This window comes from Parambassis ranga, chromosome 10 (assembly GCF_900634625.1).
Source record: "Parambassis ranga chromosome 10, fParRan2.1, whole genome shotgun sequence".
Taxonomy (NCBI): Eukaryota; Metazoa; Chordata; class Actinopteri; family Ambassidae; genus Parambassis; species Parambassis ranga.
Genome location: NC_041031.1, coordinates 5,935,726 through 6,006,159, shown reverse-complemented (window position 1 = coordinate 6,006,159; position 70,434 = coordinate 5,935,726). Strand labels below are relative to the sequence as shown.

The 70,434-nt window shown below is 42.0% G+C and overlaps 5 protein-coding genes across 6 annotated transcripts in view; 4 read left to right on the top strand and 1 right to left on the bottom strand.

Annotated features, from left to right (window-relative positions):
• myot (myotilin) overlaps nt 1–14,201 on the top strand; it is an 18,616-nt gene extending 4,415 nt beyond the window's left edge. Inside the window, exons 2-18 of the mRNA XM_028415870.1 lie at nt 1–23; nt 98–263; nt 350–412; nt 505–646; nt 901–924; nt 1,542–1,661; nt 1,759–1,942; nt 6,919–7,135; nt 7,224–8,191; nt 8,307–8,457; nt 8,607–8,708; nt 9,241–9,278; nt 9,763–9,901; nt 10,296–10,503; nt 10,592–10,757; nt 10,833–10,966; nt 12,554–14,201. The exon at nt 1–23 is cut by the window's left edge and continues 19 nt beyond it. Coding sequence (XP_028271671.1) covers nt 16–23; nt 98–263; nt 350–412; nt 505–646; nt 901–924; nt 1,542–1,661; nt 1,759–1,942; nt 6,919–7,135; nt 7,224–8,191; nt 8,307–8,457; nt 8,607–8,708; nt 9,241–9,278; nt 9,763–9,901; nt 10,296–10,503; nt 10,592–10,757; nt 10,833–10,966; nt 12,554–12,696 — 2,973 coding nt within the window. The 5' untranslated portion in view covers nt 1–15 and the 3' untranslated portion in view covers nt 12,697–14,201. The remainder of the gene's footprint in view (nt 24–97; nt 264–349; nt 413–504; nt 647–900; nt 925–1,541; nt 1,662–1,758; nt 1,943–6,918; nt 7,136–7,223; nt 8,192–8,306; nt 8,458–8,606; nt 8,709–9,240; nt 9,279–9,762; nt 9,902–10,295; nt 10,504–10,591; nt 10,758–10,832; nt 10,967–12,553) is intronic.
• Nucleotides 14,202–14,900: 699 nt separating this feature from the next.
• On the bottom strand, nt 14,901–19,730 carry hdac3 (histone deacetylase 3). Its single transcript, XM_028415872.1, has 15 exons — nt 19,555–19,730; nt 19,096–19,178; nt 18,825–18,967; nt 18,435–18,516; nt 17,187–17,243; nt 17,053–17,108; nt 16,833–16,966; nt 16,631–16,711; nt 16,418–16,491; nt 16,237–16,301; nt 15,988–16,077; nt 15,820–15,878; nt 15,651–15,730; nt 15,378–15,535; nt 14,901–15,290 (listed from the first exon to the last, which is right to left on the bottom strand). Exons 1-15 carry the CDS (start codon nt 19,607–19,609, stop codon nt 15,221–15,223), a joined length of 1,287 nt encoding a protein of 428 aa, XP_028271673.1. The 5' UTR covers nt 19,610–19,730; the 3' UTR covers nt 14,901–15,220.
• Nucleotides 19,731–28,931: 9,201 nt separating this feature from the next.
• LOC114442376 (matrix-remodeling-associated protein 5) lies at nt 28,932–47,753 on the top strand. Of its 2 annotated transcripts, XM_028415869.1 has the most exons (17): nt 28,932–29,366; nt 33,744–33,869; nt 34,054–34,190; nt 36,734–36,863; nt 38,251–38,489; nt 38,669–38,820; nt 39,270–42,242; nt 42,390–42,649; nt 42,880–43,159; nt 43,254–43,454; nt 43,582–44,100; nt 44,197–44,368; nt 44,547–44,813; nt 44,964–45,090; nt 45,393–45,473; nt 45,595–46,741; nt 46,820–47,753. In XM_028415869.1, the coding sequence occupies exons 2-17, from the start codon at nt 33,783–33,785 to the stop codon at nt 47,371–47,373; spliced, it is 7,326 nt and encodes a 2,441-aa protein (XP_028271670.1). In that variant the 5' UTR covers nt 28,932–29,366; nt 33,744–33,782; the 3' UTR covers nt 47,374–47,753. The 2 variants fall into 2 exon arrangements, with proteins under 2 accessions (XP_028271670.1, XP_028271669.1); XM_028415868.1 differs by lacking the exons at nt 28,932–29,366; nt 33,744–33,869; nt 34,054–34,190; nt 36,734–36,863; nt 38,251–38,489 and having other exon boundaries at nt 38,722–38,820; nt 43,257–43,454.
• A 3,133-nt stretch (nt 47,754–50,886) lies between these two features.
• rab33a (RAB33A, member RAS oncogene family) lies at nt 50,887–56,929 on the top strand. Its single transcript, XM_028415873.1, has 4 exons — nt 50,887–51,349; nt 53,779–53,919; nt 54,356–54,436; nt 54,523–56,929. The coding sequence occupies exons 1-4, from the start codon at nt 50,954–50,956 to the stop codon at nt 54,745–54,747; spliced, it is 843 nt and encodes a 280-aa protein (XP_028271674.1). The 5' UTR covers nt 50,887–50,953; the 3' UTR covers nt 54,748–56,929.
• A 4,425-nt stretch (nt 56,930–61,354) lies between these two features.
• On the top strand, nt 61,355–70,034 carry fmr1 (fragile X messenger ribonucleoprotein 1). The gene is made up of 15 exons (XM_028415871.1): nt 61,355–61,773; nt 64,130–64,182; nt 64,265–64,358; nt 64,721–64,792; nt 64,939–65,087; nt 65,421–65,514; nt 65,622–65,738; nt 65,857–66,027; nt 66,121–66,199; nt 66,282–66,409; nt 66,513–66,599; nt 66,741–66,963; nt 67,222–67,422; nt 67,851–67,930; nt 68,433–70,034. Exons 1-15 carry the CDS (start codon nt 61,723–61,725, stop codon nt 68,631–68,633), a joined length of 1,800 nt encoding a protein of 599 aa, XP_028271672.1. The 5' UTR covers nt 61,355–61,722; the 3' UTR covers nt 68,634–70,034.
• Nucleotides 70,035–70,434: the final 400 nt, after the last annotated feature.

Genomic DNA, 70,434 nt, shown 5'->3' with positions numbered 1-70,434 from the left:
TGGAACGCCTGAAACATGGCACAGTAAGTACACACACACACACACACACGAAGAAGACTCTCTGATCATTCCATCACTGACATGTTCCACCCTGCAGTGTCCAGAGGATGCAGAAGAAGACCAGCACCATGTCTCTGACCATCTCATCTTCCTCCTCTGCTTCCTCCTCCCAAGAGCGCTCCTCCAACGCCTCCTCATCCTCCGCCTTCCTTGCTCAGAGACACTCCAGCCTGGTGCAGCCACTCTGTGTCAGCCCTCAGAGGGTAATCACATGACATGTTAATGTGTATGACATTATGTCAAGTGTGACAATAATGTGCCTGTGTGATGTGTTTGTGTCTGTGCCCAGACTCAGAGTCCCATCTACACTCAGCAGTATTCGGGGAATGGAGTGGCTCCTACATTTGTTAAGGTAAAAAATACACATCTTGTGACAGACTGATACTTCTGTACGACTCCGCTCTGATAACAGTCTTCGTTCTTCACCGTCACTGCCCCCCTCAGTGCCTCCACGATGTGTCCACAGTGAAGGGTCAGCTGGTGGTCCTGGAGTGTCGGCTGAGGGGGACTCCACCACTGCAGGTCATGTGGTACAGAGAGGATGACCAAATCCTGGACTCGGATGATTTTAGGATACTGCGTAAGAGTAAGTGTGACAGTATGGACTTAAGTCATGTGACCTAGACTTGTCTGTGAGACACTCAAAGATGAACTTTATGATTTACACAAGAGAATACACGACACTGAGTCATGACACTAGTTCATTAGAAATTAATGAAGCTGTGTGGAAATAAATAACTCCAACGTCAAATGCTGCAAATTTATGCACCAAGTTGATGCACTGACACCTTTCTTTACATGAAAACACAAAAAAATATGTTTCTCTCCCTGTTCCTCCAGAGGCCAGTTCTGCATCAGTGCCAGGTGAGTGTTGAATATTGGTTGTTTTAACAGTTTAAGTTACAGTTTTAAGTGGATGAGAAAAGAATTGAGTGTGTTTAGAGAAATGTCTCATTTATGTTCTTTATGAAACTCTGGTTAGTGGATTTAGTTCAGTTGTTAAACTTATTGATGATGGGAAGACACTGGCAGCTCCACATGGATGCAAAAGGTGGGCTACCTTTTGCATCCATGTGTTCCAAATGTTCCATCCATCCATTTTTGACCGCTTATCCGGGACCAGCAGTCTAAGCAGGGACACCCTGACTTCCCCCTCATCGGACACTTCTTCCAGCTCCTCTGGGGGGGGTCCCGGGGCGTTCCCAGGCCAGCCGAGAGACATAGTCTCTCCACCGTGTCCTGGGTCTTCCCCGGGGGTCTCCTCCCAGTGGGACATGCACGGAAAACCTCCCCAGGGAGGCGTCCAGGAGGCATCCGAAAAAGAATGCCCGAGCCACCTCAGCTGGCTCCTCTCGATGTGAAGGACCCCCAACATGTTAATTTTCTTAAAGACAAAGGGAGTCTTCTTTAATTTAGAGCTTCTCCTGTTAGATATGTCTGGAGCTATGTCTTCTGTACTGACGTTGTGTTAACCTCTGCAGAGGAGCTGTGCACACTGGTTATCACCGAGGCCTTTCCTGAAGACTCAGGCCTGTTTAAATGTGTCGTCCTCAACCCCTTTGGCACTGTCTCGTGCTCAGCCATCCTGGAAGTTTACAACGGTGGGAGGTCCATTCATGTGATACTATAGAACAACAGGTATACATTACAGGTTCTCCTGTGTCATTGTCCTGCTGCTGCTGCTCCTCCTCTGTGCAGACCTGGAGGAGCAGCTGGAGGTGGAGGCCATTCGCCAGCAGGAAAAAGAGGCGATGTTCCCAGAGGAGACTTCGTCCTCCAGGATGAGCATCGAGGACTTTCCCCCTGTGCTGCCTGACTGCGTCAACCTGCCCCCTCCTGAGTGGCCTGACAGCCCCATGGAAGATAACATCCCAGCTGCAGAGTGAGTAGAGGATCATGGCACACAATCTCAGTCCGTGTGTGTGTATCTGCAAACATTGCGTAACATCAGTGTTAATGCACACACTGTTATTTTAAACCACTGACGCAATTTACAGCACGATTCACAGTTTATTTCTCTCATGACCTTTGACCCTTTTTTATTTTATTTACGAGCATCATAGTTGATACATCATCATCAGTTTAACTCCTTGGCTGTTTATGGATGTGTCAATTCATTCAGTTAATGATTCTTTATTCACTATTTTTATTGATCAATTTAAAGGTCAGTGTTGTAGCTCCTCCACACGAGGTCGCTGTTGTGTTATTTTAAAACTGCAGAGGCTAATTGCTTGTGAAAAATTGGTGAAAACGAATATATTAATAATTCATTTGAAGGGTGATACTAATTTTGAGGAAAAAAAACACTGTAAAGTAGTTTTAAATAAAATCCTCTGTGTGTGTTTGCTGACTGAAAATCGAACTGCTGGGCCTCTCGCGCGCTCACGTCATTCCACTCGCCGCTCGTGAGCGCGCGGTGTCACCTGTTGCAGTGCAGGCGCGCTCTGGCTGCGGGGCGCGCACAGAAAGTGCTGCTGCTCTGAATGAGCCACAGCGGAGGGTCCAGGACTCTGCGGAGGAACGAGGTGAGAAAATATCCCGCTCGGCTCTTCTTCTTACCTCCGCGCAAAGCTGCCGGGGACCTGCTCTGTTGGAAGTTTGTGCCTCTTTGTTGTGCTGTGTCTGCTACATGACGTTAATGTTTGGCTTAAAGTTTCCTTCCTCATTGAAAGTCAACATGTTGTGTCGTCCTTAAAAGGTCAAACTATGTTTAGAGCGCTTGGAAAGCGAACTTTAGTCTATTTTGGTTTTGTGGTGCAGATAAATGACATTTTCTTTCATACGTTAATAATGTGTGGAGCCCCGTGCTTTGAGTTGTTGTTGACCTCTGATTGATGTAAAAAAATGAAATATGATATTGAACTATTCCTGGCTTTTCTGAGGATCCTCTGGAGCTTCCTTCAGGATCCACTTCTGGAAGCAGCATTAGTATGAGGCTTCACTGTGTGTGCTGCAGGCTCATGTGTAAAGTGCTGGTGCTCTGTCCTCACAGCTCATGTTTTGTAGTGTGTGTGTGTGTGTGTGTGTGTGTGTGTGTGTGTGTGTGTGTGAAATATTAAAAAGCAAATAGCAGTGATTCACATCTGTATTTTGTGGGTGGATTGTGGTGTTATTTTCAGGTGTAAGTGTGCATAGAAATACAGAAAAAGTAGTGCCAGTAAAGCTTCTGCAGAAGATATTGAAAGTGTAGGAACATCACAGCAGGCTGATGCTGATCCTACTGAGTACAAAGTCATATCAAGTTGCCAGAGTTTCTCTTTTTTTTTTGACACGTCTTTAACTTCGACTTGATACTTTGGTTCATACCCACGGTGTGAAGTATGCTTGGCTGAGAGTCATCGGTGTCCGGGGCTATGAGCTCATCTGTAATGTGAAGAGCAGACATGGCGCCTGTGTCCTTCAGAAACCCCCTCCTCTCCTCTCATCCTCTGCGCCGCACACAACAACAGTTGTTCAGACACTTTTGGCAGCAGTCTGGCTTTTAAGGTCACGTTGAGGTTCTCAGGCAAACCCCAAGTTTATCTGATCATGTTATTGATTTGATTATATTTATAAGGAAGTGGATTATTTGTAGCGTGAGGTGCAGCTGTTGAGTTGGACTTTTTTTCTTGGCAATGGAAACAAAAATGACATTTGTGATGATGCAGTCTGCTTATTGTGGTCAGGTAATGCTTTTCAAAGTGTAAATAAATGGGTGGGTTTTGTATGGCAGGTTGGTATTCATCATAATCAGCAGTGACTTCTTAATGTACTCGCTTTCAAAACATCTTGAATGTTAAAATAACCTCAGAACTATTAGAATACAATGGCAGAATGGCAGTGTAGTGTAAATCACAGTAAAGTTATGTACTATTGATTGATTGATTGGGACTAAAACATCAGAAAACATTATTACGAAATGTTTTTGTTGGTAATGGATGAATGGAAAATGATTAAATGAATTGTGCTCCTGTATGAACACTACATCTTTACTACTGCACTGCTGAATTATTCTCAGAATGCACCCCTGTATTTAAGATAAGATAAAACGTTATCAATCCCGGAGGAAATTCTTTTGCCAGAGGTTACAGGCTACACATTAAAATACAGCCGTATAAATATAAATATAAAAAATCCAAAGTACACAGTACTCAGATTTATAATTGAGAATATGTTTATCCCTCTGTTGTTGTCGATCATACAGCTTGCCATTCTGTTACCCATAATGCTATGCAGACCCTGTGTGTGTGTGTGTTTGTCTGTGTGTGTGTGTTGGTGTTAAAAGGGTTGGGTCACCAGTCGAGTGTCTGCACCTGCCAGCTGATGTCCGAATACCAACACCAATATAGCTTTGCCTACTTAATGACACAACACAAATACATGCGCGCGCGCACACACACACACACACACACACACACACACACACTATACTTTTTTTACTTTAAAACTTTCTAAACTTTTAAAACTACAGCACACTTTGACAAAAAAAAAATCAACTGATACAAGGTTTTCAGACCGATTCAGATTTTTAGGGAGTTATAATAAAATCACTGTTAAAGTTTGCTCCAATGACTTCTGTACTGTGACACGTACTGACAATACTGACACTATTTTAACAATAGAGTTGAGTGTGTTCAGCTGGACAGATCGTGTGATGATGTCATATCTAGACGTCTGTAAGCAACTTTAAAAAAGGTTTTCAAAAAAAAAGGTGTGACAGCACGTCAGGTTTTACAGCAACATCATCATTCGTCATTTAGCTTGAGATAGATCCCCACCTATAGATGTTTTCATACTGTGCATGACAAAATTAGGCAGACTATGAGATTCTGAATCCATGTTATATTTCTGGGTTGTGTGCGGTCTAAAGCAGGAGGGTAACATGCAGGTTCGAAAGACCTCAAATTGTTCAAATAACAAAATGTGTTTGTTGGTCTTTGGTTTTGATCCAGATCAAAGATTACAGTTTCAGAGTTTCAGTGTAGGTCAGCTGATGCTGGCTGCCCAAAACTGCCCTCAGGAGAAGGCCAGCAGAAATGCAGAGCAGCAAGTGTGTGAGAGGAGAGAGATTAGGAACGGGACAGACTGCAATTGTCATTATGCTCCTGCATAGCCCGGACTACATGGTTGTCATGGGAACAGCATTCTTTCCTATAGCAGAAAAGTAGAGGACCAGGCAGGCTTGGAAGAAAACTTCTGAGTGGGCAGAAATGGGAGCAGAACCACTGGGATCTGCTGCTCTCATCAGACCCCACAGGTACCAATGGCAGTCAACGTCAAACACATGAATAGTTTGTAGCATAATTATTCACCAAGCTGTTGTCATTTGGATCTTAATGATGAAGATCTGAACCTGCGTTGCTGCATTGAGTAACATTATAAACATCAGCTGTTTGGATGAGGAGGGGAACTAAAATGGCAACCAGTGAAAAATACAAGATTTACTGAGGTTCAGACTAGGGATGCACCGATCCACATTTTTTCACTTTCGATCCGATTCCGATACCTGAATTTGGATATCTGCCGATACCGATAGTATTCCGATACCATAGCTCTATTTGCTTTTATATCACTATGATTATTATCATTATTGTTGATTTTACGAGGCTGTAATAAACTTCTCTCCAAAAAGCAACTTGAGGTAAGTATGAGGTTAGAAAACGGCAGAAATCCCATCCTGAAAACAAATATGCAACTTTAAGGGTTTAAATGGATATTTATTTAAATTCTATGTGTATCTGAATCAACCCAATGCACTGTGAGACTTATCAGTGACATTGGGCAGACATCTGAAGTCCAAATATCTGTGGTACAGCTCAGGGCTGGAACTCCTTTTAGCTTATCGGCTAACTTGGTTGACACTCTGTTGTACAGTTCAGGTAGCGCCGTCTCTGACAAATATCTCCTGGACGGTAAACTATACCTGGGCTGCAAGTGTTCAATCAGGCTGCGAAACCCCTCGTTTTCCACCACTGATAAGGGTTGGTCATCAAGTACGATGAAGTTGAGCAACTTCTCTGTAATCCCTTTGGCTTTTACGTTGTCTGCTGGAAGTTTATTTTGCCTTTTGAATGATTCCAGAAGTGATTCTTGGCGGCTCTTCTCTTCTTTCTGCCCCCTGGTTAAAAAGTCCTCGTGCTCTCTCGAGTGGTGCTTTTTCAGGTGTTTAATTATATTTGTAGTGTTGAACGTCGCAACGGAGGTTCCACCTCTCGGAACGACGGCTTTGCAAACATTGCACGTTGCTGTCTTACTTTGTGGCGTTTCGACCGTAAAATATTTCCACACAGCGGACATGTTGTATGGCGCTCAATGCTTAAACTGCTACTTGCAAACTGCAGAGGATTTCCTTAAAGGAGGCGTGTCATCTCTGTCAGTGTCTCATTGGAGCACAGACACGTCACCTAGCCCGGGATCACTTGTGAGTCATTAACTCTGGATCGGAAATTTCTCCAGGTTGGATCGGAAATTTCCGATCCGTTAATTAAGCTGGTATCGGAACCCGATACCGATACTGGATCGGATCGGCCCCTTCCCAGGTCAGACTTCATAAAAAATAAGTGACTTCACTCACTCCATATGACCAGGATATACTCAACAAAAGAAGATCCAGGCATCAGGTTTTAGTCCTCCACCGCACTCATGTGTCCCTTAACTAGTTGTTTGTACTTCTATTAAATGGAAGAAAAACCGCTTTGGCTGACATTTGCACTGACATTTGTGGACTCAGTGCAGTGAAATTATTATTGTTGTCGACTGTTTTGACTTGGCCAAATGAAATGATATGAAATATTCTGTTTTATGTGAGCACTAAACTATGTTGTAACTTTCCACTGGAGACTTAATCAGATGTCACAGTTGTCTGTCTTTGCCTGACAGTTTCCCTGAGCCTCAGCCAGTCAACCACTCCTCAGAGGAACCCTTTGGTCGCAGCGAGGAGAGTGCTCTGACCTCAGAGGGCCAAAGGTCACCAGAGGTCACTGTCCGAGTCTGCACGCCCAGCCCTCCCCCTCCACCTTCACCGCCACCACCAGAACAAGTCAAGGAGAAAGCTCCAGCACCCAAGCTGTTCACGCCAAGCAAGCTCAGCTTCACAGTAATAACACTCAACATCCTCATCTGTATTTCAGGTTTTTAATAATGGCTATTAACCACGTATGTCTTCTTTTCCCTTCATTCCTCAGTCAGGAAGCAACAACATGAACCTGTCGGACCTGCCTACCTTCACCCCCAGTGCCTTCCCCCCTAGTGCCTTCAACTACGAGCGGCCGAGGCATTTTATTCAGTCGCAGCCGGCCTTTCAGGCACCCAGCTATGAAAGTGTGCTGAGGGAGGCTCAGGAGAACCAGACCAACTCCCAACAAATGCTCAACACTTCCCAGAATGTTATGGAGACACAGAGTCAAACTAAAACTTCACAAAGTCAGTCTTTTTCTCAGTCAGCAGTGTCGAAATCTGTGTCACAGACCCAGTCCCAGTTCCAGTCACTAAGCCTCAGTCAGAACCAGATCCACCAGTCACAGTCAGCCACTCAGACACAGATCCAGACTCAGGCCAACGGAACGGGCAAGTCCTCTCCATCCTCATCCAGCCTCAGCTCTCCCATTCCCTCCTCTGCTGCACCACCGTTTTCCTCCACCTCTGCCCCCTTGCTGAGTCCCCCTGGTACCACCACCTCTTCTTCTTTTCCACCTCCCCCATCCTCCTCTCTCCCCCGCACCACCATGCGCTCCACCATTACCCTCACTCCCAGCATCCCCAGCGCCACCGGCCTCGGCAGTGCCAGCCTGCCCGCCAATCAAGACAGCATCTCAGCACCTGCTGCATTCCTGTGTTCCGTGCTGCCCTCCCAGTCCTCCTCCTTCTCCCCTTTCTCCTCCAAACTGTCTCCCAACTCCAACCTGCCCCAACCCTCCGTCTCCCCCTCCCGCTCCCCACTTGCACCCTCCAGCCCTCTCCTCCCTATGAGAGCCTCCTGTTCTTCATCCTCTCTCCCTCAACAACATCTCCCAGTGTCCCCTTCCCTCCCTCGTTCCCCTCTCTCTCCCTCCTCCTCCTCATCTTTCCCACAACCCGGCACTCCCAATAATCAGAACAGGGTACCGCCTGCTGTGGTTTCCCTGCCCGCCAGCTACAAAGGGACACCGAGCATGTGAGTTGAAGCCTACATCAATATTTTTGTGTGGAAAAACATTTTTGTTGTAGGATTTTAAGATCCTTTAAGCCTCTTTATTTAACAGCCTGGCCTCCCTTCTTTCTCTCTCCAGCCTCCCCAAACCCATTTTGAAGAAGTCTGTCACTCCTCGGCCTTCTTCTGCCCGCTCCACAGAAGAGGACATCCAAGGCTCCAAAGACGCCCTCATCCAGGATCTGGAAAAGAAGCTTCGCTCAAAGGAGGCCAGGAGGAGAAACAGCCAGGTGTGTATTTGTGTGGAAAAAAAATCATACGTTTCATTCACACCCTCTCCTCCCACGGCCCACTCACACACATAGAAGTACCATTAGCACCCATCGCCATGTACATGTGAGAAATGGCAGTTTAACAGCATGAAGCTTCATTTTGACAGAAACTGTCCTATGAGGAGCGTATGGCTCGCAGGCTGTTGGGTCCAGACAACGCTACCTACATGTTTGACCAAGACAGTCTGTCAGACTCACAACTTGACCAGGTACAAAATACTGTTTATTCCATCACAGGGCGGATCGTTGTGATGTGTGTTGCAGGGACCAAAGCCCATTAGTTTCATTTTGTTGTTAAGTAACCACCACACATCAGTGCAGTCCTTTGGGGTTGAATGGCTGCACAGGCAGCCAGCTCCCCTATCAGGGGCCTCCTGATGGGCTCCAAACCCAAAGTTGAAAAAGCCTGGCAGTATAATAGGCAAAAGCCTCTGTCATTCACAGGGCTTTGCACCATCTATTCTCTCTCACACATGCATACAACACATGCATTTTTACACACACACACACACACACACACACACACACACATCATCTTTCAAGCCAACAAGGTTTGTCAGTGGCTATTTCTAGCCTGCTTTCTGGGAATGGGTCCCTTTCACTAGTAACAACAGGGCTATTGTGTCAAAAAAAATACACACACACACATGCCGAGTTACTCTCCTGGTATTTTGTCATCCTGTTGACCAGTATGATTAGATTTAAAGCTGAAACTTTATATGAATGTGTTTTCTGTCACAGCCAGACTCACCAGAAGGAAGACGAACAGGTGGACTATGGTAAATACAATGTGTGTCAATATTACACACCATTATTACAACTGTGTTCGAGGGATTGTGAAGATGAAAGTTGTCTATGCAGTTCTAAAAATAAATCATTCATTCATAACAGGTGACTTGTTATAAGAACTGTTATGTATTCTTTCTCTGTGCAGCCATAATACTCTCAGAAGTAATAAATGATTTGACATCATTACTGTATTCTACAGGATCTGATGTAGAATTAAGAGAACAGTGTGTATTTGAACTGAAAATAACAAGTGTATCCCTGTTTGTAATCTGTGTTAACTCAACATGAGGTCATATGTAGTGTAAGTATCAGGAGAGGGCTTAAGTCCCTTGTGCAGTATCCACGCTGCCAAGGGATGGAAACAGAACAGGAATGCGTGTTAATGTGTTTGTTTGTGTGTGTGCAGTCACTGTAAAATTCAGTCATTGAAAGTGAGGTAAAGTCAGGTTATAAATAAGTAATCTCTCTCTGCAGGGGGAGGCACCACTCAGGGACAGACGAGAGGGCTAACGAGGGATCAGCTATCCAGGAGAAATGTTACGCTCCTCGCTTCCTGCAGATCCCCCCAGACCTCACAGTAGAGGAGGGACGCTTCTGCAGGATTGACTTCAAGGTGATTCGCTCACTCATGCATGTATTAAAAGCTACAGCCAGATAAATGAAAGTCATTCACGCCTCACTGGACAAGGTTCACACAATGCTAATTCAGTCTACGGCCACCAGGTAAATCTCTGTAATTCACAATATACCTTTTAATAGGTCGACAGCTGGTGTTTGTGAAGACAGGTGTGCTGGTAGCAAAACTAAAGCTAAAGGAGCACCCATAGACACTGAGATCAAATAGGCTCCTACAAAGAGATCATTTTTAAGCTCAAGATAAAAAAAAGAAGCTGCCAAAGAATAATCTACACAACAGTGCCCACCATAAGGACAATAAGCCAAGAGCATTAAGGCCTCAGTCACATCTCTCTGTTATGGAAAAGTTCATCTCTCCTTCATTCATTCAGGTTGGAGGCCTCCCGACACCAGACGTCTGCTGGTACCTGGACGGTAAAGCCATCCGTCCGGACGACTACCATAAGATGTTGGTGTGTGAGAAGGGGATGCACTCGTTCATCATAGAGATTGTCACAGTGCATCATGCCGGCGTATATGAGTGTGTGGCCAGGAACCGGGCCGGGGAGAGCAGATTCACCATGAGGCTCGATGTCATAGGTAGGCCACTGATGGCTGCCATCTATACAGTGGAGGGGGGGGATAGAACCACATGAACTGTTCTTCCTCTTCTTTTACTTGCCTGCAGCTCAGGAAGTGCTCCGCCCTCCCACCTTTGTCCAGAAGATGTTGAACTCCAGAGCTCTAGAGGGCGACACTGTGAGGTTAGAGTGTAAAGTGGATGCTTCGCCTCCGCCGCAGCTTTTCTGGAAGAAAGACAAAGACATGCTCCGCATTGACCCCAACAGAATGAGGTTTTTTTATCAGACGCATGCATGTGTTCTTGTAACCATTCAGCCTGCATCAGGAAGCTTTCTGTCTCTCCACAGTCTGTACCAGGACGGCTCAGGCCGGCAGTGCTTGTTGATAGAGAGAGTGACGAAGTCTGATGCTGGCTGGTACACTCTGTCTGCCATTAATGAAGCTGGCATGTCCACGTGCAACGCCAGGCTGGATGTAGGCTGTAAGTGTCTTCATCTTTCTATGCAAATACACTATAAAGAGCCCATCTCGGCAACAGGGGATAGTCTGAGGAGTTGCCATAGAAGCCCAGGCTGTAAAACCAAACAGCAGATGGAGAATGCTGTGTGTTCAATAACACAGTGAATCAAGCTCTGCACCCTGGTGCACGTCAAACAAATGCTGTGTTATGTGATCGAGCGGAAACCTGATGAACATGTGAGGCAGCGCGCTGTTCAGCGCACCTCAGGAATACTGCATGATCACTGAATCAGAACGATTACTATGGAGAGGAGAGCTCACCGCAGAAAAATACAGCACAGCTATTAGATTACTGCTCGATCACATAACACACCATCTGCTCTGCGGACAGCTCGTTACCCACTACTCAACTGAAAGTGAGTTTAGACCACTTCACCAGCAGCACTGATAAGACTGCAGACAAACGTGACCTCACAAGGAAGACTGCAGATGACATGAGAAGTTACATAGTCTCTTGCCTGTTAGCTGGATCCATCCTTTAGCCTGAACCAGGTTACATTCCACACCAGGATCCTTTAAACCAATAGCACGGATATACAGTATTTACTCATCAGTACGTCTCTGATTTAGTGTGTATCTCACAGAATCATTGAGTCGACTGCTGTGCAGCTTCTTAACAGTTAAACTTGATTGAAGGATTGGAGTCTTGTTGTCTAGCTAATATTAATGTGCAGCGCGCCTGGACAGGACAGGAGACTCTTATCTTATCTTATCGGAGTCTTCATTCAGAGAGGCTAGTTTGGCTTCTGCTCTGTTTCACTTGGACACTGGTTTAAAAAAGGTAGCTGTCCGACTCTCATCAATTTAAATGTAATGTAATGATGGGACTGACCTACAACATGTGACATGTCCCATTAACACTAAAATTAATTCAGGCAGGTTTTCAGATGCTGAAAATAAGGTCATCAATAAGGAGCCTATAATGTATTAGTAGTATTAGTAGCTCTGCCTAGAATAAACTCAGTGATCATCAGTGATACTTCCTTTAGTCTTAATATATATATATATATACTCTTTTGGAAATGGGGCTATTATATCATTATAATGGTCTGTGTGGCCTTTACCTGCTGTCCATAGAAAAGGTAGAACAGTACATGTGTTATTGAATTATGTTAAAATAAATGATTTATTCCCAGTGTCAGCAGTAATGTTGTGCTTTGAATATCATTGTTGCCGTTGTAAGAACATTATGATCACTTATCATATTGGTGTTAAAGGTGAAACATGGAGGGAGACCTGTGGACCCATTGTCCCTCCAAGTATGTGCTGCTCACATATCTGGCGCTGTGCCGTGCTCTGTGGTGTGGTGTGCAGGGGAGAGGAGTTATTTTCAGACACCTGGCATGAAAAGAATTTTTAGCCCTGTGGCCGGTCAGATCTGTAGCTGCTGGTTGGTGGCGCCCCTGGTGTCATCTGCTCGCCTTGTAAGACATGGCCCTAAAAAGCAGATCATTGCTAAAAACTGCTGGGAACCTTTTTAAAAACTAGACCAATCAATATGAGAATGTTTTGATTCAACTCTGTTTTTCTCTCTCTCTGTATTTTTCAGCTCGCACCACCCCGCCCATGAAAACGGCGCCCCCTGCCTCCAAGACGCTGAAGCTGCTGTCCTCTCTGAGCCACGTTCCTGCTCTGACGGTGGAGAGCCCGGCCCAGCACACCGCCCCGCTGTACGAGAGCGAAGAGCTGTAGACCCCACACAGTCACATGACTCCCATTAACCAATCGTCTCAGAGGCAGAGCCCGCTGTTAACTGTAGTGTCAGGGCTTCTAACACACAAGCACACATTCACAGCAGGGGAGTAGATTGAAAACAGATTAAGGGCATAATTTACAAATCCACACTGCTTCTTTTTAACACCTAGAGGAAATAAACCTCTAATCTCATACTGTCCGTGTGTGTGTTACCTGTCTGTCTGCTTGTTTACTGTTGAGGTGTGATTTTCTCTGCTATCTCCCTCCACTCCTCTCATCTGCCCATCCTCAGGTCATGGGTGTATTAGTAGAACCTGGTATCAGCGGCAGTGTCAGCTCTGCTGCTAGCTTTCCTCCCAGTGGCCAAACATCATACTGCAGCACAGTTTCTAGTGCAGACACCATTGTGACGTTATAACCCTGCTTCCAGGACACACTGTATGAATGAATATTGTTTTAATATTTGTGACCTGGGTCTAGACAACATGTCTTCTTTCTTCTGGTTCAGTTTCAAAAACAGACACTACACTACCCATAGTCCAACAGTGCCACCAGCTACTACACACTGCACTTTAATCCTGACCTCTGCCTGCCTGTGTCAGCCCTCCTCTCCTCTTCTCTCTACCCGCTTATCAGTTATTTTACAGTTTCTGTCCCTGGATTCCAGCAGCCGTTGCCTCTGCCAGTGTGTCTGTAAGATGTAACTAGAACAGAAACGTTCATATTAACCACATGTCTGTCCCTGCACAGAATCACAGCTGTGGTGTAAATTCAGTATGTTTGATAACATTGCTGTCTAATACAGTTTAATGTGCATTTGAATGAAGCTATTTATTTGGACTGAAGTTATTAGTTTATTGGTTGCCTCTCTTAGCCAGAGGTGTGCTTAAGAGCCACAGGCTGCCATTCTGATACCTGATCTGCACTCAAAACAGACTAACTTATTTTTCTTTGTAATCACATCTGCAGTGCAGATAAGATGTTTTACACTTTACTCCAGAGAAAATCCTTCTTTTTCTCTTTAGCTGCATGTGAGTCATTCTTTGTGTTAATATTTGGTATCAGTTTGTCAGCCTGCACTGAGACTCTTCCTAATTACAGATCTGTCAAAAAAATGCTTGATTTGCCTGCTTACCTTGGATTTGCCCATTTTTACCAGCCAATATTTAATTTCACACAAAAAATGGCTGGTTCTGCATGCAAGTGAAAGTCTGGCATTTAACCCTGTGAGATCTGGACCTGGCTTAAACACAGCCCCATGTTGTTACAACGTAAACAGATGTCGTTGGGCTGATTTTACACAGAATGATTAAACTGCCTTGTGTTTCTCTGATCCAGTGGTTTTAGCTCGGTGAAACACTGGCTTTGCATAAAGCACAAGTTCAAACTGTGGAGATTTTAAACTGGAGGTAGTTGTGTGTATTCTCCTGAAGTACTGTTTGTTGTGTAAGAAGTTCTGTGTATCACTGGATGAATGAGGAATAAAGTCTATGTGACACTGAGTTTGTCTCCTGTTTGTGTTTTAAAAGCCTTTAGTAGTTTCCCCACAATCACTCAGAGTTCTGTTAAGAAAAGAAAGGACATGGACATGGGCCATTGTTGAGAGGAGGATTTTCTTTCTTTCTTTTTATCAGTTCTTAAAAAAAAAGCTCATGACATTATGCTGCCCTCTGGTGGTGATAACGTAACTTCTGCATATTTTTTTTTTATTTAAAAACCTCTGTGTAGTCTGTAAACTGTAATCCCACTAATATAACTGTGTCTGTGATGAGCCTATTTTAATAAAGCTGCATCATTAGCTTCATTATCTGTCAACAATAACAACACTTGCAGGTCATAGATGACTTTTCTCCACAGAGTGAAATGACACTTTGAAAAATCTGCACATCTCTGAGCACGGTTATAACCATCTGAACCGGCTGATGTGTGACTAAAGGAAGGAAGGCATGCACTTGAACAGCCTCACATTAGCGTGTCTCATAAGATGAAATAAATCAAAAGCTCCTCCGGCCTTTTGTTTGACACCTGGTCCTTGCTTTGTTTTTTTCCTGCCAGTGCCTCACACATGCACACTGCAGTGTGTCTGCAGAGCTCCACCCAGCTGCACTGAAAGCACACACAGTGCATCCACCAAAACCAACCTATTGGCCGTCCAGGTTTAGCTCACTGGATGTTAAATACTGTGTATACTGTAAACCTCATTACAAAGAGCCCAAATGCATTTTATTACTATGACATGAAAAAGATTACAAAAAGGAAATACAAGTAAAATAACAACAGGAAAAAAAGCATTATGTTTCAGTGTCCAACATAAAAAAGTACTTACCACATAGGCCATTCAGGCTTTTCATACTGCTGTGTAAAAAACATTCTAAAGAAGACTGTGCTGCCACATCATGTCTGCTCCGCTGAGTTCTGCTGGTGGAGCTACTGTCATGTCAGCATGAAGAGAGGCAGAGCAGCCTCAGAGTCTTTTCAGTCTATCCAAAGATGTTTTTGTTACTCTGCAGTGAAGCTGTTGTCAAATCTCTACGTCGCTCTCTTTGTCGTTGTCGTGGTCACCATCGTAGAACTCATTCGACGCCTCTGGCCTGTGGAAGTTTAATCATCAACAAGAGGTTAGGAAAGTAGTTATGCAGACACAACATTTAATATACGCAGGCTTGTTTTGTACCGACCTGTTGTAGTTTTCCTCGGCTCCCCTCTCGTCAGGGTCGGGCTCGTCGTTGCGTTCGTAGCTCAGCATGTCAGATGGAACGTCATGTATCTGGACGCTGGGAGCATGATTCAACATCTTCAGGTTCTCAAACACAGTCTGACGGATCTGTTCCAAGTACTGCAACAACATGAAAAATGGTGAGGAAGGAGACAAACCCACACAGCAGGAGGAACTACAGGCCGTGTTTAACATCCTGAAACTGTCCATTCTCAGTGCGGGATGCTGTTTTTACCTGTCTGGAATTCTGGTTTTCTATCCTGGTGCTGACATCAGGGTGCAGCGTGAAGTCTGGAGCAAAGTACTCAAAATACTCTGCAGAGGAAGACAAAGAGAAACCATTCGGAAAACAGAAGACAACAAACTGTAGCTGAGGCGATCCTGCTGAAAGCTGTAGCACTCACCGCTATAAGGCAGCTCATCACTGATGGACTCATCCACTAACAGAGACGTCTCATACGTCCTACAGTGCAACAGAGCAGAAAATTGTTCTCAGTACCAAAACAATAAAAGCGTGTATTGGTTGTTATGGTAACGCTGGCACTTCACTGTTGTGTGTGTGTCAGACTAACCAGCAGCGAGCCACATTCCTCACTGTGTATCCTCCTCCTCCCAGGACCAGCAGAGGAATCTTAAAACTCTTCACAAATTCCACACACTCGCTGGAAGAGAATCACACACAGATTATTTTTTTTAACGTCTAAACATGATCAAAGTGCATTTGTGTTTACGTTACATTATTGTCTGTAATGGGAATAAATACACATTCTTTGTGTCGTTTCCAAATAGAAATACTGTGTTCAAAAATGAACCAGTCTCACCCGTGTCCTCGTATACTGAGGTTAAAGCAGCCCAGTCTGTCACAGCCCAGAGAATCTGCTCCACACTGCAGAGAAAAACACACAAACAATGTGCCAACAGTCTTCTGCATTGTCCTCTCTCACACACGGAGTAAGTTACATGTTAGCAGAAACCTACAGCTTCACATGAGAACTGACTGACCTGTAGGACGATGCAGGTCGGCTGGTAGAAATCCACCACCTGTTTGATAACTGGCTGGAACAGCTGCCTGTAGCCTGAAAACACACACAGATCACAATCATGGCTCATTCAATAACAATAACATGACATATATATATATATATATATATATACACACACACAATAACCGTGTGACATGTTAGTAGTTAAATTTTAGTACCAGATGTTACTCACTCTGGTCATCAATGCCATCTCTGAGAGGAACATTGAGGCAGTAGTACCGGCCGCTTTCTGCACCAACCTCATACATGTCACCTACAGAGGACACATGGATAATCTATTAATGAACACATGCATGTCTGAAAACACAGAGCAGCTTAATTACAGATCTTATAGCTGCCAGGCATGATCATGATGCTTTAAGAGCATCAGTTACCTGTTCCTGGAAAAAAGTAGTTCCCATATTTGTGGAAGGACACGGTCATGACCCTGTCAGTCAAGTAGAAAGCTTCCTGAACGCCATCGCCATGGTGAATGTCTATGTCAATGTAGAGAACCCTCGGGTGGTACCTGGTAAGAAACACAGAGTGAGAGATGTAAAGAGACACGGGACACATGCAGTACGGTGATGGAGTTACTCAGGAGTGCCCTCTTACTTGAGAAGCTCCAGGATACTGATGACGATGTCATTGACGTAGCAAAACCCAGATGCCTGTAACAACAAGAGAAACATGTCAGTCCTGAATTTAGCGGAAAGAAGTGGCACCATCATACAAGACTTTGATCTAACCTCAAACTTTTTGGCATGATGCAAACCTCCGGCCCAGTTTATGGCAATGTCACAGATCTGTGCCATAAAGCAGAATCAGCATTAGTGAAAAGAGTAACATATAAACCACATTAAAAAACAATTCATTGGTCTGTGCAGTGGTTGCAGCAGAGATGGGGACTCAAGTCGCACAAACAAAAACTTGCGAGTTGACTTAGGCTTGCCCTCAATGACTTTAGACTTGACTTGGGTGTTGTGACTCGTGAACAATGTTCATTTCATGGAATTATTCAGTGTTTCCCATACACAGACCAATGTATGGTGGGCCGCCACACAATCAACAACCCGTGTTTTTTTTTTCCTCAACGCAATTTTAAAATATAACTAGAAAAGGGCATTTCCTGAAGAAAATGCAAGTTTGATTGCTGCAGCTGACGCATTGCTTTGAATGCTGATGTGAAGGATTGCTCTGAATTGCTGGAGAATCAGAGCAATTCAGAGCTTTGTATGCCTCTGTGTGTCAGCCTGTCACCATGGTAATAGCTGAGGAGACCTCAAAAACCACTCCAACTTTGAGAGCCTGGCGTGCGGAAACGATTCGGAATTAGAAGATTCTGAATACAAGTTTGATAGAGCAGCATCTAATGAGCGTTTGAAGACTAAAATGGAGTCTGTAGCTTGAAACTTGTAGGAGGAGATACATTTGGCAGATGACCCTTGTTGAAGGGCGCTCTCGTAGACTCCCATGTTAAAAATGACACCGAAATTGCTTAATATTTGAAAAATTGTAATTTTTTGAAAAGATCTGTGAGATGAACATTTTGATAGTTGAATGGCTGAAATTGGTCAATGTATGCTGAAGATACGCTGCACCAAAAAATGTACGCAAGAATAAGAAGAAGAAAAAGAACGAGGGTGAATAACAATAGTTGCCAATAGTGCCTAGCAATGGCAATCGAACTGACTATCATTCCGTTCATTCAACTCCGCTCAACTCTCTCTCTCCCTCTCATTCTCATGCACACACACACACAGACACAAGCAACAACAGGCACATATACTGACAGCTGATTTGCCCACTCAAATAAATAATAACACCAAAAGCTGTTTCATTCTTTGAGTTAGTTGCTTGTTGTACCTTTGGCAGTTCCATATATCGAATTATAGTATTTATGTTATTAATGTATTTATGTGGTTATATTGTACTATTTATATAGACTTAAGACTTGGACTTGTGAGTGCACATCTCTGGGTTGCAGTGTGTGTTACCTTGTGGTTGAGCTGTGTGGCTCCCTGTAATGATGCTCCTGTGTATCTTGAGCAGAACTCAAAGAGACCTGGAAACACAGGACTAACACACACAAGAACAAAATATTAAATATCATGTGCATTAAGACTAATATCAGAGGAGAAACAAGAGCAATTAAGAGATATAGAAAATTTAATATGTTACCTTTAACTTGTATTCATTTAAATATTGTCTGTAGTATTATATAACTATTACAATGTCTACTTTTATTGTGAAATCATGTGTATTATGCAAAATGTTTCATCCAGGTTTTATTATCCTATCATTTTATTACTGAATTATTCTTGATCCCATTTTGGATTGTGACGTTCATCTTTAAATGTTCTATTAACCACATGTAAAATACTCACCAGTCATCTCCCACATTAAAGGTGTTGAGGCTCTTTGTGAAGCCCTGCATGTTATTGGGGCTGACCTTCTGCAGGAAGTCTATATAGTCCTCAGAGTGGAAACGACACATGTCATGTTGAGAGGCTTTGTATGGCTTGAACACCTAAACATAAAAAATATTTGTCAAAGATGTGTGTCGGCACTTTTGTATTCGATTTTTTTTATTGAATTACATAGAAATCAAATATCACTGTAATGTAAAAAGCAAGTGAATCTGTTTCATCATCTCACCATCATCTTCTTGTACAGTCCATAGTGTAACACCAGACTGTGAGTGAGGGACAAACGGTGAGGCTTCATTGGGTGGCCAGCACCTATCCCAGAGCAGATCATAAAGTGACACAGAGCAGATCATAAAGGACAAACAAGTCGTTTCTTACTCTTCATGGAAAATAATTTACTAGCACTGAAGTTACAATACAGGCAAGCGCCGGTGTTTTGAGCATTTTTATCACAGATGCAAACCGGATGGAACTGTGTGGATCATGTCCGAAAAAGGTCTGATGGTATTTCACGTTAGTCTCTATATTTACATGTTTATCAGTTGTAATAACAACCAGAACGTCTAACGAAAATCGTGACTGTGACATGTACACTACAATAAAACGCATCCTCAGTGTTATGCTAGCAGCTAGCTTACGTTAGCACTAGCTTCTTTGCAGGCCTATTCGCTCCGACAGACAAACTCACCGTAATGAAAGTTGCCCACGTCCGGGTCATAAAAGTAAGCTGTCCTGTTGTTCATTGTGAAAAAAACACGTCTTGACTATTTTCGAAAAACTATTCTTTCCTATGCAGCGACAAAATGTGCATTTTTCTTTCAATTAGCAGACAGCCGCCATCGCAAACGCCGAGGCGTCTACGTCATCACAATGGGACAGTAGTGACGGAGAGGGGAGGGGACGAAGGCAGGAGGATGAGGAAGAAAAACACAATGAAAAATGTAAATGAAAAAATACTTTGCATTATACAAATATTTAATGAATGAAGGAATAAAAGTATCAAACAGATGTCTGTGAAAATAGTTGGAAAAATGTTTATTTTACTGATCAATAAAACAGTAGACACACCCCTGTGCAAAATACACAAAAGCTTGAATGCAAGCAAAATATTTTCATTGGTAGCCAACTGTTCCAAATCACATCACTTGTGTTTATGTGCAACTGTCAGCAACAAAAAATACAGCAAAAGCTGCTGTGTGCTGGCAGAGTCCAATCCTGGATTTAATGAAGATCCTGTTTACCTTTGAGCTATTTTTCTATTCTACTGAATTTGACAGTATCTGCTAATGATAACCACAGTAGCATGTCTCTGCAGGCATTTAATTCAAAACCACACCAAAGCACTAACACAGTGGCACTGTATTCATTTGAACACCTGCTCATTTTAAAACTGGTGAACAAGAGCTTTCTGGAGTTTTTTCAGCTCTTCACACACCTAGTTTCTCTCCCCATTCCTTTACTATGTGTGTAGGACAGAGAGAGAGAGAGAGATGGCAAGACCAGATGTGCCCGAGACTTAACCAGCACAACGTAACATTGACGGGGTCATGTCTGTCTGAAGCACCCATGTGTCTGTGGTGAGGGAGAGCGTAAATTCTTCAAAGAGTTTTGTTTGATTTATTGGTAGGCCCATTTTATGATTCCCACACACACACACACAAACACAGAGTCATCATACACATTCACATAAAGGCAAGAGCATAGATATATTCTAGTATCACTTCTCAGAAGTGTTTTTGTCATGGTGCTGTGTATAGATGATATGAAGCATTTTAAATAAAAGGATTTAAAATCAGGTGGGATGAATTTAAATAAACTGGACCCACTTTTTATTTTCACTAGTTTTTGATGCAGTCAGATGAATAAAGGACTTTTTAATGTCATCACTACTAATTTGTTATTGGGGTATACTGTACAGTTTGCTATTAATGTCAGCACAGTGTGTGTGTTTAAGAAGGGACAGAAGGCAGCTGTCCATCAAGACTTTAGAGGATTGTTGGCTGAAACGTCTGCATACACATACATCTGAGACTCTCTGCTGGTGTTTTGCTTCCTCTCTCACTTTCCCTCTCTCTTCATGTTTCTCTGCCTGCAGCTAAATGGCAGTATTTCCCTTGCTTGACTTTGTATACACATCTGTAGTTACAACGTACAGGTTTTAGCAGGCTCATTAGGCAAAGACTACATTTTTTAAGAAGAAACTCTCTAAAGTTGTGACTATAGAAATAAATCTTGATTTCACCAATTTATAACATTAAACAATAAATCCTGACTTTATTCAGTTTTACCAATTGATCTGTCAGAAGAAATAAAAAATAACTAATTAGTAATGATAACATTTTTTCTGTTTATATATATATATATATATATATATATCTGTATATATATATATATATATATATATATATATATATATACAGATATATATACAGAAAGTACAATAGTAACCCCATGTTGACCCTGTAGACTTTCTTGCATCTTTTAAACTGAAAACCTGTCAAGATTTTCATTTGCATAGCTATAAAATCAGTCTGTGCATGTGTGTGTGTGTGTAAGTGAGAGAGAGAGAGAGAGAGAGAGAGAGAGAGCTTCATCCTTTGCTGGCTTGTTTTGGCCTCAGGGTCCAAATCTGTTCTGCCAAGCATCTGTCTCTGCCTGTTTGCTGATCCACGAACACCCTTTTACACACACACACACATACACACACACACACACACACACAAACACACAGTGCCCTCTCCAGTTCATTCCTGTATGTCATTACCATGGTGATTTATACAACATACAGCGGTCTAAGGTGTTATCAGTGACATATACACAAACAATTCCAAGTGCACTAATGTCACATACAAACTCACACTATAATTGTAAACTCACCTGTTATATCAGATACTTTGATCACTGATTTATTATGTTTTTCTGTTGTTTTTAACAGTCCTCAAAAAACAATGAAGGAAACAGTAAGAAACTGAAAGCCTTCGTGACCACAGTCAGGCCCACATCTGTATATTTGGATGCTGAAGAAAGAGAAGGCTGCCAGCAACACCTGGATGGAAAATGCTGCCTCATCAACAATCTGCATATAATCTTTGTTTCAGTCTTTGTTTTCTCCATTCGTCTTCAACAGGAAGAAAATGAAAGGCGTCAGCATGACATTTTTCAAACTACAGAAGACTCTGGGGTGCCAGCGGAACCAATGATAAATGCCACAAGTGATTTGTGTGCTGCAGCTTTCAGCACCTTCACGGTGAAGGTTACAATTTGGGGCATTTCCTGAACAAACCTGGCTCACTACATGCACACATTAGTTTTTAAATTTCAGCTTCCTGAAACAAAGCATATTTCCAGACAGAGCGGCAACAAGGTATGTTTTCATGACTGTGTTGGTAAAGAAGGAGGGAATGGAGTCAAGATTTCTTTCATTGTGTGCAATGGCTGGTCACTGCTTCTTCTTTCACATTCAGCAGCTGCTCTGGTTTTCCTAAGTATGCACTTTGCATTTAAAAGCATACAAAATCTGGTGATAAATCATGAGAACCCTACAAGGAACTTCCTCCATTTTTGCTCCCATGGTAAGCTACATGTCAGTGGGTTTATGGACAGTCCCACTTTATGTCACATTGCTTTGTAGACTAAATGGTCTCCTGCCATGGTCATCATCTATTCAAACACCTTCTTTTGGTATTACACATATCATGGGAAAATTCATTCTGATGGACAATAAATCAGTGCTCATTTTGCAGCGTTGTGCAGGATGTTCCACAGAGTTCTCTTGGATGCAGCTCAGCAGCCTGAGTCTCCTCCCTGGGCTCTGATTCTTCTAACCTCAGCCTCACCTGCTGCATGACAGATGTGGAGTCTCTGCACACAAATTACATAAAGAAGAGATCAGTCTCCATTGCCTGAATGAATATGGATTCTGACCAACATTGTTTAAAAAAAAGAAGCTGCATAAAGGTCAGTGATGGTTTTTTTTGTTTTTTCCTCTTTCATGTGCAAAAATGTTGAATGAAAAATGCTCCTGTACTTTTTGAATAGAGAAGGCTGGAATTCATGATTATGATAAAGTAGCACCCCTAGAAAAATGGCAAATGTCTGCCTGCATGTCACTGACTGACTCATATGTTGTGCAGAAAACAAGCTGATGTTAGAGGGTCTTAGTGGGATTTTGTCCAGTGTGACAAAAGACATTGTGCTTATTCCTAAATGAAAAGAAGCCAGGAGGATGAAAACAACCAACAGCTGTAAATTAAAAGCTTATTTGTGCATGACACTACGCACACATGTGCATATGAAGTGTGGTCATCAATGTTCATTGACGCTGTCAGTGGATGATTGATGATCTGGTCTCCAGCAAACTGCATCGTTTCACAGTGCTCTTAGTAATCATGGGAAACAGTGTAACCATTCTGCTTCACTGGCCTTTCATATGCAGTACATTGATCATTCTTATTACGTAACTTTGGTGAATTCTGATTGGTCAAGGCAACATGCAGCATCTTTAGAGGGGGGCATTTGTAAACCGGCTGCGTCACAGTGGACACAACTGGAATGTTTTTTAATAAAGGGGTATTATTATGATTATTGCTGGAGTAGATCACTCAATATATTTGTATATTGTGTTTCACTACAAAACACAGCAGAAATACGATGGTCCTGCTTCTTTTGGGCTTAGAAATGTACAATGAGGACTATGATTCATGACAGTCATAGGAGCTGTGGATCGTCTGTTGTTTTCTCTTCACAATGACCTGACTCCAAACACTAACCAGATCCACACGGCCGTCATGTCAAAGCGCCAAGCTCCTCTTACAGCGTGCTGTTACTGGTCCCATGTTGTGACTTTTCATCCTTACTCAATTTAATGCTTAGCAATAGAATTTTAATATCATAGCATGCAATATTTGGCACTGAGGAGCAGATGTAATGAAAGCAGTCCAGCTTCAGTCCTGGTGCACAACATTTACTCTGATGTATTTATATTATGAGCAGCAAAGCAAAAGGAAATTACTGTATGTGGTTCCTGTTGTTGTAATCGCGTTTTGACATTGGCTTCAGAGCTGCTACCATGGCAACAAATTTGTAATCACATTAGATTAGATTCTGCTATTATATCACAAACAATAAAGTGGCATAGTGTGAGAAACAAATTCCTTAAGCCATCTCAGGTATAGTAAATCACTGTACAGGCAATAAAAACCTACATCATACATTATGTCAACAGTCAGTACAACACACATGTATTTACTGGCTGATAAATGGGCTGTGAAATCCTGACAACAGTTGCTATGCAAACAAACGCCAGTGAAAAAAAAAATCACATTACAGATGTGTACAGGGTGTTTTACAACAGTGTGTCTGTGTGTGAAGTAATCTGGCCTCATTATAGATGTGAAGCAAGACAGACGTGATTTAGAGCTATTTAATAAAGTGGAGAGTTGGAGGGGCCGATTGGCGTGAAGCACTGTCAGACTGTTCTGTTCATACTGCTGCTAAATTAGTGTTTTTTTTATTCTGTCTTGTTATTATTGCAAATTTTTATTGTTTCTCTCTTGTTTGGACCGTGACACTGAACCGGGTACCTGTCTTACTTCATAGTATGGCAGCACAGAAGCTAAATGTACTATCAAACTTGACAGGTTGCCCCTAAAATAAAGTTTTTCTGTTGCACTTCCTTTACTCTAATTTCCCTTAAGTAGACTTGTATAACTGTAACATTTACAATTATTAATATTACAATTATGCACATGTCCCCAGGACATTATGCTAATACATAACATTAAAAGGTAACACTATGCAGACATCTTTCTTAAGTGAGTCCAGGGGGGGATCCCCATCCACGCCCAGGCCAGCTGGAAGATATGATCCTTCCACTGAGTCCTGGGTTGACCCAGAGGTCTCTTCTCAGCCAGACCTCTAAAAGGAGGCACCCAAGGGAATTCACTTCAACTGACCCACTTTAAGGGTTAAGGTTAAGGGAGAGGTGGGACTGTGGTGTCATTGTTTCAGAAAAGATGCATATGGGGTGTAAACACAGAAACATGGAAACATCGTTTTCAAATCTATCCACTCTGGGACCTGGTTTCCATATGATAAAAAAAAATGTATGACCTAAGCTCGTCTTCAACATGAGCCACCCTGAAAACAAAAAATCTCAGCCATGTGTATTCTTTTAGTCATGCTCAAACGTCATGACCATCTGTGAGTGTAGGAATGTAACGAATGAATATGAATATGTGAATCTAGAACGTTGATTTGTGGCTCAGCTCGCATCTTCACACAGAGAAGTGTGAACTCTCACAGAGAGTACTTGATGTTACTGTCAGTTGTAAAGCCATGCCTGTATTTTAGACAGCTGAATGCCAGTTATCAACAATGACCTAAACTATAACCTTTATGCCTAAAAACATTGTTTAAACATTGTTGTTGACCTTCTTCACAACAGATTGACCTCCAGCTGCATTTTATCTTCACTTTATAAGACAGACCGTGAGGTATATTTACCTCAAAAAAGCAGAAACATGAGCTTGTGAAAATATAAAATGCAACACAGTGCAAATGGAGAGCATCAGTGTTTTATGGTCCATCAGCTGAAAGAATCTTGGCTCTGTGAGGAAGCGAGCGAGGAAAAGAAGACAGAAAGTGCGTGACAAGAGCTGCGGAGAAATGAATGAGAGACATACAGGTGCTTCTGACTATGTTCCCACCACTGCTGGCAAATCAACACAGCTGGGCTCCATATACACTGAGAAAAGTCCTGGGAAGAGAGTGGACAACACAGGCTCCATAAAAACAACGGTAATGAGAAAGAAGAAGAGGAGGACGCCCATGAGAAGACAAACACACAGCTATGTATCACTGTGACCTGACAGATTCTCAGTGGTGCAGTGCTGTCAGATTACAGGAAGTAAAAAATACATTTTAAGTTTCATTGGAACAGTTGTATGTGTTGCAAAATGCTTCAATAGCTTCAATCAGTGTTTTAAAATGGAATGTTTTACTTATGTTTTTAATACCATGTATGACCTGTACCTTCAAACAACATGTTAAAACATGTAACCAGCGACAGGCGATGCCATTCTCATGGGTATTTTTAGCATAAGTTATCCTCCATTAACTGCGGTAGTAAAGCTAATAATAAACAATACTCACACCCCCCCCAGCTGAATCAAGACGTCACTGAGCCACAGTCAACAAGGCGTCTAATCCAGCAGCTAATATTGATAGAATGGAGCCTCCACTCCTCCAAAGAAACTACTAACAAACCAGAGACCTCTTTTCAAAGAGGGTATGCTTTGAAATCGCTTTCTCAGCCTACAGGACTTAAACGTACGTTTTGGAAACAAAGTAAGGCGGCTTATTGAAATATGAAGGCTGTCATATAGAGCACAAAGAAGTCCATAAGCTCCGGGGAACAGACTAGAAGATCAGCAGAATGTAATACATAGTCTAAGACAGGATAATATAACTGTACTCTGACCTTTCAGATCAAATTCAGAATACAAACAAAGAGAGACTATGGAAGCCTACGCAATGGCAGATAATGTTTGGAACCAGGACACACTGTATGGTAACATTCATTTAGATATATATATATATTATTATGTGGGTTTGCAACAGTGCATTCAAACAAGATAAACCATCAAAACTTTTTTGTTACATGTCTGCATATGTGGTTCTTTTGTGAGGAGAAGAAGATGGCACAGGAATGAGACTTGGCTCGTGGAACCTGGCACCAGGCGCCATCATCGGTATGATTGAACTGTTGAATGAAATGTGTGTTTGTGCAAAGGTCAGTGAAGGATGGATGCAATGAGAGTGCAGAGAGAAAGTGCTGAGTAATGTAAAATTGCAGGTGTCTCATGTTTGAGACGCCAAATGTGAACAGAGAACGACTGAATTCATGGATTCATCATGTATCTGATAAACACACCCATTTACGCTTAAATATAGTGAGCCACCTTTATTAAACTTTCAGTGTGCAACTGCTTGTTCAGCTGCATCTGCCTCATAAGCCTAGAATTACCAGGATTGTATGAGTAACACGTCAATTCATGTGTGTGTTATTACTATAGTTTTGTGTGTTTTTTTCCACACCATGGATAACGTGGTTACATGACCTCATACTAATCCCAACCATGAATAGTTGGAAGCTTAGAGAAGAGGCATGGCATGCAAAATTCTACAAAAACATGCAAATCTTATCAATGCTTTTTGTTATTTTGTGGCCAACCAGCAACAACATGGCCCCTAACTTTGGCATTTCACACTGGATTCCACACTGAGGGGAAAGTGTCAGGGTGTGTTCACACTTGGCAGGTTTGGTTTGATTAAAACAAACTCTAGTGTGTTTGCTCTTCATATCGAACAAGCGTGAACAACTGTGCTCAGCACAAAAGCCGGCCAAGAAGGGTTGAACAAGTGGGTCTGACCATAAAAATCATGGGATTCGTCAAAACTGAAGCTGTATAATATCAAGACAAGGACAAAGAGGAGGCAAAGAGGAGGTCATTTGGATTTAGCCAACCTACACAGCATAGTTTTGGAAGCCATAAGGGCAGGTCAATCAGGTTGTGATCTTAGCATCGTGTCTTTTTGTGTGCGTTCCCCCTGTGCCTGCATGGGTTTTCTCCATGGGTACTCGGGCTTTCTCGCACATTCTAAAGACGTGCTTGGTTAATTGGTCATTCTAAATTGCCCGTAGGTTGCCCTGCGATGGACTGGTGACCTGTCCAGGGTGTACCCAGCCTCTCACCCAAAGTTAGCTGGAATAGGCTCCAGCCCCCTGTGACCCTGCACTGCAGAACAAAGCTGGTTAATAGATGATGGATGGATGCTTTGGTTTGGACCACAGGAACCAAAATACACTGGTGATCATGTACTTAAAAGACGTGAATACGAATACGTGAATATGTTCTAAGTACAAAAAGCTGCTCAGACTAATCCTTTAACAGTTTTATAGTAAACAACTTCTTTCTTGACTTACAAAGGTATCTTTTAAGTTTGGATTGTGCCATTTTACATACATGGCACAATCCAAAAATCTGTTTGTCACACGTTGGTCCACTGGAAGAGGCACTCTGCCTCTCTGCACTGTACACATGCTGCGTGGAGATGAGCTCCTTCTTTATTACTGAAGCACTTAATTTCAATCATGTGTCTTAAGCTTTAAGATTAGTTCAGTAAGGACAAGAGAAGGTTTTTAAAACAACCACTAAAAGTCTGTGCACCTATAATAAGGATAATTGTTCTCTGAAGCAGGAGTGGATGCTGGAACAAAAGAAAGAAAATAAAAAAAAGAACATTAGCATCAATCTTTAACAAGCTAAAACTTCTGCTTGTAAACCACACATTAATGGCCGAATCTCCATCTTTTCTACGTGCAGTAAACTAAATAACAGTGAAACATGAGTTGGGGCATGTTAACAAAAGCGCTCTGTAACAGAAAGCCTATTCACGTAGACTTGTTGTTTAGAGATTCTGGCTGCACATGGGCAGGTCAGTTACCTAAGTGTTTCCAAATGGCACCAACAAGATCAGATCTATGCACAATATGTCTGGGACTTGTTCTTAGCTGATGCATGCCCTCATTCATGTTATGAAAAGCCCAGACTTTACATTCCTACAAGGTAAAAATGCTATGTCAACACTGCAGGTATTATACATTATCAGGGCTTAAGGGGCAATGGAAGTGTTCAAAGCTCCCCATCCAGTTGGATGCGATGTAAACTTTATCCAGACAGATCAAATGAATAATACTGACTGCCTGCCAAGTTTTTGCAAAGTACGTGTCAGCGTGTGTAGCCACCGGCGCTGGCTCGATAAATCTATACACGGATTATTATAATTGTCTAATCTGTATTCACGCACTGAAACGTACCTCAGGATGGAGAAAAGGGAGGAAGTAAGGCTGGAAAGGCGATAGCATGTGAAGAGAAAAACAGACAGACAGAAGAAGATAGAGAGAGGAGTAATGTAAGAGACACAGAGGAGTGACAAAGAAAGAAAACAGACTGAAAGAGGAAGAGTGATAATGTCTCCACCAGGATTGCCTGTGTGAAGTGGAAGAGAGAGAGAGAGAGAGAGAGAGAGAGAGCAGATGAATGGAGGAGGTGAGAGAAGGAGCGTAGGTGTAGAAGGGGATGGAGACGCAGCATTCCTGACTGCACAGTTACAGAACGGGACCAGAAAGAGGGGAAAGCAGTTAATCTGAAATCCAGATGCCTTAGAGACCAACAAAGGGTCAAACTAATCCACACACACACAGAGAGAGAGAGAGAGCTCCATCCCTTCTCTCTCTCTCTCTCTTCCACAGACCTCGGGACCTCACTGGCTTTACAAGTCTACAAACATCAACAGGACCTGAACATCAACCGGATACTTTTTCTTGTAGTTTTCTTGTAAAACTTTCCACCCTGCAGTCAAAGCTGAAGGACTTTGTCTTGAGGGTCTATTTTGTGCTGAAGCTGTTTGTGTTTCCTCTTCTGAAAGAATTTCCAGGTGAGCCTCTTGTGTGTTTTTTTTTCCTTAAATGCTCCCAGATGCAGCTCGAGCTAATGTTTTGTTTATTTAGTACACTGTTGGCAGCAACAAGATCTTGTTTGTTACCTAATTTGCTAATTAGTTTGTTACCGTTTGCTTTCAATTACAATAATTAACTGTCTTAATTAAACCATGGAGAAAATAACTTGAAGTTTCAGACTCATCATGACTTTCCAACTCGGATTTCATACCCTGTGTCATGTAGTGACTTGTGATCAGTCTCACTGCTAATTGATTTGTGTGAAGTTAGCAGCAGATGTATGTGTGTGTGAAGTAGAGCTCAAGTAAATAATTTGACAATCATGCCCTCCACTGACCAAAAATATGCTCATACGACTGAGTTCAAAGAGCATCTGAAACTGCAAATATTTATGTGTGGTATACTGTGCACAATGCACAAGCGTGTGTGTGCCTGTTGCTGGGAAAGTCTATTTATTATAAGCAGGTCCGTTGGCATTGTAGTCTTGAGGCAAACAGACGCTCAACATGAACGCACTGTTTAGTATTTATTAGACCCACACGGCTTTGTTTTGATGACTTAAAGACAGCCGGCTTTCAGAAATAACAAGCGAGAGGGAAAAGAAAAGAAAAGAAAAAGTTCTCCGGACTGTAAAAAGGCTTCCAGGTTAGCTTGAAAACCACCTGAGCGCCTCTCCAGTCGCAGCAAGCCGCTCTGAGACTTTGAGAGATTTACAGCCAGCCGCTTGGAAAGAAAATCTTAAAGGAATCTGCCCAATAAAACAGATTAAGAAATTCATTTAAAAAGTAACTTCCTCATCCCTTGTAATCAACTCAAGATCAGAACTTTGCATTGAAGTTTCTTCCACATTCTTAAACCACATGACAGCCACATTTTATGTCATCGATAATGGAAAAAGACTTTTAAAAGCAAAGTGGACTCTGTTTACCATCAGAAGACATGTTCATATGCAATAAATTAAATTACTCAATGACACTCCTTCAAAGCAAAAAAGGCTTAAAATGGTCACCATAACACACGGACTAAAGGTCTTATGAAACGTCTGAATGTGTTCGTGGGTCAGAAACGTTGGCCGTTTGACTTAGTAGAACCTCATGGAGCCGGGGTTGGTATGTGATCATCATCGTATCAGTGCTGCATATGTTTAAAGAGAATTCTGAATGAGGATATATGGGCAGCATATGATTCCACTGACCTGCATGGAAAACAGGTGGGGATCATATTGTAGTCCTCTTTTGACATGTGTTATCTTGAATCGAGCAGCTGTGACTTGGCTGGACATCAGCATAATGCTTTTGACATAAAGACGTATTGGCCTCACTCCAACATTCTTGACAGAATAACCCAGGTTTTAAGGCGATTGGTTTGGCTTATGATCAGTTTTAGTGGTAATACAATTTGTTGGTGGATTGCTGGCTGAAGGTACCGCATGCTAACATGTTCTAAAGCCTGATATGCAGCAGCTGGATGAAATAAAAACATTACAATTTACTGACTGTGTGCTGGTACACTGCAGCTTCGTAGTGTATTGAGCTCTCTTGGTCAACATTCTATTGGGTGATTATGGGTGATAATTATCATCCAGTGATGTCTTTCTGGGAGTCCATCCTACTGTACTATGTCCAACCATTGGGAACCATCTCCCAATGGTTGGTCAAATCTCACAAATCCAGCTCAAGCTATTAGACGGTGCTTCCATGCTGACAGAAGTAGACGCTGCATAGGCGTTTAAAGAGAAAAGAAATGGCATTATAAAGCCTGGTTTTACTGCTGTCATTAACTATAATCACAGGTTGACAGAACAGTTGCCTAGTAAACTGAAGTTGCACTTTACAGGGCTCCTTGTGCCAAACAGACGTTCAGAGCTCAGTTAATTCTAATGAAAACATGAAAAAAAAACATGCTATGACGGTAGGAAAGCCATCTGCTGCAATGGAATTGTTAGGTGGTGTATGGGTGTAGTCTACCTTACTACCATAAGCCATTGAAAACCTCACATTAGGCTAGGTCAGAGACATAAAGTAATGAAGGATATACTTTTTTGATGAGCAGGATTTCAGACAGCTTATTCAGCACTTTTATCTCTGTCAGGTGGAAGCCTGTGAAGGGGTTCACATTTTACACAAACCATTTTCTCATCCCTTGCATCTCATCTGTTTTCTCCTGTTTCTTTCTTCTTGCCTTTCTCTTATATTTCACACTTCTGTCCTTGTACTCCCTCCACCTCCTCTGTTTCCTGTACAGAGCTGTTAAACCCATTAAACAGGCGGTGCTTTTCACCTGTGATCACTGTAGCCCTCGATACTGGACACTGACACAGAATAGACACCTTTATTGCACCATAAAATGAGTGCAGGAGCTGTTGCTGCAACAGGTTTATGTCTCACCTGCCGAACTATTAAGCTGTATTATGATTCAAGGTTGCTGCACATCTGTATATAACACCTAATAAACTCCACCCATAGCCTTTCAACATGTCATTTAAAACTCTGAATTGATAACTAGCACAGACATGGGGACATATGAGTCAAGTTTTTTTTAAAAAATGTTAAGTGTACATTCTGGGACATAAGGTGTAGAGTTTCCAGAGCTTCTATACTGCCTCTGTACTTAACCAGTACAGGCACATGTACCTCCACTTTTCACTACCACTAGGCTGTTACAATCTGCACAAAACACAAATCTTTCTTTTAGGGATGTAAAGTGTCATCAGTGCAGCCAGCAGTTAGTAGACTGACCTCCCTGTACGCTAATGTGTTTGTCAGATCAGGAAGTCCCAGCTCTGTGAGTGTATGAGAGAGAGAGAAGAGGGAGAGGAAGAGAGCATAATTATCAAACTGCAAAAAATACAGGTCAAAGTTAGGGTCCTGTCAAACACATCTCTCTCTCTCTCTCACACACACACACACACACACACACAGCTGGTAGTTGAATTAACCTCCCTGACAGGAGAGAACACAGAGACAGGGGTGGAAACCAGAAACCTCGACTTAAATTGGCCTCTAATGACTTCAGAAATGTTCTACCTGTAAAGCAGCCATCTCTTCCTTATTTTGTTGCATATCAGACTCCTTTGTGTGAGATTGTGTGGTTGTATGTAATTGGTATGTAATGCTCTCAAAGCAACATGTTAACATTTAAACCAACACAATGATTGCCAAACCACCTGGCACTGTAGCAAACCACAAATGACAAGTTGCCAATGTTAAGCTGTTGTTTTCCACCCTGCTATGTTTTACTGTAGTGAACTCTATCTGATTCTGCTTGTTTGAGGCAAACTCTGAGACATTTAATCCCAAGTTTAGACGGATAAGGTGTCCACTGTTGACAAATATATTCCAGCTTTTTTACATGATTATGTTGAATAAAAGAGGATTTACTTCATCTGAGCTCCCCTAGGAAGGTGTAGTGAAGACAGGCAGGGTTTAATGGAGGGTTCAGACCTCCTCTGACGTGTTTTATCAGCCTCCAGGGCGAATAGTTTGGTATTAGGAGAGCTGCTGTCAACTTATTCAGAGTAGAGTTTTTTCTCACAGCTCTCACTTTCACTCTCCTCTTTTCTGCTTTAATTTAATGTAAACTTTGTGGTTTTACCAGCTTGGGCCTGTAGAAAATCTTTATTAATGTGATGCAATTTGTATGTCATTATGATAATTTTCTCTCTCATCATGTCTAGTCAAAACTAATCTAAAAGAAATGGTTTATTCCTGTATAAAGTATCAAAAAGTCAAAAGTTCAGTGCATGAATGCTGAATATGAATGGGTACAGAATAGTATCTGTATTATTCTTCAACTAGCTTATAACTTTGGAGACTGCGTCCTTACTGCATTATAAACAGGATATATGTGCACGTACAAACACAACCACAAAAACCTCACTGCACATCATATCAGGAAGAGACTGGCCAGAATAGGTCTACAGCTCACTGCAGCTCGAAGGGCCCTTTTACTTATAAATTAAGAGAACACAGCCTTAAATATACGACAAAATTTGAATATAACAACAGTTTTCCAGAATTACAAAACAAAGAACTTACTTCTGACTGATCCAAAAATGGGCTAATTGGACAATATGTGGGTCTATGTACAGCTACTTTTAAGAGTGGTTATAAATTATCATCAAATTAGTTGTTACCGATATAAAGAATTTGTCTTGAGTGTTTCAGTTCACACTGATCATAGTATATGATTGTATACACCCTGCTCAGGTCACAAGTGGGTGGTTTCCTCTAAAATGATCATCTTTTTATTGAACACAATATCATTATATGTAAGCTAAATGTACTTTTGAGATGCATATGTCTCTTCTTTTGACACAGATCTGTGAGTCTAAATCATTTCACCCCCTCCTGCAGGTGTGTTCATGGCGTGACCGGTCAGACAGCCGTCCAGTCATGGTGCTGTGGTGGTGCGCCAAGCTCGTCTGCAGGTTGGCTGCAGTCTGGTTACCCCTGTTCTTCTCATCACTGCTATGGCAGACGGTAAATAAATCCTTACAGCAGCAGAAGCACACATAGACGCCAGCAGCAGGTTGTTTAAATCATCAGAGCTGTGGGTGTTGATTTATGAAGAAACCATCCATTTTTCCCGCTTCTCTTTCTGTGCTGCCCCTCCTTTCCTCTCATGCTATCATCCTACTCCCCCACCCTCATCCCCATCCTCTAGAACCTGCCTGTCCATGCAGCCCCATCCTGCCCGCGAAGCTGTAGCTGTCCAGGTGTTAAAGAGGTTCACTGTACGTTCAGACACCTCTCCACTATACCAAAAACCTTTCCTAAAGACACAGAGAGGCTCAACCTGGGGTAAGAGGACACATACACACACAAGCACTGAGACATTGTTACCAATGCCAGTCTACAGGGGAGGAAAACCAAACACTCTACAGGAAGCAGCATGGAATGTGGTGTTGGTGATTTGTCAGAGAAATGTTTCCTTTAACTACCAGATGACCAGCTCTGCTTTACAAACTGCTGAGGAATGTGCTTTTTCTTTAATGAGGTAGCTTATTGAGTAAGATCACCTTTTTTAAAGCCAACATAAGATGGCATCTTACACAGTGGCCTGTGATGTATTCAAGTTGAAAACATCTGCTTTAGGCCCTGAGATAATGGGTTAGCACCAGCATGTGCTGCTATACTGACTTTGGAGAGAATAAATCTCCTAATCACCTCCATGTGGCTCTGTGTATCATGCACAGGGCTTTAACTGCCCTCCAGCTCAGCATAGAAATAGCCCAGCCCCTGTTGTATGTAACAAATAGTCTTGTCTAATAACTAGCTCCAACTTATACAGAAAACTACCTGGCAAAGAGCAGCTAGAGCTGCAGCATTGTTCACAGGAAGGTTTTACCATTTGTGTGAATGGCTCTGTTGCAGGAAAGAGTATCACTGCCTTTTAGGTGTGTTAGTCTGTAGTCACAAAAGCTGTGCTGTAAGAACAAATACAACCAAATGTATCCTTTTATATTTAGGAATATACTGCAGGGTTTGGAATAAGACTAGATTTATGATTATTAAACTGCACCACCCCCTGCAGGACACATTTTCTAGAGTAATAGATACCTACAGCTGCTTCCCAACATTATGGCTTTTATTTTATATTGCTCGCTGTAACTATTTCCAAAAACACATGGAAAATATCACTGAATGCATGACAACAAGTTTGAAAAATAGATACTCTAGGATTTCACTTGGCAGCAACAATAAGTAAGAGGCTGATTCCTGATATTGAGCAATGCCTGCCAGGACTGTCCAATCAGCAGGAAGCTACCTCCACATGTTGAGGTATGGTCCAAACAGAGGGACACTACTCTTGTAGTGCTGAGTTAGGAAAACATATTTAACTGAGCAATGTTAAATGGTCTGAGATAGAGGTTATGAACTCCAGTGTCCTTTGTGAATGTCTTGAGCTGCTGTAGATTAGCCTGATAGGTTGGTTAAAAGCTGCCAGTGACAGTCACTGCCACTTTGTGCTGCTTTTGGTTAAATGAACCTTTGTTTCAAAAACCTTCACCACTGAACCCAATAGATTTTACTGCAGAGAACTGTTTGGTGACATGCTATGCTTTTTCTATGATTCCTATTATTTCCTGATGGTTGTGTCTTTGTGTCTGACAGAGACAGCGCCTATCCTAATGGAAAAATTGGGAAAACCTTAAGGACGGTTTAGCAGAAAAGACATTTGGAATTGCACCAAGCCTTTAGGGAGCAAACAGGCTCTATGTTTCCAAACACCAGACCACCCTGAAAACTGTGGGGTGCAGAACCGAGTCTTTTCCACTAATGCAAAGCGTTTGGTATATGTTCACCCCAGACATGTTTGGGTGTTTTATTTACACTCTGGGGCCTCCTGTTCTATAGTTTAGCTTTACAGTAATGCAGTTTAGGTTTAAAAGAAAACTGCTTTCAAAGGAACTGTGGTGTGGAGCATGGTATGGACCACCTACAGGAAACAACCAAGAGACACACATATTCACAGCTGTCAGGAGATGGGAAGTCATCTGATAGCAAACAGTGCATCACCCTGGCATAGTGACAGTGGGGTTTGAGCAAAGACAGATACAACAGACAGACATTCAATAAATTTTACAAACCCAGAACATAGTTGTAGCTGTCAGCATTAGAACACAACTGCATTGCTTGAAGCTTCACAGGATGGACAGAAGCCTGATGAATCTCACAAGAGTGTACATATGCTTTACAAAATAAACAAATGATGGCACGCTATGAGATTTGATGAAGTAAGTGGCTATTAGTCCACATATATCATCATCTAGTCAAAAAACGTCTGGCTAGCATTTACACAACACAACTGATCAAAACAGTCAACATCAAGAAGTATGATTGTTGCCTTTTTAACTGGCTGTACTCTGTGAACGCCTGGAACTCCACATGAGGAATCCAACAGCTTTCGTTATGCTATAAGAGCAAAGCACTAACACCGCAAGGGTTCAAGTTCAGTTCCCAATGGGGAAACCTACACTTAAAATGTGTGCATTCATGGTCCTGAGGGACACACTGGATGAAAGTGATCACTAGATGATATACTGTGAGTTGGCTGTTTTATTGATGGTAGTAAAAAAAAAACGTAAACTCCAAAACCTCCCATGTGTGTTCAATTAAGGAGGATGACAAGGATGACAAAAGACTGTGGGTCAAAGGTTGCCTGAGGTCTCCTTCTTTCCGTCAGTCATTTGTTCCAGGGTTTTACTCTCATTTGAGACGTCACATTGACCAGGCATACTTACACAGACTGAGTGCTAACTACTTTTTTTATCTTTCTGAATCCCAACCCCAGTGACCCCCTCTCATCAGAATAAGTCCTGTTTATTTGCTCTCTTTAACAGTTACAATAGCCTGACAGAGGTGGAGGGGTCAGAATTCAAGTCCTTGAGGCAACTGGAAATGCTCATGTTGCATGGCAACGACATTAGCACGGTCCACCCCGGGGCGTTTTACAGCCTGAGGTCACTGCAGGTAGTGTTTGTGTGTGTGTTTGTGTGTGTGTGAGAGACAGACAGACAGAAAGTACTTTAACCAGACTAGATAGGTTTATGGCTTAAAGTTAGATACGGACATTCAAGAGGCTGAAACAAGGCAAAGCAGCTTCATTAGTTCTGAACTGATGAATTGATGAAGCTGCATGGAGGAGCAGCAAAACTCTACAAGTCCAGTTGCCTCACTTCAACCTCTTGAATAAAAATGACCTGGATGATCTTCATCGACACTTAGACATGGACAGTTTTTGTGTTATTTCCGTTTTGGTTGATTGAAAATTTAGTCTGAAAAATTAACATGACTGCCCGCTGATGTTCAGGAATACATAAACTTGTACAGCACCCACTTGACCCCATAAGTACTCTGTCTTGAAGGTGCTCAGAGGTCATTCATGTGGACCTCTTTCTGGAGGGCTTACATGCCAACTTCTACCAAAAAAGGGAACTGTATAATTATAATGGAAAAATGTTCTTTCTGAAATTCCAAAAATGCATCAGTTACTGTCAGTTAAATATATTCACTCTGATCTGTGTCTTCAAATGACCACTGCTGTTTATTTGTATAAAGGTGTGGAAAAAAGGAGCTGGTTCATATATTCATGCATGTACAGTATCTTCCTATTGAACTGTGGGCTTCCACCTTTCCACCAGCCTAAGACAGAATTATCAGTCAAAATGAAATCTGCAAGAATATACGGTTTCAACAGAAACATTTCTAAGAGATGTAATCAAAAGTGGCTAAATGTTTGTGGTAACTGATGTGGCTCTTTTAATTTGGGTCAAACACTGTTGAGTGTTTGCATCTGTTGCTTTTTCCAGGTCTAGCCTCAGAATTATTGCTGGAGCAATTTGGAAAGAAAACAAACTTGATTAAATCACATGTGGAAACTACATTTCCTTGCCAAATTCACTTCTGCATTACATCAAATGAAGCTCTAAGTGTGACGTGCATATTTTTCTAAGATATACTTCACAAAGTGAAGTGTAAAAAAAGTAATGAACAGTGATTGTGCTTGCTTGTGCATACAGTGTACGCACAAACAGAGCCAAATTGAGTTTCCCCCTACCTAAACCACATTTAAGCTAATAATTAGCTACACTTTGATTGCATGACTAAAATTGCAATGAGCCCTGTTCAGTCCAGATGGGACCAATCAGACCATGAATTAGCATTTATAAACAGACCACAGATCTATGCTAATGCATCAGAATTAAAAATGTGACTATGTCACTTTACATTCGGTTTGGCCATAGGGTCTTCAAAGGCCTTCAGTCTGGGATGAGTTCTTTCACCTATCTTAATCATTGTAGTTTAAAAGTTCAGTAAATGTGAATATAAGTCTATCTCCTTTTTTCGTTTTTTACAGATCTTGAAGCTGAGTTACAACAAGCTAACCTCAGTGAATCCTGGTCTGTTTGAGGGTCTTGTTGGTTTGGTCCGTCTCCATCTGGACCACAACCTCATAGACTTTATTGAGCCGTATTCCTTTTCTGGCCTGACCTCCTTAAAACTCCTGCAGCTGGAAGGAAACCTTCTCAAAGAGATCCACCCTCATACCTTCATAACATTGTCTATACTAGGAAGCTTTTGGACCTCTGGACTCAAGTAAGAAATAAAAAAAAACAGTAACATAGTATACTTTCAATTGCTACTTGTAACTCTACACCTACCTACTTAAATGTAGTTTTCCCCTGTCTTGTTTACAATGCTTTCAAAGATGTATTAAGGTATATTTGACTGGACTCCCACCTAATGAGGAAAGTGATACTCTGGTTTTGTCTCAGACACTTACACTTGTCAGACAATCTGTTGGAGCAGCTCCCTGCTGCAGCACTAAAGACAGTTTCGAGGCTTGAGTTCCTCTCTCTACATGGAAATCCCTGGACCTGTGACTGTCAACTCCACTGGCTGGTGGAATGGAGCTCCATGCATGAAGGTAAGGGTAATTGATGATTGTAATGTTATTCTGCAGTATTTGGCAGTACTTACTCAATTCTCAATGCTGTGGTCCCAAAGAGTTTTACCCAAACCAGACAACTGCATTTACTTCAGTGTTTTTGTCCAGAATTAGAACATAGCTCACAGGACCTGCATGCCAATGTGTGGTATTTGCTTCATAGGCGCCTAAATACTTACCTAACTCTTTATTTTGTTTTTTAATTTCTCTTTTAGTAATGCATCTGTCTGTATCCATCAGTACAGATGGTAATATATTATTATGATTATGCCCTACCTCATCAGTCACTGCCTGGCCTAGTTTAGGGTTGCATGAAGCTTTTCTGCACTGCAACTAATATATTATAGCGTCATGTTCTTTTTTTCTCTCACGTTTGCCCTGTGTACAATCTTCTCCCATGTCTTTTTCTATCTTATGCTTTCCTCCAGGAGTAATAAAGTGCAAAAAGGAGCGTGGTTCCAATGAAACATGCCCACAGTGCTCTTCTCCTCAACATCTGAATGGTACCCTTTTGCAAGGCTTAACGCCGGACAAGCTTACCTGTGAACGACCAGCTCTTCGCTCCCCTCTCAAAAAGTGGGACAATCCAGTCTGGGCTGAATCGGAAGCAGAGCCTGACCTCCCTTACACCCGGGATTTAGAAAAACCTTTAGGCCACCTGACATTTGTCCTCTCAGACAGCCATGGAAACAGTGCTCACGTGGCATGTGATGTACGCCATCCTGGGGAAAGCTCACCTATGACTTGGACTGTCAATCCACATTCAACTGGGGAGTTATCTGTCAATGTTTCATTGGTTACTGTCCTTGAATGTGAGATCGATCGGGAGACTTTGCAAAATTTGTGGCAATTGGTCGCTTATTACTATGAAAGCCCTGCAGTTTTAGAGAGAGGTCAACAGAGAGGAAATGCAAGCAGAGTGACCTTTCAGTATGTCCAAGCTATAAATGAAAATTCTCCATATTTCACAGAATTAAAAGGGTATTTGGTTGCAGAGCCTGCATGGCTGCTTCAGCCCAGAGTCACGCTGAAACTCAACAGACAGCAGACAACCACTAAGAAACTGGTAATGGATTTCACCACCATGATTACAAAGGACATCAACAGCTATGGAGGGGAGCAAGATGGCAATGACTTTGGCTCTTCCTGGGCTCTGATTCGCAGAGGGACACCAGGACGGATCCAGACTGCTCTTGAGGGTTCAAAGGTTTATTTGGAGTGTAGTATAATTACTAATGATCCACAGGTCAAAGTGAAATGGATGCTTCCAGATTTGTCTACTGTGGAAGATGCATCTGATAAAATAGAAATTTCTGAAAGTGGGCAGCTTGTGATTTTGAATGCCACACTGTCCGATTCAGGTCTCTACCACTGTGTTGTCAGAACAAAAGCTGATTTAGACTTGATGAGTTTGAGACTTACTGTCAAACAGCACACGCTGAGTCCCACTGCTATCAATGGACAGAAAATTATAGTTGAGAAGGGGAAGTCTTTCTCTCTTCCATGTGAGGTATCCTCAGTTCAGCCCAATCAAATGTTGTGGTACCTCCCCAAAAACCAAAATCTTCTCCCCACACAACAGACGAGAAGAGCAGAAGTGATGGAAAATGGTACTTTGGTGGTAAGAAAGCTAACACAAGACGATGAGGGAGAATATAGCTGCTTGGCCTCCAACCTGTATGGGGTTGATATGCTATCCCACATGGTGGAAGTCACAGGAGGAAAGGTTTCTGATAAACCAAAAGTACAGACAGAAGGAGAGCAACCAATCATGCCAGTTCATGTGGAGGAAGCAGAGGGTTCAGGGGGAGATTACCAGGAAATAATACGTCCTTTTGCTACACAGCTTCCTGAGAAGATGAGGACACAGCAAAGAAATCCTAATGGGTTTGGGAAAAGGATCCGAACCAAAGATTCAAAGAGAAAAACCAATAAATCTGTTAAGGAATTAGATCCAAATCGCTGGGCAGAAATATTGGCTAAAGCTAATGCTAAACCAAGTGGTATTCTGCCCACAGAGCAGTCATTAGAAGAACCAAGCACTGTAACTGTCCAAACAAGTACTTTTAAATCTACAGCTACAATTATTAGTGCTGTTAACAATGTACATCCTGATACTAGGATACAAGATAATCAGCCACAGGTTTTACAGCCTTTGTCTCCAAGAAGTACTGCACCATCCCTGCCTCATGTTGGTGGGATAGAAACACCAGAAAATGTCACAAACCCGTCTATTACTGGAGCTCGTCACCCAGCCGAAGAAGAAAGAAGAACCTCTAACTTTGTCCCTGGTTGGTCCAACAGGAGAAGGCCAGCTCACAGACGCAGAAAACCTCCATTTCGAAGAATTAATCCACACCTAAACCCTCACCATTCTTCAAACAAGCCCCAAACGACTTTCCCTCCCACAACAACCACCCTACCAACAACAACAACAACTACTACTACTACGACTACCACTACGACTACTACTACGACTACTACTACAATGTCAACCACAGCGGAAGACCCTGACACCTTATCCGCTGAATATCAGACAGAGGAAGGTGAATACTATGAAGAGTACAATTACAAGGATAATGAGAATTCGGCTGCCAACGAGGATTTAAACAGTGAAATTCTTCATAACACTCATGATCTTGACAGTACAATTACCCCCTTTCCCTCAGTTCAGGATGTAGGTAACTCTCCAGTAAGACATAATTTACCTGACCCAAAGACAATTGTCACTCCAAAGCTAGACAACACAACTTTAGAAGAAAAGAAGAATGAGTCTGGACACATGGACACCTCTGAAATGAACCGGGTAGCAATAGGAAAACAAACTGAAGAAAGTGGCAGCAACAATAAAAAGCTTGTAGGGAAGAATAATAGGGAAGAAGAAGAAAAGTCCAAAGGAAAACAAAACTATGAAAAAGTAAAATTAGAGAGAACTACAGAGAGTTACAGTACGAGAGACAGTGTCCGGTTAACAACACAAAACAGACCAAAGCCTAATACTCGACCTTCACTGGAGCAAAATATACCGACACACACAAGAATACCATCCTCCAAGGTCTTTACATCACATTCAACAGCAAGCAGAGCAAGAGATGAAGTCACAGATAAAGTGATAAATAAGCCAACTGTAAAGCCTGAAATCCACAGCTTCCCCATAATGGAGCCACTTCACCCCTGGCTCCATCATAGCAACCAAGGAAGAGGACACAGTACCACTTCTAAGATTACTCACAAAAACCATGACAGAAACACAGGAAGAAGTGAAGTGAATCCAGACAGGCTTCCCCAGCCACCCAGAGTTCCTCCAACATCCCACTGGTCCTCACACCATCACCCTCATCTTTACTACCCCCTCTACCCTTCCTGGCCGGGTCAAAGGTCATTTCCTCATCCATGGCAAGGTAAATAAAGTAGAGTGTGTTTATGATTAAAAGAGCTGTTTTGAAAATAGGAAATAAAGGAAAATAGAAATAAAGACTGATTAGTATTAGTATTTTATATTCTGTGTATATCACTCTAATCCAGTTTGTGTGTGAATCTTGTCCTAGGTCCAGGGTCCCACCCTTCAGCCACCCATAGACCCTGGCCTCTCCCCCACCCATGGGCTCATGGTTCATTTGTCACTAATCGCCCAGAGATCACAGCTGAAACAGTCAAACCCACACCTACTGTTTCTGGAGCAGGGATCTCTAGATTCTCTGATACCCATGTATCTCAACATCACCATAATCAAAATCATCATGTGGATAGCAAGACCCAAACAAGAGATCACCTCTTCCTAACTAGGCTGAGAAACAGATACCGGCAGGTATATTGAGGGTTTGTGGGTGTGTATGAAAACTTACAAGGAGTTTCTTGTTGTCTAACTGTGTATGTAAATATTTTATGTCTTTCTTTAAATAAGGGATTTTAACTGCACTTACAACTTTGTAAATTTATGCAGCAAGTGGAATTTGTGTGTGCTGTTTTTGTAAGAAATATGAGTGCATAAAAAGCAAAAACTGATGAAAGTGATTTCTTTGGTGTGGCTTTTTATAGGCACAACTTGATCGCATTGCTCAGCTGGGAAGAATGGTAACACCAAAACCTCGCACTAGCAACTACAATCTTCCACAAGTCATCACACCTAAACCCAACAGTCCGTCTTTGCCTAGACCTTACACCCCCAAAGCACCAGTACCCACTGCTTCTTACAGCTACACTCTGCCACCCTCATACCCTGCTAAATCATCATCATTCTCCAGGTTCCACCCAACCCCTGTCCCCTATCACCACACTACCTCTGGGGTTCTATCTGGAGGTGGGTGGCCTGTTGGAGGTATGTGCATAAAAATATTGGAATCTGAAAGATGTAAAGATAAAAGAAGATTTTATGAATTTATGATAATAGTTTTTACTATGTTTTTTGCTAGCAGGACGAATCAGCTCTCGGCGCCCAACAGCTGCACCTCCTTTCCCCTGGCTGCTTGGAGCTGGAGATGGAGGTGCGAAACCTCGCATCACCACTGTTACCACAGCAAGTGTGTCAGTTCTAGCAGAGAGTGACGTCTTCCTGCCCTGCAAAGCTACAGGAAATCCTGAACCCAACATTGCTTGGACCAAAGTTTCCACAGGTAGGAGACAGATGTTGATTTAACATTTCCTTCTTCTTCTTTTTTTTGTTTTTAACCATGAGGGATGCCAAAAGCAGCAATTGTAATACTCTCCTACTAATATTGGTTCTCTCTGTCATCTCCTCAGGTGCCACAATCCCAGCAAACACTAAGCATGGTCCCCGCTTTGAAGTCCTTAAAAATGGAACCTTTGTTATTAAAAACATCCAGCTTCAGGATCGAGGACAGTACCTCTGTACAGCACAGAACAGATATGGATCAGATCGGATAGTTGTCACCTTAACTGTCCAGACTGAGGCACCGAAGATCACATCACCCAAGTCCACAGAGATCGCCATCTACTTAGGGAAAAGTGTGGCTCTTCACTGCCTTGCCTCTGGAAAGCCACCAGCCCAGATTTCTTGGATTCTCCCAGACAGGACTTTTGTTCGTGAAGCCAGGACCATTCACACTCTCCTGTCTACAATGTCTCTGCTTCAAAATGGAACACTCCAAATTCATTCAGTCAATTTTTCCAGCAAAGGGGAATATAAATGTATTGCTAGCAATGCAGCAGGTGCTGATACAATCACATATCATCTCCATGTAGCAGCTCTGCCTCCAAGCATAAGTGAAGGAGCAATGGATTCTATCATCATTCAGCCAGGTATGATGCAGCAACCAGTAGCCTCCTTGTAACAGCTTTTCACATGACACGGCTGACAATGGAATGTTCATACTAAACTAATGAACATCTATCCAGGCAGGAGTGTGTATGTCCACTGCTCTGTGAAAGGAGAGCCAGTACCTGCTCTGAAATGGATGCTCCCAGCAGGTGTCCATGTTAAACCATCACAGTTTCTGGGACACAGGCTGTTTGTCTTCCCCAACGGGACACTGTTTGTAAAGAACGTTTTGCCATCTGATGGTGGGAGGTATGAGTTTTTTTTAATGTTAGTCTTTGTGTGTAGTGACCAAATCTCTGGCTGAATAAAGCCATGGAGTTTTCAACATGTGGTTAACGTATGTGAGCCAAGCAATATAACATTATATTATTCAAATCAAAGCCAGTCTGTTTAAGACCTTCTGTTGAATCACTGTTAATCTAAACAGGTATGAATGTTTGGCCTCTAATGCGGTGGGAATTGCAAAGAGAACAATCCAGTTGGAAGTGAAAGCAGAGACCTCCTTCTCCAAACCACCTCTACCTCCTCCTCATCCGATGCCTCCATCCCTCCACCATGCCACTCCATCCCGTCAACACAGTGTCTCAGCTATGTATGGATCTGCTGTCTACCTCCACTGCCCGGAGTCCACCGGATCCACAAGAGGGACCATTTGGCAGCTACCCTCCAAGACCATCCTGGAGTATCGGTATAGGTAACTGAAATATCTTCTCTTGTGAACCAAGAACAAGTACAACATGAATAAAACCATTAACACTTTAGGTATTTATTAGATACAGGGAGCTATTGAACTTGACTGACTGCTTTAATCTCACTCTCATTTCTCTGCTCTTTCTGCCTCCAGTCCAGAGAGACCAATTAAAGTCTTTCATAATGGGACTCTGAGGATTCTTCAGCTAACAGAACTGGATGGTGGGAATTATCTGTGTGTATTTCAGCGACCCAATGGAGAGGACATGGAACTCTTCCAGGTATGAACAGAGCAGTTAATGGTAACACAGGTTCATTTTCCTGTCAACTATTTTCAGTTAGTCCCAGATCTACAGCAGAGAAGAGCATTTTCTACTATAGCAATATCTAAAAGGGCTATCAAACACACTTAGGAGAACGGCATTTTCCGTCTAAGAGTACTGAGTCTTTTTCTGTAGTTTAGAAGCTTTAATATAAAAAAGTAAAATAAGTACACATTTAATGTCACTTCCTCAATTTATGAGAAATTCAAAAAGTGTGGTATTTATATTGTCTTTTTAGTAACATGTATTTGCTTCATCAGGTGGACGTATTAATGACCCCACCCAGAATCGAACATGTCAGAATGGCACAGAACAGGGTCACCTTTGGAGAAAACTTCCAGGTATATGTATGCATGCAGTAGCTTATAGTATGGTAAAGAATGGCGCTCCCAGCAGCTCCCAGTTTCTTGTTATTGTAGTTAACCTTGGAGTAACATCATATACTTGTCTCTCACTTTCTAGGTGGACTGTGTTGCAACTGGCCTTCCTGATCCAGAGGTCTCCTGGAGTCTGCCAGATGGAACTTTAATCAACAATGACCTTCAATCAGATGACAGCGGCATTCGCAACCGTCGCTATGTCATCTTTGGAAATGGAACTTTACTACTTCAGCAGATGGGCAAAAAAGACGAGGGTGACTACACTTGTTATGCCAAGAACAAACTGGGCAAAGACGAAAGAAAAGTGAGCGTCAAAGTGGGACCAAGTGCTCCAAAAATCAGACTGAAATCTCAGTCACTGGTGACTGTAAAACTGGGAGAATCAGCTAAATTGAGTTGTCAGGCAACAGGGGAACCTGAACCAAGAATAATATGGATCTCACCCCGAAAGGTTGTCATATCAGTGTCGTCAGACAGATTTCAAATTGTGGATGATGGAATATTAGTTGTAACGGAAGTGACACTGGCAGATGAAGGGAAATATACATGTGTGGCACGAAATTCTGCTGGTGATGATATTAAAAACACAAACATTGAAATAGAACCAGAGGAACCCTTCATCAATGGCATAAAAGGAAAGAGTACTACAAAGGTTTTGGGTGTTTCCTATCAAACAGCACTTCTTCATTGCAGAGTGAGAGGGAAACCCGAACCAAGAGTCTGGTGGGTTACTCCTTATGGCCATTCACTTACAACACCCTACCTCGGAGGGCGCTTTCAAGTCCACAAAAATGGGAGCTTGGAGCTGAGGGGGATAAGGAAAGCGGATGAAGGAAAATATATGTGTCTAGCTAAAAACCATCTGGGTGAAGCCTCACATTTGGTTGAATTAGAGGTGGCGTCATTAGCAGAGAAACCGAGCTTTGTTGTTCCTAATATTGAAATCTTACCAATAAAGCAAGACGGTGGGGATTTGATCCTTGAGTGCCCTGCTCGTGGTAAACCAAACCCAGAGTTTTCATGGGTGCTGCCCAATGGAACAATGTTAGCACCTGGGACTAGACTACAACGCTTCAGTCACCATTTAGGTAATGGAACTCTACGCATCTCTCAACCAGTATTAACTGATAAAGGAGTGTACCGGTGCCTAGCGAAAAATGTGGCAGGACAAGCAGAGAAACGCTATGCCCTGGAGGCAGGCAGAAAGCCAGTGATCAGAGGATCAACAGGTATGTTATTAATACTCAATAATATAGCTTTAACCAGTAGTGGTTGCCATTCCTGAAATGTTTCTTTTTTCTTTTCAGGTATGATGAAGATCACTTACGGCCTCAATCTCAACTTGCCTTGCACTGTGGATAGCTGGCCGCAGGCATCGATCGCATGGACCCTACCGAATGGTGTTGTTTTGGCCAAACCTCAGACCATTGGTAGGATATCTTTCCTCACCAATGGGACCCTCCAGCTCAGGCAGGTGGCCACATTTGACAAAGGAACATACATCTGTAAAGCCTCCAACTCTTTTGGCTCTTCAACACTAACCTACCCAGTCACAGTGATGGTGTTCCCTCCACAAATCACCAGTACATTCTCGGCCATTACCAGAGTCAATCGGGGATCGCCAGTGACCTTAAAGTGTGTCGCAAATGGCATTCCCAAGCCGGATATTTCCTGGACGTTACCCGGGCGCACCACATTGCTTCCACATAACCGCTACACAGTGCAGGGAGGAATTCATATGACAGAGGAGGGCAGTCTGGTTATACAAAATCCTGTGCTCATGAACTCTGGTATTTACAAATGCAACGCTAAAAATGCCCTGGGGACAGACTTCAAATCAACCTACCTACAAGTGGTTTGAATGACAAGAAATTTGAAAATCTTGCACTAGAACTGAGACTAGGTGAGGATTTTCTATACTGTTTGATGATAATAAGTATGCACTGGAGGCAGTCTTAAAGCTACCTGACTAGTGGCTTGGCTTTACATACTATGGATACTAAATGAGGCCTTAATTCTGCATTTGACTACACATTCCTCTTTTCTGTAACAGCTTTGCCTTCTTGAATAAATGTAATTTTTACATTCCCCTACAACTGTGCTTTAACATGAGATGGAATTTTCTGCAAGTAAATAACTTCAGGCTCTTCTATTTTAAGATTGATATATCTAAATATAACGTGTACCTGCATATTGTTGTCTGAATGTCTATACCTGAAATTCAGGTATGTTTTCAAACTTTTCTATGAGGATAAAAAAAAGAACTGCTGCTCTACATTTGTGTATCAGCAAACAAATTGCTGTATGTATCACTGCCATTTATTCATGTTCATAATGGTGAGAAGGAGTTCTGTGCACAAATATGTAAGTATATAATTTATAAGTAAATAATAAAAATACAGGTTTGTATTGTGGTTTCCATCAGTCATCAGTTCATCATTGCTAATCAATAGATATGAATCACATTGTGGTTGGGTGTAGGCAATGAATAAAAAAAATCAATAATCCCATATGAAACAATAGCTTAACACACTGAGACGCACCCAGACATTGACATTGATGAAAACAGCTGCATAAAATCTGAAGTCCATATGAATATAAAACAGGACAGACAGCAAGCAAAAGAACAAACAGTGTGAGTATCTTACCTGTGATGTCAGCAGTGTTGACTGAAATTCTCTGCTTAGCTGCTGTTTACTCAGCATGATGTCATGAGGCTCTGACAGGTTTACAGTATGCTCCTGCAACTGTTCAGAAAAAAACAAACATTTAATAACTCAAACACATGAAAAGTTTTATTTTCATCTGTTACACAATCAAGAGAACATCAGAAAACATTTAGGTTTATTTAGACTGAGAGCCCACATGTTTTTTGCCTGTCCACCCAGATTGAATTAAAAAAAACAGACACATAACTGCTCAGTATGGACTTGTAAGTGTGTTTTGCATCATGTAAAGAGCACAATGAGTGATGGAGGTTCGAGCAGAATTCATTGCACTATTAGAGCACACCCACATAAGTACATGACACTCTCTCACATAGTATCTTTTTAAGTATTCCACGTCACCATCAGAACATTAGGTAGCAACCCATTGTTTCTACACACAGTTCAACTTGAGTGAACCTTGACCACAAACTGTGGCAAGTTGTTCCTTTACGGAAACAGACAGCCCTAATGGTGCAAGATGTAGTTTTTTAGATCACACCATATATCTTTATTCATACAGACAGGCTGCATCTCCTATTTTATCTTTTTATGTTCTATTTAAAGCAAGTTAAGCAGAAGAAAACAGAAGACCCTTAACCACTGTCAACAATATCTAAAAACATGTACCAAAATGTGTGTTTGTGTATGTAAATGCGTGCTATATTTCACTCTTGGTTTGTGTTCACCAGAATGTGAATGTCCCACAGAGCATCGCTTTCAGACAAACAGGCCTTTTACCGAGGATGAAGGGAGCTTTGTCAGACTGAAGCCTTGGGATTGTTCAACACACTACAAGTGTGTGTTTTCTGTGTGTGTGTTTGAGAAAGAGATTATGTGTGTCTCTTTGAGAAAGAAAGTGTGCAGGTCTGTGAGGAAGAGATTGTGTCTGTATATGAGGGATTTGTTCGATACAGTGAGTGGCATGTCTGTGTGTGTGTGTCTGTGAGCAAGACACTGACTTAGAGAAGGAAAACAGAACAAGTGTTTGGTAATTCTGTCTGCGTTTCAGTCTGATATCAACAGACAGGGAGGGTGCATACATGTGAAGTGGAGTGTTTCTTGCTTCTGCTGGGATGAGCCAAAATGAAAGCAGCAAAAATCCACCGCAGCTTCTTATGAAGATCCATTTCTAATGGTGAGTAAGACAGATTCTGATTCTTTTCTCGAAATAAAAAACAAAGCAAAGTGGAAAATTTTCAATGCTATTTCTAGGCAATCCATTTATACTATACTGATCACAGAGAGAAATGCAAATATTGAGACAGCTGTAAGAAAGAAACTGTCTTCTGCTGTGATTTTAGCTGTGCCAGCACTGTGCTTAAAATATGGCATGGCTGGTTGGTCGACATTTCATAGGGAGCTACTGGATGGATTACATTGTTAAAATGATAAAGCCTCTGTCGTGCTATCTAAACAAAATGACTGAGCTTTAAACAAATAAGAAACTTAGGGATTGTGAAGTCACTGAGTCTAGGTTCACCTCAGCACATGCTCATTTAGGTCTTTTTCCCTGCATCCCTCGCTGTCACCCAGGCATGTGAGAACTCTGCACCACAACATGGCTGCTTGTCTGAAACAGAAGAGAATGAACAATAAATAAGTCATACAGAGAAGAATTTAAAAATATGACAAAGTATTATTTCTTTTCTACTGACCTAAACCACAGAAATGTTTCAATGCCTTTATTTAAAAGAACAATATTATACTAAGATTGTCTGAAAAGGGTATTCTCTTTCTTGCTGGAATTGTTGTTCTTCACCTAATGTTAATCAGGCCTGGAATCTGGGGACACAGCAAATCTCTGCCACATTGGTTAATGGAATGTGACAATATGACTGGCTGATCAGATCATGTGACCAGATAGTGTGAGAAAATCTCTTTCAGTTTCTCTGTTACAACCTGCAACTCCTGAAGAAATTCATGTCCCCAAAATAATCTCAGTGTCCAAGAGGTAACCCATTGATCATGTGTTTAGTATGTTTCTACATTTACATAAAGTTGCGTATACATGTAAGAAGGTGTTTTGTTGCTGTAGAGTAGTGGTAAATGTGGTCTTCTTGTCATGCATTTAAAAAAATATGCAAAATAAGCAAAATACAAAGGCCAGGTCTGCATAATGTAAAGAATAATAATAATAATGTAAAAACACGGCCTCTGTGACTGACATGTTATAACATCATTTTTGCCATTTTATGGTAACTGGTGCATCAGTGTATGAGCAGAAATGTGCTGCTGTGGCTGGCTGGGACCAGTTTCAACTAACATTCAAGTCAGGTATAAGACCTGAGCAGCAATTTTAACTTGAACAGTCAATATAATGAATGACTCACCTGTAAGTAAACATATAATGTATGTGATATAAGAACAAACACTTTTATTGCTGTAAGGGGATTTTTTTGGTAATGACCACATGTGGTTTTTGACAGTAAAACTTTGTAGTTTTGTTGTATTCTTATGTGGCATCTTTGTCAGGTTTCGATATTTTATTGGGCTTTATTCTGTAAACATCAGCTAATAATGTACTTTTTCTTTCCTTTCTTTCCTTTTTAAACAATGCTTCTCCCTTTAAGGCCACAGTCAGCTGCTGAAACAGAGCACCGTCGGCATTGTTGCACGGTCTCCTCCTTCTTTCCTCCTCCTTTATCCTCTCTTCACTCATCCATCCATCCGTCCTCCCCCCCTCTCCTCTCTACACACACGCACACCGAGTTGCGCATCGCCTCCTCCGGTATAATGACTAACGATTCCCCGGAGGAGGAGAAGACCCGAGCTCCGTGTGCTGGTGGAGGAGGAGCAGGTGGAAGAGGAGTCGCAAGAAAAAACCGAGCGGATGACAATGTCACCATCCTGACATCCTCCATGGATTTACACAGAGCGAGTCGGAGCCGAGCCAGCAGCAGTAACGATGCCGCCCCGAGCATCACATCCTCCGTGGATCTGAGCACCTCCTCCCTGGAGCTGAGCATCCAGACGCGGATCTTTAAGATCATCGTCATCGGGGACTCCAATGTGGGGAAGACTTGCCTCACCTTCCGCTTCACCGGAGGAAGCTTCCCTGATAAGACCGAGGCCACCATCGGCGTGGATTTCAGGGAGAAGGCGGTGGAGATTGAAGGGGAGACCATCAAGGTAAAAGCAGCGGAGGGGCTGGATGCTGGTTAGAAGTGTTTCCTCACTCCCACCCCCTCCTTTCCTTTTCTGTTCATCAGCTGCACTTTAAAGTCTGCTGATACAGGCCCTGTTCTTTCACTGAAACAACAGACCACACTCCACAACAACAATGAACACCTAGTGGGACAAGATGGAGAATTTCAACACATTTTGGAAGCAGCAAAGGGAAAAAAACAACAAAATCAATTGTATGTTTGTGGCCTATAGCAGGCATTTTGTGGATTTCCAATGTTTACATTTGTTTCTAAACAATTACACATATTTTTGTAATAGGAAATACAGAATTTTACACATACATTACATTTATGAAACCTTACTGCCACAACTATATACCTTTGAAAAATCAGACGAGGTTGCTGCTTGAAAATTACAAATCTTTGTTTGCATATGATGACATAAGCGGCGCGGCAGGTGTTTATACTGTATCAGTCACAAGATACCAATACGTTTTCATTTATATGGGCCCTTGTACTGCATGTAAAGGTATCTGATAATTGTGAAATAAAAATGTAATGATTTCCAACAAGGAGCGATACATAATGACAGAAGCAGCAAAATCAATGTCAGACTACAGCAGACTTACAGGCTAGTTTCACCAGATTTGAATGTTCTTAACATTTTTATGTAGTCATTATTGATGGTCGATCTGTCAGTGTAACTATGACACCTTCCCCTCCCCACACTCAGTAAGGTGGAACCACCGACACTGTATCCTCCCCTCCCCCCTTTCTGTCTCAGTAGTCTGTCTGCAACCTCCACATGCCCCCTAATGCTGACTCACAAACACTCATACACTGTCATCTTTACACATGAGGTCAGTGTGTCTAAATCACTGAACTCTGGCCCCAAAACACCTGCTATACGCAATCAGAATTGTAATAAAGTGTAAACATCCTTCTCTTACTTCCTCCCTGTGTTGCCCACATGTCGGTTTTGTAGTTTCTGGTTAGGTAATGGTGGGAGGAAGATTGGGTCATTATGAAGCTACGATTCAATGTGTCACCCGGCTCATGCATACATTGCTTCTGTAGTGAACTTATGAAGTACAACAAGGGTTCTCTTTAAACCACCACCATGTCAACACAAGTCAAATCATCACTCAGAGTTTATAGAAACAGGATTAACAGCGCTTGTCTGCTAACTGCAAGGTTGCTGTGTCTCTGTGTAAGATATTTAACCCTAAATTGCTCACAAGCACTTTGAGTGCCTGTGAGTAGGTAGAAAAAAGTGCTATATAAATATACAACTTAACATGCAGGGATTTACTCTCAAGTCTTCCATCAGGTGAACAAAACCCCCTGCAACAAGAAACATTATAAATATATGCAATAAATAAATAGCAGAGCCGTGCACTGTGTATTACTGAGGTGTCAAAATAATGACACGAATGTTTGTTGACATCTTGACATCAAGATGAAGTGTGAACTGGTGTTGTTTTTGTAATGTTTTCTTCCTTATTTCGCCACTTACTTCTAAGAATTTAGGTTTTAAAGGATCCTTAGGTTATTTCATTGTTTATATCATTCTTGTTTTTAAAAGAAAACATTACAGCTGATGACAAAGTAAAATGCACAGAAAAGGACACCTATAGAAATTGCCATAAAATGGAATTTTCTCTTCATCTTTGTCAAATTATAGGGGCACATCAGTGTTTGACACACACTGAGCTTTGATATAACGAGCACCAATTATGCAGCATGCAGGCTCTAAGGGCTGAAATGCTGGGCAAGTCCTTTCAAATGGTAATAGAAGATAATTCACCAGTCCTTTTAAGCTGCAGGCCTGGGCTGTTGATATACCAGGTGGTACTGGCTACACAGATTGAAGAAATAATATTCAGCTTATTTGTTTTGGTTTTTAAGATTTCATGCAGGGTGCAAATATAATGCCTTTGTCCGGCTGAAACACCACATGCTGCTGAGCAGCTCTGCATGCATCTGGATCAGGAATCAGGCATAATGGTCTGTCCAAAAGTGATGAACTGGGCCTGTCAGCCTACACACTTTGTTTTGGTATTAAACCTGCAATTGTGCCTGTTTAATGTTGGTACGCTTCCTGAAGCCTCTGTTAACGATTAAGTAGAAAGGCTGTCATGCTGTCGAACGGTGCTCTCCTGAGACATTGTAGCCTGGAATATTTAGCTCTGTTTCCTGTTGATGTAACACAGTGTCCTTGTAAGGCAACTCATTGATACCAGATCCAGATTCATTTTCTTATTCACTAGATTTACCTATATTGTTAACGGTAAAATCTTTGAATAGATGTGAACTAGGCCAGGACATCTGCATTGTGGAATGTAGTTTCAGGCGTCTGTAGCCGATTGTTTGATGATCAGTCACATAAAAACACAGACTTACTGTCAGTCGTCTCTCTCTCTCTCTCTACAGGTGCAGGTGTGGGACACAGCAGGCCAGGAGCGCTTCCGTAAATCCATGGTGGAGCACTACTACCGCAATGTCCATGCAGTTGTCTTTGTGTATGATGTTACCAACATGGCTTCCTTTCGCAACCTACAGACATGGATAGAGGTTAGTAACAACACTGCAGACAACTAAACACTATGGAAGGGCATTACTTAATGTTCTCTTTTGGCACCATCAGTGTTGCCTCCTTCCCCCCAAGACTACTTATTATCCACTGACACTGATGCGTGGTTTGCAACCCTCTACATGCTGTAACAATGGTAACCACTGCTCTGGTTTTCCAGTACTACTGTAATAACTTCCACTACAACTGCTAAATAAAATAAACTCTTGTAACCTTGTGACCCTGACAGCTGCTGTGTAATCCTCAGGAAACAAAGTTCTGTTTACAGAGACCTAAGTCATTTTTGTGGGATCTGTTTCCATTGGTTTTGTCTTACAGAAGACTGTATTTGAAGCAGGCATTTTTTCCACTTGGCTGCTCATATTTACAGTGTTTATGGTACCACAGTTTCTAAAGCTTCACCCTGATGTATTCTAGGAGTGTAACGGCCATCGAGTGTCAGCATCAGTCCCTCGAGTTCTAGTGGGAAACAAGTGTGACCTTGTGGAACACATACAGGTTAGTGTTCATTTGCAATGATGATTTTAATACTTTTTTTTATTCAACTATCTAATTCACAGCCATTTGTTGGGTGTTTTTTTCAGGTGCCCTCCAACATGGCATTAAAATTCGCAGATGCCCACAACATGCTGCTGTTTGAGACATCAGCAAAGGACCCGAAGGAAAGTCAGAACGTCGACTCAATCTTTATGTCCCTGGCCTGCCGCCTGAAAGCCCAGAAATCCCTGCTCTACAGAGACGTGGAGAGAGAGGACGGCAGAGTGCGGCTCACACAAGAGGCTGAAACAAAGAGTAGCTGTCCTTGTTGAGGAAAAAGGAGGAGTGGGAGGCATAATGAAGGGGAGGAGAGGAGAGTAAACTGTACATGTCGAGGAAGAGGAGAGGGAGGATGATGGCAAAGTGGGATCACTAAAATGAAGTGCAACTTTTCCTGGTTTTGGTTGCAGGAATGGGGGCATTGGAGCTGACACCAAGAGCAGCAGGGGGACGGGGTTAAAGCTTGTGCAAGGGACTGAAGCATTGCCAGTATTTTTGTTCTTGAGGATTTTAAGGAAAGTAGTGAATTTAGGACTGATTTAGAATTGAGATGACGTTGCCTTCTACAATACAACAGAAATTCTTCCTCTCATTTAAGCATATAGACACAATCTGAGATTCAAAACCAACAGTTTCAATGCAAAGCTTCTTTTTTTTTTACAAAACCAGCCCTGGCCTCGGCACAGTCATTACTAACAACAGCACACTCCAACAGTTTTATCTCTTACATCCTTAATTATCTGTTTTCAACCTTTTTCTACTGCCTTAAAAATGTAAAATGCTGCCTCTATCATTGTTTTAAAGAAGCATTGAGGCAAAAGTCTCACAGAAATTTGAAGCACTGTGGAGATAACCTTTATTTATACAGTCAAACTTCACATCACACGTGCATGATAGCACCAGAAAGATATGTACACATTAAAAACAGGTCTAGGTGAGCTCAAAGGACCTACAGAGGAAGACCTTGACAAGAATGTTTCCTGAAAGCAGACCATTTATAGGTCGTTAGGCAAGCATGTTACTTATCGATTCAGAAGCTGTAAGGACCTTTTAGAAGGAGTGCACACGCCTGTGAAGAAGTGACAGGCAAGGCTCCCCTTTCTTAAGCACTCCTGATGTAAACTTTATCCTATCAATGTTTTCCCTGTGGCAGTGCAGATTACCATTGCTCTTCTTTTTATTTTTCATTTCCATGTTCGGTATCGTAGAGGCCTTAAAAGACGTGCCGTCTGCCTCAGCATCACTGCCTCCAGTCTCAGAGAGATACCCCTGTATACATAATAAGAGGCTTTTGTGCTGCTACACAGCCAAGCCAGGGTGTGCTGCATAGGTTTAAGCCTGATGCCTGTGTTAAATCCAGGAGTGTCCAAGCAACAGATGATGCAGACTGCATGATGTAGAAAGCCATAATTTATTATTATACTCTACACACAGAAGGCAGTGTAGTGAGGTAGCTGCCAGCTGGGTGGAGGAGGACACTGTGCACAACTCAGCGTTGAAGATATGAGACATTTGTGTAAAAGAGGCATCGATCTAGTGACTATTTGATAAAGCAGCACCATACTACCATATTTTATTGGTGTAGCCTACTTTTAAGCGATGCTATTACTATATCTAGATGCCATATGTGGAAAAAAATCAGATCAGTGAGCATTGAGGAGTGGAGTTCCCTCCAAGCTGTGTGTCTGATGACCTACTTAATTCAACACACTGTATAAGTCCAGAGGTCAGAGGGTTATGTTGTTCTTTAACTGTTGTCATACTCTCAATATGTGTTTACCAGTAGCAGCAGCGATCAAGGAGTTATTACTGAATCATGTGACAGGAAGAGCACTATTCATTTTTTAATCAAACGGGCAAATCTGTGACTTGAAGAGATTTTAACCTCCATAAATGCAACCCGGACCCTGTGGCTGTAACCAAAGCCGGGCTCTGATAACATCCACTGATCTTTTTTCTAAACTGCTTATTCTACATACACACCTTACACCTTTGTAACCGTTCACAAATAACTAGGGTATTTGTTTGCCAGTAGGTTAGCATCATGTGGCTAAATTAGCTACAGTAATACAAGAAGACTGTACTAAATGTGTAAATGTGCCTGCATTACGTCATAGAGTTACCTAACCTGAACTTTGAAAAGGTCAACGGAAGAACAAAAGTAACTTTACGGTGTTAATTTTTCACTTTGCATCCACTCCATTTGAAATGACAAATGTTAACTGTTTTATTCAGGTCTAAACATCCCCGATGTACAGTGTGTATGCTCGCCTCTTCTCTGTAACTACCACATGTTTTACACAGTATGTTTTTTGCTGTTTTTTTGTGTGCAGTTGATTTGTGTTTAGATTTTGATAGACCCTATGTGCTCTTAAAGGGGCGCCTTGACATTTTGAAATTTAGACTTGTACATTTGTTTATCTGGAAAGAATAGTCTGTATGTGAAATCAATAAACATGAACATTATGAGTTAAAATCTAAACAGTTCAGACACACTGGAGTCATTTCTCAGCATATAAATGCCTCTGGTTTCATTTTCTGAAATATATAATTAGGGCCCGAGCACCGAATGGTGCAAGAGCCCTATTGAAACCCTTAGGATTATTATTAGGGCCCGAGCACCGAATGGTGCAAGAGCCCTATTGAAACCCTTAGGATTATTATTTTTTTTTTTTTTTTTTTTTTTTTTTTTTTTTTTTTTTCCCCCTCCGAGATCGCATTTTTGGAGGCCTTAACATGCCCAAAAACTCACCAAACTTGGTAGAAAAATTCATTCGCCCGAAAAATTTTGCAATTTGCTGACTTTTGAAATGCACATATTAAAATGGCTCTATAGCGCCCCCAACGCGTAGCCCCTCTGGCCGGTTTGACACAGGATTATGAAAATTGGCACACATATGTATCACCTCAAGACGCACAAAAAAGTCTCTTGGACCCCCCCTCCAAACCCAACAGGAAGTCCGCCATTTGAAGGTTTGTGGCCATTTTTGGCGATGTGTGACCCTGCTGCCAAACTTTTCACGCCTCGCATACTTCAACGGATTGAGCTGAAATTCGCCGTGTCCACTCAGGACACCATAGGGAATAGACGCATTCCAAAACTCTTACAAAAGTCTGACGGTGTGGCCGGGGCGTGGCCTCAAAGTTTGACCATTTCTGAGGACACAGAAAGTCTCTATAACTTCTTCGTTTTCTGTCCGATCTGTACGAAATGTCACATGTATGATCAGAGTCTGACCCTAAACACATCTATACAACAATATTGAGGCTTTGACAGAGCGCCACCTACTGGCTACACAAAATGTTGTGTTTTCATAGGTTTTTCTGCCTGCCCCTGTGGCCTGTTTTGAGTAGGGTCACGAAAATTGGCACACATGTGTATCACCCCAAGATGCACAAAAAAGTCTCTTGGACCCCCCCTCCAAACCCAACAGGAAGTCCGCGATTTTGAAATTTCTGTTAATTTTTGGCGATTTGTGACCCTGCTGCAAAACTTTTCACGCCTCGCATACTTCATCCAATCAGGCTGAAAATCAGTGTGTCCACTGAGGACACCATAGGGAATAGACGCATTCCAAAACTCTTACAAAAGTCTTACGGTGTGGTGGGGGCGTGGCCTCAAAGTTGACCATTCGCCATTACAAAAGAACGCCCTGTATTTTTTGCCCTAACGCGTAGCCCCTCTGGCCAGTTTGACACAGGATCATGAAAATTGGCACACATGTGTATCACCCCAAGACGCACAAAAAAGTCTCTTGGACGCCCCCTCCAAACCCAACAGGAAGTCCGCCATTTTGACTTTTGTGGCCATTTTTTGCCTATTTTTGACCCTGCTTCAAAACTTTTCACGCCTCACATACTTCATGCAATTGAGCTGAAATTCACTGTGTCCACTCAGGACACCACAGGGAATAGACACATTCCAAAACTCTTACAAAAGTCTTACGGTGTGGTGGGGGCGTGGCCTCAAAGTTGACCATTCGCCATTACAAAGGAACTCCCTGTATTTTTTGCCCTAATGTGCAGCCCCGCTGCCCAGTTTGACACAGGTTCATGAAAATTAGCACACATGTGTATCACCCCAAGACGCACAAAAAAGTCTCTTGGACCCCGCCTCCAAACCCAACAGGAAGTCCGCCATTTTGACTTTTGTGGCCATTTTTTGCCTATTTTTGCCCCTGCTTCAAAACTTTTCACGCCTCACATACTTCATGCAATTGAGCTGAAATTCACTGTGTCCACTCAGGACACCACAGGGAATAGACGCATTCCAAAACTCTTACAAAAGTCTTACGGTGTGGTGGGGGCGTGGCCTCAAAGTTGACCATTCGCCATTACAAAGGAACTCCCTGTATTTTTTGCCCTAATGTGTAGCCCCGCTGGCCAGTTTGACACAGGTTCATGAAAATTAGAACACATGTGTATCACCCCAAGACGCACAAAAAAGTCTCTTGGACCCCGCCTCCAAACCCAACAGGAAGTCTGCCATTTTGACTTTTGTGGCAATTTTTTGCCTATTTTTGACACTGCTTCAAAACTTTTCACGCCTCACATACTTCATGCAATTGAGCTGAAATTCACTGTGTCTACTCAGGACACCATAGGGAATAGATGCATTCCAAAACTCTTTCAAAAGTATTACCGTGTGGCGGGGGAGTGGCCTCAAAGTTGACCGTTCGCCATTACAAAGGAACTCGCTGTGTTTTATGCAGTACTACCCATATACTTTATGCAATGTGGACAAAATCTTACAGTACTGCTATGGACCCGAGTCTGAACAGATATATATGCTAATAGGATGATACGGTCATAGCGCCACCTACTGGTAGCAGGAAAGTTTGGTTGTAAACATGTGTTCGTTGTATCTCTGTGGAAATAAGAGGAGAGCATAGGACAGGAGAGTATAGGAGACAAGAGCATAGGAGAGAAGACTGCGATGACCCCGCGGATCGCAAGGTGCGCGAGGGCCCGCAATGCTGCTTGCAGCTTTAATTTAGGTTTTGGACTGCTGGCTGGAAAAAATAGCAAGAATGCTGAACTAGACAACTCAATCAAAATTCTGATTGAATGGCATTTTTCCACACACAATCAATAATGAAAATAATCGGCTTATTGTTGTCCAATAGGATACACCATATTGCCAGTATTTCTAATGTTAATACATGCACTACCGTTCAACAGTTCGGGGTCACCAGGCCAGTTCTACAGCTTCTCTGATCAGCATAACAGTTCTGCTGTGCTAACATAATTTCACAGGAGTTTTCTCCTAGCCTTTTTAACAGGATTAGCTAACACAATGTACCATTAGAACACAGAAATGATGGTTGCTGGAAAAGGGCCTCTGTATACCTTTGGATATATCCCATTAAAAATCATTTTCTAACTAGAATAGTCATTTACCACATTAACAATGTCTAGACTGCATGTCTGATTACTTTAACGTTATCTTCACTGGAAAAAAAAACAAACATTTTTTTTAAAAATAAAGACATTTCCAAGTGACCCCAAACTTTTGAACGGTAGTGTATGAGCAACAGAGCAGACAGACTGCCTGTGTTATTACAGCATAGCAGTGTGCTGCTGGAGGTGGTGTCCTTCATGACTTCAGCTGACAGGGCCAAAAACATCATCCTGAAAAATGCTATATATATATTTCACTTGATCAATACTCCAAATATTGCATGCTAAAAGTCAAAATACCAAAGCACTCCTTTAACAAAAGCCTTAACAGTGGTGTTACTGTTAGGACGTGGCCATCATTTATTAGTGTTGGTGAGCTGACGATGATGGATTGTATGTGTTTGTCTTCATTATGTAACATGCTGCTGTTGTTACAATCTCACAAAAGGGACTTCTGATAAAAACTGTTGAAGAAGCTTCACTGGACTCAGAGTTTCATTATTCATGTTTGATGTTTGGCGATTGTTCTCCCGCACACACAGGAACCTCTGATTGCATGCGGGTCTCTCACTCTCTGTCCTGTTTCTTGTTTCACCCTTGGTGTGTCACCCTGTCTCTACTATTCTCTTATTCTATTTCTGTCCTAATCTTGCTAGAGTTTTATCCCTTTAAGTCCTTCTATGCCCATCTCATATTTCACTGTCGCTGCTTCACTGCTTCTCTGACCCCTAATACTTTCAAATTCTTTTTCCTTCTCTGACTTATAATCCATGTCTGTCTGGAGTCAGTCTCCATCTTTCCCCTCTCCCTCTTTCTCTCTAAACATGTGGCTTGTGGTTGTTCCTTGTTTTTGGCTAAAAAGTGCAATTCTCAAGCAGATCATGTGCCTATTAATGGATGTAGCAGATGGGCGGCACTGGAGGTTGAAAGAGAAAAAGCAAAATATAAGATGTTTTTTTTACGTATTATTTTTGATACTGAATCCAGGTTTATCTGTGCGTGTGTGACATGATTTTACATCATGAAATGAAGCTGGATCTGGTGTGAAAACACATCTTATAGAGAAAATAGTCGCTGTCCTAGGTTCTGAAATCCCAGGGTAGGGTTTTACAGCCCGTTTGTTTCCCACAGTGAGAAGTGGTGGGTTTCACTAACCAAACACCATGACAGCAGATCCCATGTGTCACTGGTATTTGATCACCTAAAGTGTATATTTTTATAAAGGCACAAAGCGCAGTAGAAAATTTGAAAAATGTATCCTATATTCCTAGATAAAGATGTTTCTTTCTACTGTGGAGAAGGTAAAGGCCTATTTATTTTTATTTGTATTAAAAAATTAGATGAGGCAAGGACAGTGATCATTTTTATTCATATACATTTCCTGTTGTTTCAAATAAGCATTGCTATTTATTGCCCACGGAGAGCAGCAACAGGCTCATGTGAGTGTAAGCAGCCTCAGATTTCAGTAGAGGAAGAAAGCGGAGACGTCACATGGAGTGATGCGACCAGCAGTAGCTGCTCCACCACTAATCACATAACATTAACATAACTAGCTACTACAAGCTAACCCGACTAGCTACTTGTTTCGTCTTTGATTCATCATAAATTCGGCACAGCAAATCTGCAAGTAACCAACGTAAAATTCATAGACGGTGCAGAACGGAGAAGCGTTACGGTGACACACAGTGGCCTCTTCTTGCATCCAGCTGGCAGGATATATTTGCTTGCTAGCGAAGCCTACCATAGCGAACTCTGCCTTGGCTAGCGTGAGGCTAGCCAGCTAGCTAGCTAGCTACTAACATTGCTAACGGTAGTTAGCTAGCTAGCGAGCAGTAGTAACTTGCGTCATGGAGGAGCTTGTCGTAGAAGTAAGGGGGGCAAGCGGAGCCTTTTATAAGGTAAGTTTATGACTCTTGTGGCCCCCCGTCACCCCGGCCATTTCACAGCGTGCAAACGAAAGGAAAACTAAGTTGAAATTGTCTTACCAGGATATCTCAGAGGTATGCTCATGTATGTTGGGGCCTCAGTGCTCCTGCCCAGCCTCTACCGGGACGTGGAGGGAGGAAATCTGTAAACAAAGCTAACGCTACACTGCGACTGTAACCTGAAAGCTGCCCGCTAAATTACCGAGTTACTGGTTATTATGTCGTTGCTACACCCATGCAGTTGTTGGAATGGTTGTGGTTATACTGACGTGATTGTAATTTAACGTTATGTGTAGAGTGATGGACAGAGGGTGGCTGGCAGATGCCAAAATTGGGTCATGGTTTGTGTTTGTCAAAGTAACTTAATTAATCATATATGCAGCAAACTTGGGTGTTGTTCGTGTGATCTCGGTGCCTCCCAGTGTGAAGGTAGTTTTTGTTCAGAGTGTTATGAACGGTGATTGTACACAGATTAGACTGAGAGCTGAGGACTGATCCCTGTGTTGGGTCCATGATGGAATAAGTGCTCATTACCTTTAAGGAGTAGAAACGTTATGTTAATATGTAATTAACAGACAAATGTTGCTCAGTGTGAAGTATTTGTTTTTTAACAAAAACTCCACTGAGTGGCTCAGGTATGCCTGTGGAGTGAAAACCTCAAGTTTTGCAGTGTATACTGTAAAGAGGAGGGATGGAAATACACACAATGTTCTAAATAATATTTATTTTAAGATGATTTGAAAGAGTAGCTCAATTACTTTATCCACAATGCCTTTCCACCAATAATTCGCTTCTGCTACTGTGAGGATCGTAAATGCAACACTGCCTTCAGAAGCTGTTCTGGGTTGTAATTTGTCTCGATTTGGAATGCAGTCCATTCTGCAAGCCAACTTTAGACCTTTCCTGATGGATTCAGTGCAAGCTAAATTAAATAGACGGAGAAATGAGAACATCACTAAAGTCCATCTCTGACCAAAGCAGATCTCTGTATGGGAGGGCCAGGGTGTTTTGTTAAACATGGCAGCATCAAATGGAGATGCACTTCTGTGTCTTTACTGAGAGTGGTGTAGTCTCTGTCATATGGATGGGAGTTATTTCTTAATCAAATTTAAGTATGGCTTCAGGGTTGTAAGATAGTGTCCTACTAGTCATTGTGTGTGTCATTAAAAATGGCATTAAAATGGTTTTCGGTTTGACTACCAATAGGTGCTAATAATTGAGTTATTAGAAATTCCCTGTGTGTGCTTGTGCGCATAAAGGCCTAGAGAACAGTGTTTCTTGGAGCCACACTGCTGCTATCCACGACATAATGTGACCTGTTGATGCCTTTGTTATGGGATACTAATGCTAAACTCAGTTGGTTTTTTGGTTCCCAGCATATTGTAGATTACGGGCTTGATCAGATAAGGTTTGACTGGTTGATGCCCCATACAAAATGTGACTTTGAAGAAAGTGGTAGAAAAAAAAGTCATTGTTTTTGTGGGTGAACACACAGTTTAGAACTTGAAAGCCGTATGTGTGGGTCTGAAGTGTGTAGTTATTTATATTGACAGTCTTTGAGCTGTTAGAAACATGACAGCTGCACATCAGCTATCAACAGTCATATCTAAAATGTAATGAACATCTTAAATATAATGACATTCATGCATTCATTTGTGACAGAAATACTAAAACAATATGGCAGATGTTTCATTTACTTTCTGCTGTCAATTAATTGAGCTAGTCCTTAGAGCAGAGGGAGATCATTTTAACTATTTTAAACAACTGCTTAGAAATAGCTGCATATATAGGACATTAACCCTTCCGGGTTAATCTTATAATAATGGCAACAACAATGCACAAGTTGCAGTACATGGAACTGTAGAATCTCATAAGGATCCTCCTGCCTTACCTGCCGTTGTACCTGTTTTGGGTGGATGAATATGGATACTAAACTCTAAGCTTCCTCTTTGAACCTGCTAGTTCAAAGAGTCACAATCTTAAGCATGGTCACAGGTCAAGAAGGTGTTGTTAGTTAAAAAAGTGTTTCTTAAATCTCCAGGGATTTTAAGAAGCTTTCATTTTTTTTTGCTTCATTTCATCCATCTCTGTCTGCTAGCTTGCCAGGTTAATGCAGCCCACAGGCTAGGCTCTCCATCGCTCTCTTTTCCTTCTAGGCATTGCATGTCCTACTTGCATTTACTTGACACACATGGACACAGACTGTGTGAGACAAACCTGACTCAAAGTTTGTTTGTGTCATTTTGGGATTTCAGTAATACCTTTCTTTTTTTGGATCCTTTTACATTGACACGTGTTAAAACTGACCTTACTCCTGTGATTCCTTCAGGCCTTTGTGAAGGATGTTCAGGAGGGATCACTCACTGTGGCATTTGAAAACAAGTGAGTATACACAATAAAATATAACATGCTGTAATATATCACTGGCCATCATTAACTCCTTTTATGTATATGATCCTCTCAGTTGGCAGCCTGAGCGCCAGATCCCGCTCCAGGATGTCCGTTTTCCTCCTCCAACAGGGTTCTGCAAAGAGATCAATGAGAGCGATGAGGTGGAGGTGAGTTTGATTCAAAGGTTTCAGAAAATGAAATCATGCATGGTCAGTTTAGAAACACTATGCTCTTTGTAAGGGGGAGGCTCAGGTGGTGTGGGGGTGCTACAAGGCTGGCAGTATGATTCCTGAACCTGGCACCTTCAGATGCCTGGAGCAGTGGCCGTGGTTAGGATAAGAAGGTTACACTATTTGTTGAATAAAGTCTGGTTTGAAATCTGTTAGGCTACAATAATCTCCTTTCTTTACAACACAACTGAAAAGAATGGCGCTCCATGTAGTACTGATCAGTGACTTCCTGCATGTGTCTTTTTTTAAGGGTTTGTATAATGAGTGGACCATTTTAACTGTGAGAGTGTTTCTGTCAGGTGTATTCCAGGGCTAATGACAAGGAGCCATGTGGATGGTGGCTGGCCAAGGTTCGCATGGTCAAAGGAGAGGTAAGGCTTAGTGCTTTGGTTAAAAAAAAAAATTATTCATTATATAAATCCACTATATTATACAATTATGCAGAATTATTCTCCCAGCCCTGCTGCTGCACATTCCCCGTTTACATTACTCACACATAACCTTTCTGTGTTTCTAGTTTTATGTAATAGAATATGCCGCATGCGACGCTACACTAAATGAGATAGTGACGCTGGAGCGGTTACGACCGGTCAATCCGAATAAAGGAGTCACCAAAAACACCTTCATAAAGATCAGGCTGGATGTACCCGACGATCTACGGCAGTTGTAAGTTCGACATGTGACGATAACATTTTGGTTGGGTTAAAAATTGTTGTCATATTACTTTGGCCTGTCCATTATTAGCAGGGCAGTCTGTCAGCAGGATGTTGGTCACAGTTCACTGACTAAGCTTCCATATCAGCTTACTGTGGCAAAGATGCAACTCTTTAAAGCCTTACATTTGATGACAGTGATAGGACAACAGATGCATGTCTTTGTTATACTGTAACTGTCAGTCAGTCACTGTAATCCCTGTGTAATCACACAGTGATCCACGGAAACAAACATGCTGATACAAAAATGATTTATAAATTTCACTCATATTATCTGCGTCACCAGGTGCTCCAAGGAATCCGCACACAAAGACTTCAAAAAGGCTGTGGGAGCGTTCAGCGTCACTTACGACTCGGAGAAAAAGCAGCTGGTCATTTTGGTAAAATCTCATTTTTTTATGTTGAGGGCACTGGAGGGCATCCAACATCATCTGTATTCTTTCTTTGATGAGTCAGAGAATCTATAAGGCTTTTATTGTTCCCATAGTCGGTGAATGAGGTCACAACAAAGAGGGCTAATATGATGAGTGACATGCACTTCAGGAGCCTTCGCACCAAACTGTCTCTCATGATGAGGAACGAAGAGGCCAGCAGACAGCTGGAGGTAGGCAGATGCAAACATACGTTGTAGTGTTTAGAGGTCTGCCTCTCACATCATTCCTGTCCCGTTGTTGTTGCGTCCATTGTGCTTACCTTTATTTTACTGTTGCGTGTGTGTGTAGAGTTCCCGACAGTTGGCGTCACGCTTTCATGAACAGTTTGCGGTTCGAGATGATTTGATGGGTCTGGCCATTGGGACTCACGGGGCAAACATTCAGCAAGCACGTAAAGTTCCTGGAGTCACTAACATAGACCTGGACGAGGAAACATGCACCTTCCACATATATGGAGAGGTAGGATGGCTCCGCTTGGCTCCAGTTCTAGTCGTTGGTTACAGATTTACCACTGTGGTGTAACAAAGGAGATTGTCTTGCTGTTTGTCTAAGGACCAGGATGCTGTCCGTATTGCCAGGAGTTTCCTGGAGTTTGCTGAAGATGTCATCAAAGTTCCCCGGAACTTAGTAGGTGAGTAAACGGAATCAAAGAAGACCGGTGAGATGAAAAGCTCTGCAGGCTCTCGGTGATTACATTGTTTTTGCTCCTTTAGGAAAGGTGATTGGCAAGAATGGCAAACTGATCCAGGAGGTGGTCGATAAGTCTGGTGTGGTGCGGGTTCGTATTGAGCCCGAAAATGACAAAAAACCCTCGGCGGCAGCAGCAGCAGCAGCTGATGAGGTCAGTGAGAACATAGATAGAATATACTGGTAGCAGTGTTACAGACTTTAACACCATTCAGTGAGAGAAGTACAACTCTTTTCTGTCATGTACTTTCTGACAGGGAATGGTGCCATTTGTGTTTGTGGGGACCAAGGAAAGCATCTCCAACGCTACAGTACTGCTAGACTATCACCTCAACTACCTTAAGGTTTGTGTCCTCAGGTTTGCTTTAACTGCACAGTGATTGAACCTCCCTAAAAAATGATCTAAACAGAGGTAAGCTTCTTAAACTAAGAGGCTAGCGTGCACCTCAACACACCACACTGTTTTTATTTGTCCGTGTCTGCAGGAGGTGGATCAGCTGCGCATGGAGCGTCTTCAGATCGACGAGCAGCTGAGGCAGATAGGAGGCGGAGGCAGCGGAGGGGGAACGGGGCCCCGAAACCTACGGGACAAAACCTATGTGTTCGATAACGGCATGGGGATGGGTCGAGGAGGAGGGAAGCCCTACACAGGAGGCGAAGGAAGAGGTGGACGAGGGCGGAGAGGGGGAGGGGCAGCCTTTGCCTCAGGTATGAGAAACTCGCTGCATCCGAAATTTAATCAATAATTACCTCAGTGTTTTTTAAACACAGCAGTGGCCCCATTTCAGGGTGAGTGTTTGGAGTTCTGATATTTAAGTTAAAGCACAGAGAATCTCTTTCCCACATGTTGACTCTTCTATAAAACAAACTGGTCAATCGGAAGTTTTAACTCAATGTAGCTTTGTAACTCAAAGTGTCTAATGATACAGTTGAAATGACATTTGTTTTGTGTGCTTGGGCCCCCAGGTACCAACTCAGAGGCATCCAATGCTTCAGAGACAGAGTCAGACCACCGAGAGGAGCTTAGCGATTGGTCGCTGGCGCCCACAGAGGAGCTGATGACAGGAGGCGGGACATTGCCAAGGCGGACAGATGGGAGGAAGAGAGGAGGCGGCGGTGGACCAAGGGGACGAGGAGGGAGAGGAAGAGGAGGAGGAGGATATAAAGGTGGGTAACAGTAGTGTTCACTTTCAGGATTCTTCTTATCTGGCATTTCTGCTCTCTGCCTCTGTACACATGTTTCTTAAACTGTTTTCCTATTTTTTCACTAGTTGATGGAAGAGGTTATTCTTAAGATAATGAATGGACAAGATCTTTTTTTCAAATTGAAAAATAACAAGCGAGAACTCAAAATAAATTCTAGCTTTAATGAATCAAATAATGAGATCTCTGCAAAATAATTCTCTTTATGAGTGGGGCTTTTTTAGGAACGTCTACATTTATATTGTAGAAACTGTTTCCCCTGACATTAATCTAAGTATGAAACTCATGAATGTGCTCCGATTTCAAGCTACACTACTGTCAACAAGCTGCTTACCTCAGACTGGAGGGGCCATTACAGGTTTTGACTGCTAAAAACGTTGTGGTTTGTACAGGTGACGACATGCAGTGGAGCGAGCCGAGGCCTCGTCACGTGAGAGACCCCAAGTCAAGAGTGCAGGAGGACACCCTACAGGTACCATACACATTTAAATATTACCAAAAATAAATCATACAGGCTCACATCTTAAATCAACCTGCCGGTTTTTCATCTAAAGGTGGACAAGTTACCTTTGATTTGAATTACTTTGATTTGATAACAAAACTTAGTAAACCACTATGACCAAACTGAGTCATTTTGTGATCGAGGAGGTGACGGATGACCTCCTGAAACACCTCTGCAACAGCTGCCTTTTTCTGCTGTAATAATCCACGTTACTGCAGGAACTGTCAGTGATTCTTCACCATTGGTGCACATAGATGAATTTTCACACTGCAGTTTAATCATCACTAATATAAACAGACCTTTGTGTGTTTAACCCTGATTTCCACAGTCCAGATACTTTACACATCAGACAGTCACAATGAGATCCATGATTACTTTGGAGTAATGGATAGATAACTCACCAGGTTTAAGGGCCTTTGGTTTTGCAGTGTGGGACCACCAGACTGTACATTATGTTTCTTTTTTCCCACAGATCCGTGTGGATGGAAACAACGAGCGTAGCGTGCAGCACTCCTCAGGTGGGAGAGGAGGAGGAGGAGGGGGAGGGCCTTCCTCATCCCAGGGCAGCATCGGTGACGGCCAGTCCCGCCATCACCATCAGAGACCCTTCAGAGACCGAGGGATGAAGAAGGACAAACAGGACGCTCCTGCTTTGGTGAACGGAGTGTCGTAGATACACCACTGGAGGACCTTCTTACTTAGACAGACACACACACAGACACACACTCAGAAACACACAGGCAACTCATATAGTCTCAATCTCTGGCTTTTTATTTTTTTTTCCGTCTTTGTCAAGAACACACATATTTCCATCCGCATGGAAGAGTTTACTGTAGTGAAGTCTTAGGCCGGAGCCGATCTGGTTTATTCTGGGCTGGTGTTCCGTTTCTTCTCTGGTGTTGAAGTTGAAGGTTTAAAGTTTTTAGTGAGACAGAAAAGAAGAAGCAGGATTTAATCTCACTAAAGCATTGACCCCAGACCCACTCCTCCCCATTTTTTTAAATCGGCTGCTTTTTTTTTTTCCTCTTGCCCCATTTGGACTTTCTTACACTCAAAAAAAACCGAGTGTAATGAAATAAGGAATATGTTGTTTGACAGAATTACAACCACCAAATTGGGTTTTGTAGAGATGATTGAAAGCACACATTCAGGTGGCAGCTTCAGTGTGTTCCACATATTGGGTCTAAAGTTCCAAACTCCAACACTTAAGCAACACATCATCACATTTTGCATATAAATACATTCATCAGGACGTTTTTCGGAGACTTTTAAACCTTATCCTAAATCATTTAGTCTTTAACCAAGGGACAGGGATGTGTCTGTGTGTCGCCCAGATTTTTTTCTATGCATGGAAACATGCATATCTGTGAGAGTTCAGACTGGAAGAAGATGTTTGTAGAGGGCACTTTATGGATTTCCTTTTGTTTTTTTGTTTTTTTTAGTTGAAAGTTTAAAGCATCCATGTTTCAGAATGAATTACAAACTGATATGCTCAAGTTTTCATTTTCTGTCAGCTGCATTTTTTTCTTGTTTTCTAGATACTGTAAAACTCAACTGTCTGCTTGGGCATAAATTAAAAAAAAAAACAAAAAAACATACAGTACATACAGATGGGGAGACATAAATCTGAGGCACTTTGATGAAAATCATCTGTATATTTAGGGACATCAGCAGCTTTTCTTAGTGTCTGTCATGAACTGCTGGTGTTTTTTGTTTACCTGTCCTACGAGCAGCTCTCACTCCTATACATTAGCCAGGCAAGTTAATTACAGTTATGTACAGTTATTATGAAACACCTTACATTACACAGAATCCATGCTTCACATTCTTACCAGGCTGTAAGTTAGATTTTCTTTTTTTTTTTTTATTCTTACTTAACAAAGCAAACTGGTTGGATGACAGTTATAGGAACTTCAGGATGTTGTGCATGCAGACAGGCTAACATTTTCTCACCGGAATTCTTGCTTAATTTATAAAAAATAAACAAAAAAAATCTTTGTATTGTATTAAAGTTTGTTTTGCTAGCTGTAGAGGAGTGTTAATACTTTGAAAAAAAAATAAACGGTTGGTATAAGTTTTATTTTTGACCTGTATTTTATACCATAAACAATGTATGGAGTGTGAACAGGGATCTGAAATTTTTCTTCATTTCTATGTGCTGAAAAATCTTTTTTTTCTGTGCTTTTATCTACTTTCTATGTGGAAACAGAGGAGTTTCTAACTAAAATGCTAAAACATGTCCCACAGTCATGGAGCTGCAGTCTGTCAGTAGATCCTGGTCATAACGATCCATCTTTGTCTTTGTGCCTTGGATTTATGCTCCTCCGTTTCTGTGAATTGAACTCTAAAAGAACCTTACCAGTCTCATTTGAATGTTCAGTCCCAGTCTTTTTAGGTTTTGGATTTGACACACACGAGTGTCTGTATCATGGGTAGTTTTGTGACAGTTTGCTGTTTTAGGGGGGGTGAAACAG

Coding starts and splice junctions, on each gene's coding strand:
- hdac3 (XM_028415872.1), bottom strand. CDS start 19,609: ATGAACAACAGGACAGCTTACTTTTATGACCCGGACGTGGGCAACTTT. Junction 16,712..16,832: donor CTACTTTTTTCCAGGAACAG/GTAACTGATGCT, acceptor TGTCCTCTGTAG/GTGACATGTATGAGGTTGGT. Junction 16,302..16,417: donor CGACCTGCATCGTCCTACAG/GTCAGTCAGTTC, acceptor TTTTCTCTGCAG/TGTGGAGCAGATTCTCTGGG.
- fmr1 (XM_028415871.1), top strand. CDS start 61,723: ATGGAGGAGCTTGTCGTAGAAGTAAGGGGGGCAAGCGGAGCCTTTTAT. Junction 61,774..64,129: donor CAAGCGGAGCCTTTTATAAG/GTAAGTTTATGA, acceptor TGATTCCTTCAG/GCCTTTGTGAAGGATGTTCA. Junction 65,515..65,621: donor AAAAGCAGCTGGTCATTTTG/GTAAAATCTCAT, acceptor TTGTTCCCATAG/TCGGTGAATGAGGTCACAAC.
- rab33a (XM_028415873.1), top strand. CDS start 50,954: ATGACTAACGATTCCCCGGAGGAGGAGAAGACCCGAGCTCCGTGTGCT. Junction 51,350..53,778: donor TTGAAGGGGAGACCATCAAG/GTAAAAGCAGCG, acceptor CTCTCTCTACAG/GTGCAGGTGTGGGACACAGC. Junction 54,437..54,522: donor ACCTTGTGGAACACATACAG/GTTAGTGTTCAT, acceptor TGTTTTTTTCAG/GTGCCCTCCAACATGGCATT.
- LOC114442376 (XM_028415869.1), top strand. CDS start 33,783: ATGGTGCTGTGGTGGTGCGCCAAGCTCGTCTGCAGGTTGGCTGCAGTC. Junction 36,864..38,250: donor ACAGCCTGAGGTCACTGCAG/GTAGTGTTTGTG, acceptor CGTTTTTTACAG/ATCTTGAAGCTGAGTTACAA. Junction 45,474..45,594: donor CCTTTGGAGAAAACTTCCAG/GTATATGTATGC, acceptor CTCACTTTCTAG/GTGGACTGTGTTGCAACTGG.